This window comes from Panthera onca, chromosome B3, assembly GCF_046562875.1.
Source record: "Panthera onca isolate mPanOnc1 chromosome B3, mPanOnc1 haplotype 2, whole genome shotgun sequence".
In the NCBI taxonomy this organism is placed as follows: Eukaryota; Metazoa; Chordata; class Mammalia; order Carnivora; family Felidae; genus Panthera; species Panthera onca.
Genome location: NC_138344.1, coordinates 13,411,811 through 13,483,899, shown reverse-complemented (window position 1 = coordinate 13,483,899; position 72,089 = coordinate 13,411,811).

The window sequence follows — 72,089 nt, the reverse complement described above, 5'->3', positions numbered from 1 at the left end:
CCATGTTAATAAGTTACATTTTTAGAAGATCTGCCATAATGACCTCAGAAAACATGCCCCAAACTCATCTATCCCATTGACACAGGACAGGTCAAGCTGGCTGGGAAATAACAATGTCTCTTTTGAATTTTTTTTTTCCACCTTGAGAGGCCCAAATCGACGGAGAAGTCAAGAATTGCTGGGGAACTAAGACATGCAACAATCTAAACGTTTATCTTCCTCTTGCAAGTCATAATAATGATTAAAAATTAAATGAAGCGAGGGTACTTTTCAAAGACGTGACTTACAAACACTCTAAATGTCATTCCGCTAACTGATGCAAGAAGGAACTAAACTCATTTTAGCTGCTAACCGCTGCTGCCACACTGCTTCTAGACAAAATCCATATGAACACCAAATTCACCGACCCCCCCCCCAAAAAAAATCAACAATGTGGTAAGTGACATTCTTTCCTTCCTTGCAAAAATAAATCGGAAATCAGGAAACATTTAGCAATTTCATGTGAATATTGGAGGATAAGGTTCAACTTTCTGACTTCTGTTGCATTTGCTTTTTTTTTTTTTTTTAATTGCTCACTTGCTTGCTTGTTACTTGCTTTCGGGTTTCCTTTCCTCCTCAGCCTTGTGCAAATGGAGAACCCTATCTTATTTTCAAAAATACGGATGTCTATCTTGAACACACTGTCCTCCAAATTCATTCATCTAGCAAAACACGTGACTAACCCGTTGGGCTCCTGGGTCCAAGCACACACTTTTGTGAGCTTTTCAAGGCAAAGGTGGATTTATAGACTCAGCCTCCATTGGACTGGGGCAGGGGTCCGCTTTTGCACCGGGTTGTCAGGGAAGGTGTCTCCGACCTGTGATCCGAAGGAAATGTTTCGCAGCAACTATGCACTGCATTTTCTCACATTTGATAGACGAGCAAGCCGAGGTCCAGAGAGATCAAGCAATTTGCCCAAGGTCTCAAGAGTATGGAGTGGAAAAGGTGACATTTAAATCCCAGTCCATCTGACTTCAAAGCCAATAACCTTGTCACCACATGAAAAAGGTGAGCACGAAGTGATTCTCAGAGAAACAGACATGTGGAGAAGACACTCACACATACACCCAACTTGAGACCCTTAGGAAGAAAATAGGTTATCTTTTTATTTTATTTTTAATGTGTGGAGCCTACTTTGAGCTCAGAGAAATTCGGCTCCTATCAGCCAAGTACAAGAGGGACTATTCAGAGAGACCTAAGTCATCAACAGCCAAAGAAAACTGGAAAAGTTGTTCTTCCCTAGAAACTTGGCTCTGGCTCTTCTAATATACACAAAAACAGAATGACAAAAAAGGAAGAATTTAGACAAATATTTATACATATGGTGGGTGAGGACACCTGGCAGAACAGGTGAATCAGCTACAGAACGATATGCTGCCTGCAGATTCAACTATGAGAAGTGACACATTTTACAGTTGAATTTCATGCAGACCAGATCTCCAAACTACCTCCCCCCTCCCACAAACGCGATAGAAACGAAGGATTCCTTTGTTTTCTTTGACATGCATAAGGAGATTTTAAAAGTAGGTGTTCACAGGGCGCCTGGGTGGCTCAGTTGGTTAAGTGCCCAACTGCAGCTCAGGTCATGATCTTACGTTTCATGGGTTCGAGCCCCGTATCAGGCTCTGTGCTGACAGCTCGGAGCCTGGAGCCTGGTTCAGATTCTGTGTCTCCCTCTCTCTCTACCCCCTCCCATTCCCACTCTGTCTCTCTCTAGCTCTCTCAAAAATAAATAAAGGTTAAAAAAAACAAAAACCAAAGTAGGTGCCCATGTGAGTTGACACTCTCCTCTTGCACCACCCGATTGATGAGGACAGAACTGAACATTTTTGCATCTTACCAAACTTGGGATGGCACCTATATCATCCCAGAATATAATCCAGCCTTGGTGAGTGTAATTCTTACCACTAGTGTAATGCACAAACACAGGCGACTGTAATGATTATTTAATTGAATATAGATGTTGGCTGAATACAGTGCAAAACACCATGCATTTTAAATCAATCATGATCTGTATTAATTCAGCACTCATAATAGGCTATTTCCTATAACAGATGTAAAAGGACAGAATCTCAGCCTTGTGGGAGTTTATAACCTATATAAACACATATTCTACATTTATAACTTTCATATTTCATTGGAAGATAAGGGGGGGGATTTCAACCAAAGTTTTAATTTGGCATCAATGAGCAATTTATTTTTGCATAATGAGAGTAATGTTTCTCAGAAAGCAGTTCAAGGATCTGCAGTATTATTAACTATATAAATGGTCATTTTGCGCAAATATTCATGGAGACATCAGGGCTCATGTTAGATGCTGAGTGAAGGGCAGTGAACAGCAACCAAAAAAAAAAAAAAAAAAAAAAAGGCCGAGGGTGTCCTCATGCAATTTGCAAAGGTAAAGATACACAATAAAATAAATAAATAAGTGAACATATACAGCTGCAGATGATAACCACTGTACTAGGACAAAGACAAAAAATAAATTCAAGAAAATAGAGTGTAGCGTTAGGGTAGGGAAATAGTTTTATGTAAGATGTCCAGAGAAAACTCTTTTAAGGTGCTAATTGACCATTGATTTGAAGGAACTCTGGAAGTAGTTATGTTGATGTCTACAGATGGAATATTCCAGAAAGAAGAAACGCAAAGTCTGTATGGGCAAGTACATGACTGTAGAGTAAGAAAGGCAGTGTCATCAAAGCAGAATGACCTTGAGTGGGGCGTGGTTGAAGATGAGAAAAGAGAGAGGGCATCAACCAAATCATGGAATCTTCTGAAGCCATTGTTATGACCCTATCTTCTGCGCAATGAAATGGGGTACCCTTTGAGGGTGGTGAGCAGAGAGAGTGTGATGATGGTTTTAGATGAATACAGCATGGAATCCCTAGGAAGCGAATGGTCATCATTCAGAACTTGCATAATCTCCCGCTGGGCTTCCTCTCCTAACAGACTGTTGGTTTAGTTCTTAGAAGCAACAGAGGTGAGTAAAGCATAGTTATCGAACGGATAGTTCGAACGGATAGTTATCGAACGGATGCAATCATTCTTCTGGAGTGGAGAATGCTCTCCTGCACCTTATAGAATGCATTCTACTCATATTTCAGTAAGCATCGAATGCTTAAGTGCCCAAGAACTTTATTTACGTTATAACGTTTCTTCGTAACAACCAGCGAAGTAAACATTATCCTACATTTACAGCGTGTCCGCATTATACAGTGAGGGAACTGAGCTTTAAAAGCTATGTGACTTGCCCACGTTCAAAGTTAGTAAGAGGCAGTCCTGATGCAGGAATCCGGTCCTCTCTCTACAGCTGCCTCCCTCGGCAAGAGCGGGATTACTCAGGTGAGGAGAAGAGAAGAAAAGTGGAGAGGAAAAAATGAAGGGTTAAAAATGACTAACACGCTGTGGCAAAGAGCTTGGTGGTTCCTCAGAAGGTAAACATACAATTGCTATATGATCCCACAATTCCGCTACTCAGCGTGTACCCAACAGAACTGAAAATAGGTATTCAAACAAATTAAGTACATTAATTTTTTTTATACTGCGCTATTCACCATAGCCAAGAGGGAGACTTGATGACACAAGTTGTGGTATATACCATACAATGAAATATCTCTCAACCATAAGAGGAATGACGTACTGATGGATATATGTTACAACATGCATGAACCTTGGGAACATTATGTTAGGTGAAAGAGGCCAGACGCAAAGGGTCACATATTGTGCTATTTTGTTTGCAGAAAACATCTTCGATAGGGAAACCCATAGAGACAGGAAGCAGATTGAGGGTATCCAAGGGCTGAGGAGGACGAATGGGGAGTAACCATTCATCTGACACGGGGTGTTCTTTCGAGGTGATCGACGTGTGGTTGCACAACATTGTGAATGTGCTAAATGGCCACTGAACTGTTCATTTTACAATGATTAATTCCTTTTGTTATTTTTATTTTAGAGAGAGAAAGAGAGCATGAGTGGGGGGAAGAGAGGCGGACAGAGAGAGAGAGAGAGAGAGAGAGAATCTTAGGCAGGCTCCACACTCAGTGCGGAGCCCTACGCAAGGCTCCATCCCAGGACCCAGGGGTTCAGACCTGAGTCGAAATCAAGAGTCGAATGCTCAATGACTGAGCCACCCAGGCACCCCTAAGATGATTAATTCTATGTTACGTGGATCTTCCTTAGTAAATAAAAGGAGTAACAAAGGAACGAAAGGCAAATAAGTGAAAGGCAGGACATGAATGGTTCAGGGTTGCTCACAATTGTTCCAAAATGGTGGAACATGATTGAAGCTGTCTGTACGTCGTCCCCTTCAGTTCTGCTGTCACATACACCGGCTCAATGTTCATTACACAGAATCATCGAAAACCACATCTATCCTGAACTACCTTTTGTTTTATAAATCACATGTAATAATTCTCATTGTTTAAAAATTCAAACAATATAGTAGGGCATGAAATAGTCAAAGAAAGTATTCCCCCATTTCCACCCCTCAGTACTAACTGCCGTTAACAACTAGCCTTTTTTTTTTTTTTTTTAATTTCGTTTAGTGAAAGGTGATTGCCTGGAGATCTAAGGTCTTAAGAAAATGTCATCATAGTTTAAGACTGAGGACTCTCCCCTACAAAAAACTTACTAAATCATCTGAATCATACTAGGAATTTACAAAGAACATTTTTTTTTCAGGACGCCTGAGCTTGGCTCAGTCGGTTAAGTGTCCGAATTTAGCTCAGGTCATGATCTTAAGGATGGTGAGTTTGAGCCCCGCATCAGGCTCTGGGCTGACATCTCAGACCTTGGAGCCTGCTTTAGATTCTGTGTCTCCCTCTCTCTCTGCCCTCCCCCACTCACGCTCTGCTTCTCTATCAAAAATAAATAAAAATTGAAAAAAAATTTAAATAATAAAAAAGAATATATTTTTTAAAAAAGAACACTTCTTTTCTATGAGGCATAGTTCCTTCTTCCTAGTTGACCAGTTGTTTCTCAGTGAACATTAAAAAAAAAAGACCGCCCCCCCCCAAAAAAAAAAAAAAAAAGAAACAGAACTCTGCCATAACCAGCCATTGACCTGGTTGAATGAAGTGAGGGCTGCAGGTTAAATTAGATAGACTGCCTTTCCATCGCACAAAAGATGACAAACCAACTGAAACAGATAGAGAGGCAATGAAAGTAAATGAGCCCAAAGAGCTTGCAAATAAACCCTGCTTCACCTCATCAGAAAATACATGAACTTCCAATATATTGTCGCCTTATTGTGTATGGCTAGTTTTGACCTGCTGTGTCACAAATAAGGGCTTATCGTCTGAACGACTACTGCTTTTTTTTATGATCTTAAACATAGAAGCCTTTCCTTCCAAGAAGAAATAGCACATAAGCTGTCATAAAGCCAAATAAAATATTTCCCATTACTATTACTATTAGCTAAATAAAACCACGCGAGGCATCCGGGACTCAACATCAACAAATATTCACATATTACTTTTAGTGTTAAATTGAAGATTTTACAAGCTGTTTGTTGTAATGCGAATAGTATTCTTTGCTAGATGAGCTCTTGTAATTGTCTAGTTCGAAATATACCAAGATGAAACATTGGTAGGTCTCTCCCCACAGAAACAAATATCATGAGATACACATTTGAAAACAATATTCTCGAACCTAGCTATCACAACAATGGCTGTATTGGCACAATACAGATAATCGTATTATTATTATTACTTTTTAAATCTTGTTTAATTATTTTCCAGTACATATTTGCTCAACAAGATTTTTCTAGCAATGGTTTGCATGATCGGCCTGCACTCATTCTGAAATGCAGCTGCAATTATGTCAACACAGGTAAGAGTATCATATGGACACTTTTATTTTCTTCCTGGAATGAGGTCACTGATGGTTATTTTATGCCATTAGTCCAATGGCACAAATGCTTAAAATTTGTCATTATTGTAAAATTTATCCTTGGCTATACTGAACAATTTGGTCAGTGTCTAAGTCCGTATATCTCCCGGTGGTCCATGATGTACTATCTGTGAAGAGAACTCTGTGACCTTCTTTGTTTCTTAAGAATCCCAGAAAACTAAATGTTTATTGTCACTCATATCATACCGTCAGTGTGAGATTCTTGTGTATATTACAGTATTTAAGAGGTCAGCTGGGTTCCCATAGAATGTACGAAAAAGATGAACTAAAACACTCTCTTGATGACATAAGTCTGATATTGTTAAATGCTTCAGAAAGTTCTGTACTGAAATACGGTTGGTTTATTAAAAGGTAGTTTTCTGCACCCTTGGATACTACCTCCTAACAGAGAAATAAATATAGCACATCTAGAAAAACCCGCAAGAATGACAATGTTTGGCAGTTAATTTGCTAACTTGGACAAGAATGCTCTAAACTGAAATTTGAGGAAGAGAATGCCACTAAACTAAAATAGAAGAATTTAATATTAGCAAAGACAACAGGTGAGGCATGAAAAGAACTATAACCGTGGTTCTCAACTGGTCAGAAATTAACCTGGAGAGCTTTTAAGAGCCTGAATTATCTAGGCAGAATATTCGAGGGTGGGGTTCTGGAAAGTATTTTGTTGTTGTTGTTGTCGTTTATTGTTTTTCTTTTTTCTTTTAAAGCTCTCCTAGTGATTATAATGTGAAGCCAAAGCTGAGGAACTTCTGAATTACAGTTATGGATGAGAACAACCTCAGATTTGATGGACTGATAATTAGAATATAAGTAATAACCGGGGCACCTGGGTGGCTGGGTCCGTTAAGTGCCTTTTTTAAAAAATTACTATTAATAATTTATTTATTTTTTAATTTACATCCAAGTTAGTTAGCATATGTTGTAACAATGATTTCAGGAGTAGATTCCTTAATGCCCCTTACCCATTTAGCCCATCCTCCTTCCCACAACCACTCTAGCAACCCTCTGTTTGTTTTCTGTATTTAAGAGTCTCTATTTAAGAGTCTCTTTTCCCCCCTCCCTGTTTTTATATTATTTTTGTTTCCCTTTCCTTATGTTCATCGGTTTTGTATCTCAAATTCTACATATGAGCGGTCATATAATATTTGTCTTTCTCTGACTAATTTCACTTAGCATAATACCCTCCAGTTCCATCCACGTAGTTGCAAATGGCAAGATTTCATTCTTTTTGAGTGCCAAGTAATACTCCATTGTATATATATACCACATCTTTATCCATTCATCATGGGCATTTGGCTATTTCCATACTTTGGCTATTGTCAATAGCACTGCTATAAACATTGGGGTGCATGTGCCCCTCTGAAAGAGCACACCTGCATCCTTTGGATAAATACCTAGTAGTGCAATTGCTGGATCGTAGGGTAGTTCTCTTTTTAGTTTTTTGAGGAATCTCCATACTGTTTTCCAGAATGGCTGCACCAGTTTGCATTCCCACCAGCAGTGCAAAAGGGGTCCTCTTTCTCTGTATTCTCACCAACATCTGTCAATGCCTGAATTATTAATTTTAGCCATTCTGACAGGTGTGAGGTGGTATCTCACTGTGGTTTTGACTTGTATTCCCCTGATGATGAGTGATGTCGAACATTTTTCCATGTTTCTGAGAGATAGTTGGATGTCTTCTTTGGAAAAGCGTCTATTCATGTCTTTTGCCCATTTCTTCACTGGATTATTTGTTTTTTGGGTGTTGAGTTTGATGAGTTCTTTATAGATTTTGGATACTAACCCTTTATCTGATGTGTCATTTGCAAATATCTTCTCCCATTCTGCCATTGCCCTTTAGTTTTGCTAATTGTTTCCTTTACCACGTAGAAGTTTTTACCTTGATGAGGTCCCAGTGGCTCGTTTTTGCTTTTGTTTACCTTGCTTCTGGAGACATGTAAGTAAGAAGTTGCTGTGGCTGAGGTCAAAGAGGCTTTTGCCTGCTTTCTTCTCTAGGATTTTGATGGCTTCCTGTCTTATATTTAGGTCTTTCATCCATTGTGAGTTTATTTTTGTATATGTTGTAAGAAAGTGGTTCTGGTGAAGGTGACTTTACAAGTAAAATCTGGCAGTTCAGAAACTTGTTTAGGGGAGAAGCAAAGTAAAAACTTTCTGGGTTAAATGGTCTTGGAAAGTCTCTCCTTCCCTCCCCTACTCCTTCAAATCCATGGAAGAGAGGTTGACTACAATGTAGGTGGTTTCTACTATTGAGAAGGGACAGAGAGTAAGACTTCATTTGAGTTGATTTGAGTTGTTCATTGGGATGAGGAGGGATTAGCTATAGTTTTCTGTGCATAGAGTTTTCCAGACTAGGGTTTATCTGTTCCAGCCCCTCTGTTCTTGAACTCAGTAGAACTGATGGTCATTAATATCTCAAGGGTGTTTGAGTGGACTGGATAAAATAAGGAGGTTGAGTTCAGACAGGTGTGAAAGAGAGAAGCTCCTGGGGGCCACAGTCATAAGTGGGATCTCAAACTTTCTTGACTATCTTTTCAGGGACACCACCACATTTTCATGGTAAATACAGGTAACGCTCCCCAAGCTGCCCTCTCTAGGAAGAGGAAGAGAAGCCAAAGTGAAACCCTTCTAGATTCTTCTACCTAAAATGCCTGGTATCCATGGGGTAGGACTTTTCCAAAGGGCACTTCTGAAACTTTATCCCAGCTGAGGGAAGAAAGCTCTGTCCCACACTGGTCTGTACCAGCTTTCCTGCCACACCTAAGGAATGATAAATAATCAACAACCATAGTTAACAGAGGAGAAGTCTTCAGGAAATAGACTAGGATTGGGGTAGCTAGGTAATGGACAATGGGAAAAAGGTGGAGAAAAATCTCTACTCCTGGAGGAGGGACAAAATACCTCTGAAGTCTATACTTCTAAGAAATGGCCCACCACAAGACTGAGACTTGATAAAAATGTTAGTTCCCTCCCCTACACTCTGCCACCACATTAGCAAGCCTCCAGTAATAATAATAGTAGGTTATGACAGAAAGTGCTTCAAGACATAGACTTTTTCTGAGAAACAGTATAAAGGGAAGCTACAAAGCAGGAGCAAATAAAAACAAGGACATTAAAGGAGTGGAAACCTCTGGTGCCTGTAACTACAACCATTACAATGATCTAATTTTAGAGCGCCTGGGTGACTCAATTGGTTAAGCTTCCAACTCTTGGTTTCAGCTCAGGTCACGATGAGTGTGAATTTGTGAGATCAAGACCCACGTTGGACTCTGCGCTGGCAGCATGGAGCCTGCTTGGGATTGTCTGTCTCCCTCTTTCTCTGCGCCTCTTCCACTTGCCCTGTCTCTCTCAAAATAAATAAATAAACTTAAAAAAATGTTTTTATTTATTTTTTATTTTTGTTTAAAAATTTTAAGTGTTTGTTTTTGAAAGAGAGAGAGACAGAGTGTGAGCAGAGGGGCAGAGAGAGACAGGGAGACACATAATCTGAAGCAGGCTCTAGGCGCTGAGCTGTCATCACAGAGCCCGATGTGGGGCTCGAACTCACAGACCGTGAGATCGTGACCTGAGCCGAAGTCGGACACTTAACCGACCGAGTCACCCAGGTGCCCCTAAAAAAATGTTTTTAAACACAATATACTTCTTAGCTAGATTAATATAAATTCTCACTCTAGAGACTTGGAGTTCCTGTTACCCCCAAATTTCAAGAACAACAGCAAAAAAATCACAAAAAGAAAAAAAAAACATATTCTGAAGAGGCAAAGCAAGCATCAGACCAAGGCTCAGGCATGACACCGATACTGGCGTTGTCTTATAAGGAATTTAAAGTAAACATGATTGATGTGTTAAAAAAGCTGATGTGAATAATTAGGCAAAAATGTAAGGCTAGAAGGGTAATGCAAGTAGTGAGATGACAACTCTAAGGGAGAATCAAAGGAAAAGCTACAAATTAAAAAAACACAACATAACAGAGTAACAGAAATAAAGATGCCATCAAGAGGCTCATCAATAAAATCCAGAGCCACAGAGATAATCAGCTAACTTGCAAACAGATCCAAAGTAACTTCCCAAACTGAAACACAAATAGAAAATTAAAGAATGAAACAAACTTTAGAGAATATCTGAGAACCATGGAATAGTATTAAGAGGTGTAACATATATATAACTGGAATATCACAAAGAAATGAGATGATAGATTAGAAAAAAATACTTAAGGAAATAATAGCCAAGAACTTTAAAAGATTAATGACACCAAACCATAGTTGTAAGATTCTCAGAGAACACCAAGAAGGATAACAAAAAATTCCCACCTAGGCATATGATATTAAACTCAGAAAACCAAAGAGAAAGTGAAAATCTTCAAGAAGCCAGAGTAGGGGGAAAAAAATCTTACCTTCAGAGGAATAAGAATACGAATTAGAGCCATTTCTCATCAGAAACCACATAAACAGCAAGAAATTTCTGTAAAACCTAGCAAATGTCAAAAGGGGGAAAAAGAAAAAGAAAAAGAAAACCATACCAACCTAGAATTCTATACCCAACAAAATTATCTTTCTAAAATGAAAGATAATTGAAGACTTTCTTAGGTAACATGAAACTGAGGGAATGCCTATCAGTAGAACTGCCCCATAAGAAATGTAAAAAAAATACTTCTTCAGGCAGAAAATGGCATTATTCCTTTGTTTCTTTGTCTTAATTGATCTAAAAGGTAACTGCTGTTTAAGACAATACTGGTAACAATGTATTTGGGTATTTATATCATATGGAAAAGTAAAATAAATAACAGCAGTGTCATAAGGAACAGGAGAGAGGAATTTGGAAGAGTCCTTTATAAGTTACCTGTACTATCTGTGAAGTGATATACTGTTATTTGAAAGGAGACTTAGGTTACTTAAAAATATATCTTACAACTAGAGGGTAATTACTTAAAAAAATTAAACACAAATGATGTATTGAGAGAAAAGATACATTGGAATCATATAAGTTGTTTAAATAAAACCAAAGGATGGAGAAAAAGACAGAGGTTTAGGAGAGAGGAAGAAATAGATTATGAAGGAAACAGATAGAAAACAGTTAATTAAAAAGATAGTAAGTTTTCATCTAACTATATCAACAAACACTTTACATTTACACACCAATTAAAAGAAAAAGATTGTTCAATTGGATGAAAACAAGAAGACCCAGATATACGCTATTCATAAGAAATCAACTTTACATATAAGGACTCAAATAAGTTAAAAGTAAAGGGACAGAAAGAGAAATGTCTTGCTAACACTAATCAAAAGAAAGTAGGAGTAGCCATAATGATTTTAGGCAAAGAAGACTGTAGTACAAGTAAGATGACTAAGAATAAAGGAGGGATATTACATAATGGCAAGGTGGTCATTTTCCAAGAAGAAAGACCTAAAATCAATAAGAAATTAGAGAAGGGGTGCCTGGTGTCTCAGTTGGTTGAATGTACAACTCGATTTCAACTCAGGTCATGATTCCAGGGTCATGTGATGGAGCCCTGTGTTGGGCTCTGTGATGAGCTTGGAGTGTGCTTAAGATTCTCTCTCTCTATTTCTGCCCCTCTCCCCCACTCATGTGCTCTCTCTCTCTAAAAAACAACACAAACAAACAAACAACCCCCAGAAATTAGAAAAAGAAGAGCAAACCAAATCTAAAGCAAGCAGAAAGGAAATACCCATTTGGAAAGAAATCAAAGAAATTGAAAACAAGGAAATGAAAAAAAAAAAGAAAATCAACAAAATTGAAAGCTATTCCTCAGAAAACAATAGCAAATGTATCACTCTGGTTAGCCGAGCTAACCAAACAAAAAGAGAGAAGACAAGACATAAATTACCAGTATCAGAATAAAGAGGGTGGTAACTATTGATCTCACAGACATTGAAAACACAATAAAGAATACATGCGCTATCTTTCCATATGTTGCTGGTCGGGATGAAAAATGATACTGTCACTTTGGAAAATGGTTTGGCAGTTTCTTACTCGGTTGTGCATCTACTTACCATATGATCCATCAACCCCTCACTGCGCTATGGTATTTACCAGAGAGACATGTGAACTTATGCCCACACAAACTCTGTGCACGATATTTATAGCAGTTTTATCCAGAATTGCTACAACAGGAACATGACTCTATTCATATAACGTTCTGGCAAAGAACAGTGTTAGGAAAAAATGATACACCAGCAGTGGCCAGGAGCGGTGGCGGTGAGGGGTTGGGTGTTCACTACCAAGTGGTACAGAGAAATGTTTCTGGTGACAGGCTGTTTTGTACCTTCATTGTGTGGGAGGTTACTTGGCTGTGCACATTTGTGGAAACTCATGAAGTGCGCATTGTAGAGCGAATTTTTCTGTAATTAATTTTTTAAAGTAAATTTTAAAAAATCCAAGGTTCATCCATGCTGTTGCCAAAGGCGAGATTTCATGCTTTTCTTTCCACATAAACTTTAGTTAAAACACAAGTAGACAATGAGTGGTAACTCAAGAAATACTCTAAATTGCCAGCAGAGTATTTGTATCTTATATCTTATACCTATGTCTGTATCTCCACACACTCATACAGAGAGAGAGACAGAGAGAATATATGTAGCTGTTTAAATCGTTTGGGAGAGGGGTGCCTGGGTGACTCAGTCTAAGCATCTGACCCTTGATTTCGGCTCAGGTCTTGATCTCAAGGTTCCTGAGATGGAACCCTGTGTCAAAGCAGAGCTTGCTTGGGATTCTCTCTCACCCTCTCTCTCTGTCCCTCCCTGGTTCATTTCTCTCTCTTTCAAAATAAATAAACGGTAAAAAAATTTAAAAAATCATTTGGGGGACTCTGCTGAATAAAGTTTTCAAGAAACCACAGCAAAAAAAACCAAAAAACAAAAAACAAAAGCAAAAAAATATATAAAAAAACAATACCAAAAGAAGCAAATATTGAGGGCACTATGCTAGGGGGAAATAAGTCAATGAGAAAAAGATAAGTACTGTATAATTTCTTGTATATGTGGAATCTAAAACCAACCAACCAGCCACCAATCAAAATAAAAAATTCCGAGCTCATACAAGGTCGTAGATACAGAGAACAGATTGGCGATTGCCATGGGCTGGGGTCAGAGTGGATGAAATGGGTGAAGGGGGTCAAAAAGCACAAACTCCTAGTTACAAAATAAAGAACTCATGGGGATGGAATGTACAGCATGACAATTACAGTTAAAAATAATGTATTGCTTGTGTAAAAGTTGCTAAGAGAGTAGATCTTAAAAGTTTTCATTCACGAGAAAAACTTCTGTGACTATGTATGGTGATAGTTGTTAGCTAGAACTATTGTAGTGATCGTCTCTCATTGTATACAATGCACATGTCACATACATTATGTCATAGACTTGAGACTGTAATATAACACTGTATGTCAGTTATGCCTCAATAAAAAAAAAATCCAAGACTTTTAGTTAACCAGACATATGTATGTCTGCAGCGTCAATGGAAATAAAACGAAAACGAGCACGTAACGTATCAACAGCCAAACAAATTAACCATGCACATTTTGGCCGTGTTTTAAAAGCCTGAGTACCCAGATTAACAAATTTAGTAGTGAGATTCAAGAACTTTTTTTTTTAGCTTAATTGAGCCCCAGAAGATATTTCATCGAACTCCAAAGGTATGATCTACCCTGGAGGATGGCTAAGGAATGGTTTTGAACTATGAACACGTCCAGTCAAGATGAACCCTGACTCTCTGAGCCCTTAGTTGGTATTTGTGAACAACACTTGAAGTGTTGTGTCTTTTTTTGTTTCCGTATCTTTCGTGAATCATCCAGAGGACAGCAATTTAGATAGTGAGCGATCTCAAAATCTTATCACAAGAGGGATGGTGGATGAAATTGGTGATGTATGGTCTACAGAAAAGTGGTTTTTAGGTATGGGAGGAGATCCCAAGAACAATTTTAAGTGATTTGAGAGACTCATAAACAAAACAAAACGAAACAAAGACCAAAAAACAAACAAACAGAAAACTGGGCTTGTCTCACACAATGGTGAGGGTCCCGTTATGGAAGGAGTTCACGCAGCATACATGATAAGTCTCAGCGGTCTTATGGAAAGGACAGGTAATACTTGATAGCTATTGAAATTCCTTCAAATTCCTCACATTCTTGGATTTGAATTGGAGTTCTGTTGATGAGAGGGATGTCCTGAAAAATAGTAAACTCTTCTTCACACGCATTTCCAAGAAGAGACTCAGGAATCTAACCTCAGTTGGAAGGTTAGCCCAGATGACTTTCAGGTTTCCTATCAACCCAGAGCTTTATGAAGACATATCTGCAACCTTATAGAAAGGAAAGTCTTCACTGGGTGATAAGTTAATGTCAGTGGCCATGTTTGAACTCAAATACACTGGAGGTCTTAAGAAATAATAGGAAATAGAGTCCTTTAAAACTAGTGAGTTCGCATTTGGGTTTTGAACAGAAAACTATGAACTCTGATTTTCCCCTCTTTACCTTCTTATCGGTATACTCAGAAAGCATAAAGGGAGATGCAGAGTTCAAAGAATATTGGTTGATAACACGTCCACCCCAATGTGAGTTCTACCGCTGAGACAGAACAGCACTGACACACGGTAATAAAGAGGAGGGACTAGTTCTATCCACACATCATATCCTTACTGGAGAGAGGAAATCACCTAACCAGATGTATGGTCTACACACACACACACACACACACACACACACACACCCTGCACAGAAGCAATTTAAGGTGAATAGACTTTCACTTCTGGGTCTATATTTCTTAGCGCTACATCATAGTGAGAAATGTGCTTAGTTCAGCAAGAATAATCCACCTAACTGGATAATTCAGAAAAAGGAAGGAAGGAAGGAAGGAAGGAAGGAAGGAAGGAAAGAAGCAACTAGAAGCCAATGAAATACTTTCCTACCGTATGCCAAGCAAGGGGTGTTAGTTCCTTCAGCTAGGTCATTTAAGTCTCACGTCAGTCAGGTCCCCCCACGTGAATCTATGAGTTATCTATCCCATTCAATCAATAGGTTCCAGGTTTCTATATCCTTTTCTGCCTTTCTTGCCCTATTTTTCTGTCTGTGATTCTCTTCACTGTACTTTCTATGGGCAATTCCTCGATTTCTCTGTTCCTCTTCTGCCCCCCCCCCCCCCCCCCCACCTAACTGGGCAGCAGGATGGCAGGCATCTAGAGTCAGAATTCGTGAATTCACGTTTTGTTTCTGCCCCTTCATACCTGTGTGGTCTAAGCAACTTAACCTAACCTCTCTGGGCCTCATTTTCTCGTCTGAATGAAGCCAAAATCATTCTGATTTCAAAGGGCTCTTGCGAATATGGAGATGGCTTAGGCAAATGGCTGTCCGGTAGCAAACTCAGCAAGTGACAGTTATAATTATCAGCAGTCCTCCTCCGTCTGTGTTCCTCTCTTTCCCTCCCTCTTAACTCTTGCCCTTTTCTTTATTTTGAAATACATTTTTACTCTATTATTCAGATATCAAGGACCCAAAATATCCACCAGGAATATGAAACATGTTCCATGAAAAGCAACATTTGGCATAAGGACTGGGTTCTTTATTTCCTAGAGTGGATCTACCTTCGGAATCTTCTGGAACAAATAAGAAACAACAAGAAAAGACACATAGCAGCGGTGGGTAGGGAGAGACCCACATGTATTCAGAGAATGGCAAGATCCTTGAGGGTCAGAAAAGCTGTCAGGTGGAGTATTAATGGAGATTTAATAGGTTCCTTTAAAGAAGTCACATTCTGAGCAAAAATAGCCCTGCCATATCTACTTGATGACATCTTGATGACTCACTCCAAGGCACCTGAAACTCCACATACCGAACACTGAACTCAGCACTATGCCCTGGTCTGCAATCTGACTTTTCCGTATATTCCCTCCACTCAAGAATGGCTCCACTCTCCATCTAGTGTCATAGGCCGGACATTTGATGTCCTCTTTGTCATATCTATTTCCCTTCCATCACAACTTCCTAAATACCCATCACCCCAACTGGCCTTTTCTTTCCATCGCCACCTTCTGGGCTCTCATTGAATCAAACATCCTTCCTCTCAGAGCTAAACTAATACAATAGCTTTCTAACAATAGAGCATCTCTCAAATCTGTTGTCCATACAGCAAAGCCACTTAATGGGGGGAGGGAGATGTATCTATACATCTATCTATCTCTATCTCTATCTCTATCTCTATCTCTATCTCTATCTACCTATTAACTCATTTCTCTCTTCCTCCAACATTCTGTTAGTGTTGTTTTCTTTTAATGTTTGTTTGTTTGTATTTATTTATTTATTTATTTATTTATTTATTTTAATGTTTATTTATTTTTGAGACAGAGTATGAACGGGAGAAGGTCACAGAGCAAGGGCCCAACGCAGGACTCGAACTCACAGACCATGAGATCATGAGCTGAGCGGAAGTTGGAAGCTCAACTGACTGAGCCACCCAGGCGCCCCAATGTTTATTTATTTTTGAAACAGAGAGAGACAGAGCATGAGCAGGGGAGGGGCAGGGAGAGAGGGAGACACAGAATCCGAAGCGGGCTCCAGGCCTGGAGCTGTCGGCACAGCGCCCGATGCGGGGCTCGAACCCACGAAACGTGAGATCATGACCCGAGCCAAAGTCAGACGCTTACCCGGCTGAGCCACCCAGGCACCCCTGTTTTGTGTCACTGTAACCGCGTCTGCCACAATGAGATTCAATAAATATTTGTTGAATGAATGATTTTTTAGACCCTTTATAGAAGATAAGAGTGTTTTGAAACATTTGAACTTTCTGTAGCATTCTGACCCTAAGGTGAAAGTATTGATCTCTCATCCGTGTTCTTCTTTCATATTATATAGCACTTACCACATCAATTTTTAGTTATTGGTTATTATCTTTCCTGGCAAGCCAGTGACTTATTGCTTTGGGTATAAGGAGTGTCTTATTCATCTGTGCCTCCTCTGTCCCCAAAGAGTATTCATTGGACCTTAGTGAGAAGTCAGCACAAGGTAATTGGGGTGACCTCCACAGCTACCAGAGGCCGGCTGGAACAACACAGGAGACTGAGTTGTCATTTCTCTGTCCCAACACGTGGAGTCCAGATTTATACAAAACAGACTCACCAAACTGCGATTTAGATCACCTTCGCCCAAGTGGGATTAATCAGAAAATCGAAACTCCAGCCTCATTATCCCCGTTGATTAATTAATTGGTTTCAAATACTTTGGTGCTTTTTGGCTTTGATTTCCATTTGAACACTTACCATAGACATGATATACATTCATAGAAAGGACAAATTGCATTTCAATTCCACGACCCTTCATTGAAACTCTAGAGAGAGCCTAAGTCCTAAAAAGTGTAAGAAATCATTAATAAGGAAAAAACATATACTGGGGCACCTGGGCGGCTCAGTATGTTTTAAGCCTCCAACTCTTGGTTTCGGCTCAGGTCATGATCTCACAGTTTGTGAGTTCGAGCCCCGCAATGGACTCTGGGCAGACGCTGACAGCACCGAGCATGCTTAGAATTCTGTCTCTCTTTGCCCCACCTCAAAAATAAATGAATTAAATTGAAAACAAAAAAACAAAAAGATAAAACATATAATTAATTAAGTCCTTGCTCCTCTGATCTGTGGATTTTTTGCTTTGTTAGGCGATTCCCTAGATAACCAGCTCCTGACTGGGCAAGGGCATGGCCTTGAGAAATGTCGTTTATTTCAGGGCTGAAAACAAAATGAAAATCAAAACCAAGGCAACGCAGAGGTGAAAAACTAAGGTGCAAGACATCATTTCAGAAGTTAAGAGGGTGGATTCTGGAACTATCAGCCTAGGTTGCCATCCACACGACGGGGGCTGCTTTCCTCTGTGTCTTCCTCTCCTCGTCTAGAAAACGAAGATAACAATACCGGGGAACTCACAGAGTTGTTACGGAGAGTGAAGAATTAACGCGTATAAAGTGCTCAGAGTAGTGCCTACACATTTCAAAACCAAATGAATGTTAGTATCGGCACCCGAATCACCATCGCCATCATCAAAGTCATCATGAAATTACTGGGAGCATAATCAGAACGTTGTCCCTTACGAAATTTAAAGGCTACCCCCGCCAACGATAATAACACATTTAAAAAAAAAAAAAAAAAAGCTCAGTAATAGCGTGAGAATCATAAATGATATCAAAGGCAGCGTTGAAACAAAGGGGGGATACTTCTAGGATGGGCTGGGGATAGAATTCCTGGGCCTGGCGGTCACATTAGACTCCCTCCCGGCGCAAGAGCCCGGCGCTGTTTGTTTGGCTGTGGATGGGTTGATAAGCGGCGGCAGGATGTGTTAATTTCTTGTTAAGCGCGTGTGGATGTGCGCTCGGCAAACAATAGGCTCCGGGCGGGAGACCAGCGCCCGGCCCGCGGCCCCCCCGCCCCCCACCGGCGCCCCGTTTCCGGACTTTCGGCCGCACACATCCCCCCTTTGTTTTCCCGGGCCCCGCCGCGCGTGTCGCTGCCGCGGCCACCCCACCAAGCTTTTCCGCCGGCCGCGCCTCGCCCGGGGGCCGCGGGGTCGCGGGGAGGAAGCGCGGGAGGAAGCGGAGGGCGGCGGGCGACGGCGGCGGGGGGCGGCGGGCGGCCGGGTGTGGGGAGGGGGGGGCGGCCCGGGGCCCGCGGAAGTGCCGCCGCCGCCCGCCGCGCTCGGGGAAGGCCTGCGCGCCGCGATAAGGCCCTTCCCCGGCCCATTGTCTGCGCGCCCAGTGAAAGTTCCCCGCGCCCCGCGGGATGCGCAGCGCCGCCGGCACCTGCGCGCCGCGCCCTGCGGAGGGACGCTGCCCCAGCCTCCCCGAACCGCCGGGGTGCGGGGGCCGCGCCCCGGGTGTCCCCGGCCAGTGCACTCCAGAGGACCCCCCAGCCTGACTCCGTGTGCCGCGATTGGCCAGGGTACGACCTAGCCATTCTCAATTCTGGGAGAGCCGAGGCCACGTGCACCGATCGGCCTCCTGGTCAATTAAAAAAAAAAAGAAAATCCAGTGCCGAAAGAAAAATGTTAATTTCTACGAATTAACGTGTTTAATACACACACACACACACAAGGGGGCACACATCAATAGAAGGTTGCTGTTTACAAGATAATTACAGGATTTCAAAAAACACCATTTTTTTTTTTTTTTTAACCTCTAAGCGATTGTAGTTGGGAATTAGAGTGCACACTGAACGTTGTATGATTTTTTTTTTTTTTTCTTTCCTCAGCCCATTTGGTGTATAGTTGGGGCTGTTCAATCTCGTTTGGATACCACTGAGATAACAAAAATGTAATTGTGAGAAGGCAGGCCAGAGCCCTGCTACCTCCCGTCTCTCTCCCAGGCCAAGGGCAAGGCAGCTTGACTCTAGAAGGATCCAGAAGCCAGGATGGTCTGATACCCTTGCCCTCTCCAGGATGGAAGCGTTTCAGACCCATTTTCTGTGCCTGGGTGAGCTTCTCTGTGATGGTCTTCCGCCAGACCCACAGCGATGTTAATTACACAGACCACCTCGCAGAATCGGGGCATACGGTAGAAAAGAACATTCCATTCATTTATAAATCTATTATAGATGGGACTATCGCGTTGTGTGCATTTCAAACGGGTTGTCTTTGAGTGCGTATAATGCTCTAAATGAGCTACTCAGTACTACACCAAGGGCCTGTTGGAAAATAAAATGTATCTCAATAAAGAAAAAATATGCAGCATATATAGCCTGGCCTTCCTGACTGCCCCATTCCAGCCCTCTTCATTGTCTTCGAGCTATTTGACAACTCTATGCCTTGTAGGTTACTGATACTAATGCAAATTCTCTCCTAGCCAGTAAAAATTTCATTTAGCGTTACCATCACCTTTGTGGAACAACGTTTTTGTTTCCGTTTGCAGTCGATCTCAACATCCTCTTACATATCTGTGCATACGGTGTATATGCCATATACATTTGTGGTCTTCGGACTTTGTGAACCGGGGTGCACTCTGCCTGCTTCCTTCGTTTCATAGGAGAAAAATAAGTTCTGTCGTGTGTTTTTACATTGGTAGCTGCGTGAGAATCGTGGTGTTATCTTTTTCTGAAAGCTACCTTTAATCAAGCCTCCTGGTTAAGAGTCACACAAGTCAAAAGGGAAGCATGAGGGGAAAACGGCCAAAATCAAACAAACAAAACACATTGCTGACACCTTTAGTTCACCATTAGATGCAGAAGCAAAACTCATTAATTTGTTCACTATATAAATGGAGCACAACCCGAGAGCTTAGTATAGTGGGAGGCAAATGTGAAACAATTGTCTCTGATTTTTTTTTTAATGTTTATTTATGTATTTCAAGAGAGAAAGAGAGAGAGTGCAAGCTGGGGAGGGGCAGACACAGAGAGAGGGTTCAGAGAATCCCAAGCAGGCTCTGTGCTGTCAACTCAGAGCCCCACGCAGGGCTTGATCTCACAACCATGAGATCATGACCCCAACCGAAATCGAGAGACGCTTAACCCACTGAGCCCCCCAGGAGCCCCTCTCTGAACTGTTGTTATTAATCAGGGAAGAAGTTGGGGACATGTCAGAAAGAGTCCCAAAATTGGGGCCCAGACATCTGCATTCAAATCCTGGATGTTGCCACGTAAAGCTTGTAGCCCCAGCAGTTACTCAACGCTCCGAATCTCAGTTTTCCTTTCCATAAAATGGGTTGAATAGTATTTACCTCCCAGGGTTGTGGCAGAAATAAATGAGGTAGTCTTTGCCACAGCGCTGCTACTGTATCTGATGTTCCCAAAATGTTGATTGGTTCCATACTCTGTTGCGTTCTGTTAGTTGTTGTGGGCAAGGGGACAGGAAATAGCAACAGAATACAACATACTCATTGAGGAGCTAGGGTGGGCATAGGATTTAGAGGCAGAACTAAATTTAACGTTCAGGTCCTGTGTTTAGCAGTGGCCCTTCAACAAGAAAAATAATCCTTCTGAACTCCCACTTCCTCATCTGAACAGAGATTAAAATGTCTACCTGGGAAAGTTCTGGAAAGTGAAAAAAAAAAGGGAGCCCAAAATTTGGCTCCGAACGGCGCCCAGCAGAAAGCACATTCAGGAAAAGGTCCCTATCAATAAGGGGTATCAAAATAGGTGAACTCAATGTCTCTCTAATTACGACCATCATTCCTGATCTGCAGCAACGTATTCCAAGGACAAGCCAAACACAGCGATTCTTTCTTTTCAAAGACACCAACCACCGTGAATCAAAAATGCTTCCTACTAACTCGGACATACTCGATTCCCTGAAGTGGCTACAGACTGAAGAAGGGAACTACACTTTGAAATGCATAACAGCAAGTCTGTGTCTACACGGAGAAAGGGATGTTTATCTGCGACCAGGACCGCCACTGGGGTATAAGGAGGCAGGAGGTTCAGGAACCAAATAGAGATACTCGTGGGTTTTACTGCTTTCCTTAAGGTGACACGGAACGTGGGGTGTTTTCAGTCTGTCGCGAGCATGAAGTCTTGCATTACACTGTGTCTGATATTTGAAAAGTGGGGGTTGGGGGGAGGCGAGCAAACGATAATACGATGTATAGTAGATAAGGAACCTCAAGGGTGGCCAGAATGATTTCTACGGAAAACCTCAGCAAGGGCAGCAAGTTCATGCTCAGTCAACCTCCACACCCCCACCCCACACGATAAAATAAAGGCATAACCCGTCAGATTAGTGGTGTAAACCAGACATAGGGACACCAACTGACAGCGGAAGCAGCCGGTCATGGGTGACATCAGCAAGATTCTCTCTCTGCAAGTCGCGTCGGAAAACGGAAGGGACCTGCAGTTGAGAGTAAACGCTGAAGTTCTACCAAAATGGAGGGAGGTACCAGGAGAGAATCCGGACCCTAACATGTCAGGCCAAACCCAAATTATGAGTTAGCATGAACAGTGAGTAAGTGGATGTATCAGTAGAGAGCAGAGCCGGGCAAACAATTAAGCCAGAGGGTTAGGTGGTAGAAGTTACTTTCTGGGTACCTTCTTTTCCCTAATGGCTCGTTGTCCCTGGAAGGCAGCTGGCCAGCCAGGGATCTTTCCTGTCCTCTGTGTACCCGCAGAAATTATATATGTTAGCCCCGGGCCGCAATCTGTAGGATAAAAGAGGGACTCTTCTCTTTCTTCTTTTACACGGGCTAGATGCAGAAGACGCAAAAGTCCTAACGGATCCAAGACAGCCTGAATCCTTAAACCCTGAGAGGAGGACAGCTGCTCCCTGAATTCATGCATGGGACCGTTTCTTGTGTGAGTAGCACACCTGTAATGCATTAAGTCATCAGAGCTTATATGCCCCCCCCCCCCCCCACTGCCACAAGTTCAAGGCCACGTGTATCCCTAAAACACATCTCCACTTATTTCAGATGACTGGACACAATCATCTGTGACCCTTATACGTATGGATAAATACACAGACAGAAAGACAGACAGACCAACACCCCCCCCCCGACACACACACACATACATACACACGGATATACTTACACACTGAGAAGAGACTTATAATTTTTATTTTTTACATAGATTTCAAATTTTCTAACATGAACATATGTTTTCTGTAAAACAAATATGTGCGGGCACCCATACATACAAATATAAACAATCACTATATATCTGGCGTAGCAAGTATTTTCCTGTTCATTGGGGCCCTCAAATTCCTGATCAGTAACATGTAATAACTTGATCTTCCTTGATAAAATATTTACTAATGAAAAGCGGAGCAAATAAGCATTAAAAAAGTGGCCTGAACTTTATGAAACAAAATATTTTCCTATGGAGTGAATCTCGAAGATTAGGGCTCTCATTTTCCTTGGATGCAGCCATGTCAGTGATATGCTGAGGCTACGTATTGTGACTTATTATTGAAACACCACTGGAAAGGAATCTTTTGTTGAGCTAGTGTCATTCCTTAATGATTTGAACAGGTCATTTTTATACTGACATGTTTCTAGAATAAACCTGGGATTAAAAAAAGGGTGGGAGGTGGGTGGGTGGCTGCATTTACCAATTGAAACTTCCAACCCAGAAAAGAGAAAATATTCTTTCTAAGTTAGGGGTTTCCAGGACCTACACTTGTATCAGGAGGCGTTTGGGATTTCTCCTGTGGCTCAAAAATATGTCTAGAACCTTAACAGAAGAGAGAGAGAAAAAAAAAATAATAAAAGAAGGAAAAGAAAGGAGGGTAGCGGGAAAGAGAGAGGGAAAGAAAAGCAAAATCAAAGGAACAAAAATGCAGAGCCGTGTTTTCCCTGGACACCCAAAGCCACGGTCATACAGAAACAGGGGACAAGTGAGTGTCAATTTCTGTTGTGGGTACAAGATATAATAGCAGTGTGACAATCCTAATGCAAATAAATGAACATCACGGCCAACTCTGAGTGTCCTTTGGAAGTTAGTGGAAAAATGTGGCATCATATATTTTTGCATGTGAAAAGCAATAGGCGACATATATTTCAATAAACATATTTGTTGTAGCCAATATTCATTGGCTCTCTATTCTAGATATTCACTCAAACTTCTGGCACAAAAGCACGAAACATATGAATTAGAGGATCCGAACTGATTATTCTATCTTTCTGTTTTGCCTTTGAAATGTGAATTCCTGCCTACCAGAATTAACAAACTCAATCCTAATCACGTGCCCCTCAGGGAAACCCTGCACCCCGTGCTCTTTTCTGAGGCATCAGAATCGTCTCTTTTGTAGCACGATCCTCCTGGAACTTTCGGAGACTTCCCAAATACAGGCTTGCCAAATGCAAGGAGTATCTCTGTGTCGCATGGAAAGCATAAGGTGCTTAATTTTAATGGAAAACGCTTTTTTTCTTTCTTTTCTTTTTCGACAGAGGCAGATCCTGCGGTGTTTGACAAATATGTTGTAGAAGGAAGCTCCATCTAGATGTTGTGTGTAACTTTATCTTATTCCCCTTTGAGCAGTACCGTCCGTACAGAATGATCTCTCCACTGCCCAAACTCATTACCTTCTTTCCCTTTCACATTGTCCCTCTGTAAATGTCAGGCATAACTACATTTTTATTTGCAGAGATACCACGGCTATGAATGAGTAAAAATTTTCTGCTCCCCCGCCTCTCTCTCTTTACCCTCTGTGCATTCTACTAATATGATTTGTTGAACAAATTGTTCCATTAATCTGGGGCTGTTTGACAGAGTGAAAAAATAAGTGCCAAAGTGAGAAGATTCACAAGAATCGGAAATCTCAGGGCCTCTTTCTCAAGGTAAATAGTTATTATATCAGGGTGTCAGACTGGTGAAATGGATGTGCTTTCATTCTCAGTTTGTAAATGTCACTTTTCCTCAGCCCATCAGGGTGACAAATGAGGTGTGGGTTACAGTAAGAGTTCATTCTTTGACAAAGTTCTTAACAGTCTATTTCAACAGAAAGCATCCAGCCTTCCTCACTCTTATGATCTAGACCCTGCATTGCTGCCAGAAAGTTCCCGAGGCTTGTCTTTCTGCTTCATCACCGTCCTCAAAGAGAAACATGCCTACAACACAATTGGAAGTCTCAAATGAAAGTGAAAGGAAACAGATTAGAAGCTAGTTTATAGGCCATAACCCTGATTTCCCAGGGAAATGCCATTGACAGGATCTCAAGATTTTATGATCCCAGGGAAATTTCTTATATTTTGGCTGTTGTTGAAGAGTCCGTTCATTTTTTTTTTTAAAAATATACGTTTAACCTTGAAAGAGATTTTTACGCCTTTTTAAAATTATGGGTTAATTGGTGGGTATGTCACACGCAAAGAATGCAGGTGAACAAGTTGCTGTGACAGCAAATGAATGAGTGGCTGGATGAAAGATAACACCGCATCTGACTCAAATCCTTCTCCACAAAGGATGCTTTGATTAACGTAAGAATATATGCTTCTTTGATTAATGGAAGAATATAGCATTTGATCAGGATTGAGATAGGCCGGGTTTATAAGTAAAGGAGTTTAAGATAATAGGTGCAAATATACAGAGATGAACATCTTGAATGGCCATACCTGATACGGAAAGACCGATGCTAAAAAAAGGTGCCTAAGTTGGTGCAATTGTTCCAGGAATTACACCCATTTTTTTTTCCTTGAGTGCAATTAAACATAGTTTGTTGATGGGGTTCATCATCACTGCAATCTTTCATCAGCCAGTTTGCCACGTCAGCATTTCTGTGATTAGCGACAGAACCACAAGATTCGATTATTGATTCATCATGGGCTACCTCACACCATTACCATTTTCCAACTCAGTTTTTGTCTTTGAGTCATTTAAAGTCCCTAAGCCTTGATCCCGTCTATAAAATAAATATGTCAATGTTTAACAACACAGTTGTGAGGACCATGTGAAATAATGGAAGCCTACCCTATCTAAAGTGTATTTATTTGCATGTATATATATATTTTTTTCAGGGACAAGAATCAGTAGATTTCAAAAGGGCAAAGTATCCCAAAGGGCAAAGTACCACTGATATTAAAATTGGTAGATGTAGAGAAAAAGAAAAAAACAAAACCTATAGGAAGAGAGAAAAATTGGGCATCCTAGAAGCCAAGAGAGAAGAAAGATGGATTTTTGATCGACAACGCCAACCTCAAAGAGAGAGGCAAGTCCTTGCGGTTGAGGAACCAGGATGTAAAGAAGGAAGGAGAAGATGAAAACTATCTGCCAGTCCAGAGGCTCCAAGTGAAGATCTTTAAGGTACGACGTGGTGACTAGCAGACCACTGTGAGCAAACTTTCTTTTTCTTTTTTCTTTTTTCTTTTCTTTTCTTTTATTTTCCTTTCTTTTCTTTTCTTTTCTTTTCTTTATGAAATTCATTGTCAAATTGGTTTCCATACAACAGCCAGGAGCAAACTTTCTTTAAGATGGAAGGAAAAACACAGAGGGACAAGGTACCTAGAGAGGCACTAGCTGAGGACAGTGCAATGACTCTGCCATGGAGATTCAGGCCTTGGACTTCATGAATCGTACTATGGTGAGCAAGAGGCAAGTGCATGGCTACCAAGACACAAGGGATGAAAACAGAGAAGGCAGTTTTCCCGCTTCTTTTACGTGGGTCATGTAACAAAGCTCTTTGGCTCTCCATACTTTCAAAACTCATTTGCCCCCGACAGTTAAAAAAAAAAAAAAAAAAATAGAGAAAGCAGTGATCATAAAGGGAATCAACCAAATTATAATTGAAAACTTTGTCTATCGAAAGATACCCTAGACAGGGAACAAACAGGCCGCAAGCAGGCAGAAAGTGTTGTTGATGCATAAAACCAAAGAGTCTATTATGTCGAATATATGTATTTTAACACTTTACAAGTCCATACGAAAATGGCCGTCTAGCCAAGAAAAAGACCTCACTAGGCGTCTATTATGTCGAATATGTATATTTTAAAACTTTACAAGTCCATACGAAAATGGCCGTCTAGCCAAGAAAAAGACCTCACTAGGCGCATTCCAAAATAGAAAATCCAAATGATCAACAGACAGAAGAAAAAATGTGTTCAATGGCATTAGCACTCAAGGAAGTTAAAACAAAACCACAATCGGCAATTTGGGAAATACAAATTGGACACAGATTGACAAAAATGAAAAAAGTTTGTCCATACCAAGTGCTGTCAGGGATGTGGGTCAATGGGAACTCCAATACACTGTTTGTGAGAGTGAAAAATATTTACTACCCTGCTGGAAAACAGGCTTTAGTGAGGTGGACACTAAACTCAGAAATTCCATAACATATGCTCCAGATGAATTAGCACATGTGCCCCAGGGGGCATCTGAAAATATTTATAGTCACTTTATTTTATAAACGCGAAAATGTTGAAACAGTTGAAACATACATGGTAGAATGGATTTTTAAAAATGGGTAAATTCTGACAATGGAATGCTATAAAGCAATGAAAACGGGGGTGCCTGGGTGGCGCAGTCGGTTAAGCGTCTGACTTCAGCCAGGTCACGATCTCGCAGTCCGTGAGTTCGAGCCCCGCGTCAGGCTCTGGGCTGATGGCTCGGAGCCTGGAGCCTGCTTCCCATTCTGTGTCTCCCTCTCTCTCTGCCCCTCCCCCGTTCATGCTCTGTCTCTCTCTGTCCCAAAAATAAATAAAAAACGTTGAAAAAAAAATTAAAGCAATGAAAACGAAGGAAGAACATCTCTATAGGAAAACAGAGATAAGCCTTACAAGTATAATGTTGAAGGTTCTCTTATTATTCCACTTATATGCAATAAAAAAAAAAACAGTCAAAAAAGAAACAATATGGTTTCAGGATCTAAACCAGAGAACAGCAAACTATAGCCCACGGGCCATGCCTGGCTTCTGTCCCGAGCTAAGAATGGTTTTTACATTTTAAAAGGGTGGTGTAGGGGCGCCTGGTGTCTCCGTGGGTTAAGTGTCCGACTTTGGCTCAGGTCGTGATCTCGCAGTCCGTGAATTCGAGCCCCGCTTCAGGCTCTGTGCTGACAGCTCGGAGCCCGGAGCCTGCTTTGGATTCTGTGTCTCCCTTTCTCTCTGACCCTCCCCCGTTCATGCTCTGTCTCTCTCTGTCTCAAAAATAAATAAACGTTAAAAAAAATTTTTTTTTGAAGGGTGGTGTAAAACAAATGAGGAAAAGAAGAACAAAGGGAAAAAATAAAAAACACGAGAGAATATGAGACAGACACCATACGTTGTCCTCCAAGACTAAAATATATACCATCTGGTCCTTTTCAGGAAATGTTTCCTGACCACCTGATCTAAACTCTAAAGATACGCAAGGAAAGGATTCCGACAGTGAGGATAGTGCTTGTGTCTTGGAGAACAACGAGACACTAGGAAGGGAGGGTCACACAGGAAGGTGTCTGGGATGTTAGCAATGCTTTATTTCTTCAACCAGGTCATCGTTACTTGGGTGTTTTGTAAATAATGATTTTTAATGGGTACATTTCCACCTGTACATTTAACCCATCTATTTAGTGATTTTTCTATGTGTGCGAGATTTCTCACAATTCAAATAGGAAATGTGCTCTCCTCTGCAGAGGGGATTATAGCCAGGTGTCTATCACAAGGCTGGCGTGGACCCACTGTGAGTGGTGACCACCGGGATTTACATCAAAGGAGGTTGGATTGGGGCCAAGGACAGTAGGGATAGGTATTTACTCGGGACGTCCTGAGATAATCTACCCAAGAAGACTTCCATAGATACATTCCAAGGGAGAAAATCCAAATGACCAATGAGCATAGGACAAACATGCTCAAGGTCATCGGCAGTCAGGAAAATCAAGAGAAAACCACAACTGGTCATTTTTGACAACTGACTGAGGCTGTTTGAGACAGTGTGGCCAGGGGTGGGAAGAGAGCAAAAGAAAAGTACTTCTTCATGCTTCATCGGGGATGAAAGTTGAGCTGAGACCATCGATGAGGTGATAAATAGTGATGTCCAGAGCACTTTATTATTTATTTATTTGTGTGTCTGTTTGCTTATTTATTTATTTATTTATTTATTTATTTAAGTAAGCTCTACACCCAACATGAGGTTTGAACTCACGACCCCACGATCAAGAGTTGCATGCTTTACTGGCTGGGCTGCCAGGCTTCCTGAGGAGCGCTTTAGAATGTAGCTCCCCAAATGGTTTGGGTCCGGCAGTTCAGGACTAACCCCTGAATGGTGAGAGTATTTTAGAAACCGGTTATTGTGTCGATCCAGCTCTAAGAGTGAGTCAATGAGGCAAGACGGGCAAGCAACAGATTTCAAATATCGGCAACATAAGTGACATGTAAAGACTTGAGTTCTGCTTATAGACCAAAGACTTTCTTTAGATTACCAGTGAGCGACCTCTAGCCAAACAACCCATCTGGTTCTTTGTACCTAGCTACTTCCAAGTAGTTACAGTACTGTCACATTCCATGAATGAGGTTTCCCCTCTTGCCCTGTGCTCGTCAGTATTGTCTGAGAAAGGAAAAGAAGTCTAACAAGATGGCGTCCCACTTCACTGAAGACCTGGTCTGGGTAAGAGACTCCCACCTAAATGCACAGGTAGAAGTTGTCCATACGGACTCAGTCATCAAGAAGTCAGAATTGGCTGTGGTGAAATAATAACCCTCAGAGAGTTAGTAAAACTGACTTACTCAAGCCACATTTTTTTAAGCCTATCAAAACTTACCGTACATCTGAGTGAGTTTAAATCCTTTTGCCCGGTTTTGGCCTTGTGTCTATTTTCCAATTCTTAGAGTGTTAAATGGGTATGTTGATGGGTTGAGAGAATCAAGGTGGTTACAATCCCATTGCAATTTGTTTGATAAACTGTATTCATATCCTATTATGTTCCCCCGAAGCAGAGAGAGTGGATAAGACAGGTATTATGTTCCTCACGTTACAAATGAAGATGCTGAGACTCAGAGAGTCTAAATTATTTATTTAAGGTCTCAGGAGTAAGTTAGGAGTCAAGATATTGAAACTCAGACTTTCTGGTACTAAGTGCAGCTCTCTTTCAGTGATCCCATACTGGGCCATACAGGACAGAGCACAAATGAGGTGTGGAGGGTCATGGCCGGGGTGGGTGGTGATACTGACATAAGTGATTGGTAAAAAGGCACTGGAAAGAGTAAGGGCGGGCTCGGGTGGGGTGGTCAAAGATAAACCTTCTCTCCTTAAATTATCTGAGGCCAAGTCCTATTGGGGGACTTTATATCTGTCCTCAAGACACATACTCATTACTTTTGTTTTCACAAGGGAAAATTAACCTGTGAATCCAGGGATGCAGATGTTGAAGCTAAGATTCTGACTTTGAAAGGGTCCCTGTATGCAGAAAGCATGTATTGTCATTTTTGATGTTTTTAGATTAGTTCCATCTGTGTTCTTAGGGGTTTCAGTTGAGAAAATAACAAGCTGGGAAAATATTTGCTACATATTCTTAACATGCTTAATCTATAAAGAGCCCTTTTAAATCAGAAAGAAAAGGAGGAATACCCATGATAAGAAGTATAAAGAATGTGGATACCCAATTCTCAAAAGAATGCAAATGATAACAATAAAGATATAAAATAATATTCTCCTTCACTAGTGATCAAAGAAATTCAAATTAATGTGAGATCATTTTCATCTTTCACTTAAAAAAATTAATGATATTTCCTGGTGTTATGGAAGATATAGGAAGAGCTGTTATATATTGCTGTGAGAAGGTAATTGGTATGTTTTCCTGGAGGGTAATTTGGTAATGTATATCAAAAGCCTTAAAAATGCTCACACTTTTGATTCTTTAATTTCCACTTCGAAGAGGAAAAAGTAAAATCAAAGTGATTAACTCCTTGTATGAAGCCAGAACTATCCTGATTTTTCATCAAGACAATGACACTCTCAGACAGAACAGTTAGAGATCAATATCCCTTATCAAAATACCTTTAAAATCCTTAACAAACTATTTGCAAATCCAATCCAGCAATGTATAAAAATTACCATGAGTCTCAATTACAGTTTACTCCAGGGCCACAAGGTTGGTTTATCGTTTGGAATCAATCAATGTAATTCTTTATTTCGATGGAATAAATAAGAATATATATTATTTCAACAGGTGTAGAAAAGAACTCCTGACAAAATCCAATGCTCATTCATGATAAAGAGCCTCTACATACTAAGAATAGTAAGAAACTTCTGCAACCAGATAAAGGACATATATAATAAATCTATAGCTGTCACCATAACTTATGCTAAAATAAAGTACATTTCCCTTTAAATTGAGAACAAAGCAAGGACGTCTGTCTATACCTTTTATGATCAGAATTTTACTGGAGGTCCTAACCAGTGCAATAAGGTAATAAAAGGAAATAAAATACATATATATCAGAATATATATATATATATATATACACATATAATGGGAAAAACTAATCAATAGTGACAGAAAGGAGAACTGTGATTGCCTGATACTGTGGCTGTGGAGGTATCTGGGGTAGATTGACTATAGTAGGCTAAAGGCGAACTTTTTGAAATGATGGAAATGTTTTATTATCTTTTTTTTTTAAGTGTTTTATTTATTTTTGAGACAGAGAGACGCAGAGTGTGAGCTGCAGAGGGACAGAAAGGGAGACACAGAGTCCAAAGCAGGTTCCAGACTCTGAGCTATCAGCACAGAACCCGATGCAGGGCTCGAACCCACAAACTGTGACTGTGAGATGATGACCCGAGCCAAAGTCAGACACTTACCTGACTGTGCCACCCAGACACGCTTATTATCTTTTTTTTAATGTTTATTTTTGAGAGAAACAGAGAGAATGTGCATGCCTGCCTGCAAGCGCACACAAGTGGGGGAGGGGGCAGAGAGAGAGGGGGACAGAGAATCTGAAGCAGGCTGCAGGCTCTGAGCTGTTAGCACAGAGCCAGATGTGGGGTTCAAACTCACCAACCATGAGATCATGATCTGAGCTGAATTCAGACACTTAACCGACTGAGCCGCCCAGGCGCCCTGATGTTTTGATGTTTTATTATCTTAATTAGGGGCATAATTACCTGGGTGCACATGTTCATCAAAACTAATTAAACCATACATTTAAAATGGGTGTGTTTTGTTGTATATAAAGTGCATTTCAAAAGAAAACCTGATTTCAAAAATGCGATTTAATCAGGGGCACCTGGGTGGCTCAGTTGATAAAACTTCCAATTCTAGATTTTGACTCAGGTCATGATCTTGCAGTTCGGGAGTTTGAGGCCCACATCAGGCTCCATGGTGGCCGCGTGGAGCCTGCTTGGGATCCTCTCCTTCTCTCTACCCCTCCTCTCTCTCTCTCAAAGTAAATAAATAAACATTAAAAAAAAAAAAAAAAAACCTTGGGGCGCCTGGGTGGCTCAGTCGGTTGAGCGTCCGACTTCAGCTCAGGTCACGATCTTGCGGTCCGTGAGTTCGAGCCCCGCGTCGGGCTCTGGGCTGATGGCTCAGAGCCTGCAGCCTGCTTCCCATTCTGTGTCTCCCTCTCTCTCTGCCCCTCCCCCGTTCATGCTCTGTCTCTCTCTGTCTCAAAAATAAATAAATGTTAAAAAAAAAATTTTAAAAATTATAAAAAAAAAAAAAGCTTTAACGAGTGATTGGATGTGGAAGGTGAAGGAGAAGAGTTTCTCATGTTGGCAACTGACGTTATCATCCACTGGAACAGGAATCCAGAGGAGGCAAACTGGAGAATAAGGGCAAGCAGATGAGTATAGTTTGGGAACTGGGGAGCCCAAAGAGCCAGGGTACCCAAATAGAGATGTCAAGGACGCAGGTGACTCTATCTGTCTGCTCTTGAAAACGTGAGAAAGATGGATCGATGTCGAAATCGCGTGCATAGCACTGATACGGGAACCTGCCATAAAAGGCGTGTAGAACACCAAGAGAGTGTTGAGAAGTTTCAAATCTGAAGGGGAATCAGCAAAAGAGAAGTGACACATGAGTGGAATGTCAGTTTCGATTTCTGTATCTCCAGTTTCTTGGAGACTGGGTGCTTGGCGGTAAGTAAACAACAGACGGATGGAGTCTGGCCCTATCCCATTTTACATGAGGACAATCGGTTGTTCTGGGAAAAAAAAGGGCAGTTAAAGTCGACCCATCTAGCGCATTTTCTTTTGGAGAATCCTTTCAATCATTCTCACAGCGATGCATTCATTCAGCAAGCAAGCAACGGAGCTTATTCAAGGGTCCAGTCATTGGAGATAGAAAAGACGTAAGGCTTAGACCTTATCCTCAGGGGGCTTGCATTTTAATTGAGAAGACGGATACACGGACACGCAGACCTAAGCAAACGTTTCAGGCCTGGTACACACATGTCAGGTCATGTGGAGAGCACATAAAAGGGAGTAGTGATCTCTTGATGGAGATTCGGATGCAGCCTCTGGGAAAAGAGCGTAGACGGAAGGTAAGCAAGTCTTTTGCAGAAGCAGAGGGGAATGGTGAGGGCATTCTAGACAGCAGGGACGGCCTGAGCAAAGCCATGAGGCCTGGCATAGGAAGGTCCACTCAGGGAAATACAGGTGGGTCTGGGGGGCCTCCTGAGTAGAGCTGAGAGATATGGGATTGGGTGGGGTAGAGATGAAAGGTAGGAGCACGGCAGATGTCAGCGTATATTTAATTCCTTGGGAAGCATGCCGCACTCAGATTGTCAGATGTATTTATTCCTTCTCATTGTTAGCATCTCCTTCCAAGGGGCTCCCAGCTGTTAGGGAAAGGGCTAAGGTAATAAATACAACAACGCTATTTGGAAACATGTTAAATTTCAAACCTCTGAGCCTTCTGGTCATTTACACAGTCTTGACTGATCCTTATCATGCATGCCGTTTCGAGTGACCGACAGGGAATAAAGGCGAGGGAAGCAGCTATTCCTTTATACGTGCTTGGATTGTTGAGACGTTTGAAAAGGTTTAGATGAAGTAGAAACTTTAATGATTAAGAAGGAAAACTCAAACAGTCTGATCAAAAGAATTCAGCAAGCAAACAAACGGAGCCCTTCGCTGAGAACGCCTGTGATGTTTTACCCCACTCAGTGGCAACAGGTTATGATTTTATGAATGGCCCATGGTTAACTGGTTTGCAGTGATTATTCCTGCTTGTGTGAAAAATAATCAAAGAGGCCTGTTTATATTTTATGATTAAAATGTGGTTTCTAAAGGTCACTTGCACAATGTACTTTATTTTTTTTTATGCAAGGGAAATAAGGTAGGTATTTTCATGCCCATTTCAAAGATTAAAAATATCAACGTTAACAGAGTTGGAATAAATTGCCAGCAGTCACAAGGTTACCAAAGCTACAAAGTAGGTCTCCTGGCACAGTCTCTCCCGGGCTCTGGAGTATGCTGGCTTTTCGTCCTAAACAAGTAAACACGCAAACAGCCGTGTCCAAAACAGGGCATTACCCTCGGCACACAGGATTCTGATTGGATGCACCTCCAGAGCCAAGGGATCCTGAAGACAGAGAATGACAAACATCATCTTTCAAAAAGTCAAGGTCTTTTTGTAAAAAAAATATTCTGGAATTAGGGTTCAGGAAGACAAAAGGGCGGCCGGCTGGATCTCCAAGGGTAGTTTGGGTTCTGTGACGCAGGGATTGGACAGAGAAAGAGAGCAAAGGGAGAGTGTCCTCAGAGGTCAATGTCTGTAGCTGAGAAGTATGTGAGGAGAGGTGGAGAAGTGAGAGTTCCTCATGGAACTCAGTAGCGCTATCATGGCAGAATTAAAGCTGAATGCCGGACCCTTTGCATTTCTCACCCCAGACCCCCCTTCCACATTTGTAAATGTTTGGGGATTGAGGCTCTGAGTCCTGCGCAATAAACCAGTGGGGCTCCCTGGCTTTCTGGCGTCCAGCTGGGTTCGGACCACGAGGCACTGGTGAGAAATTGGAGGAAGAAGCATGAGCAATTAGACCATTTATGTTCCTGTCCCCAAGTGCTTCCGAAACAAAAAGCCCTCTCCATACCCTTGCCTTGTCTTTACTCAAGTAACTGTTTCCTCCTCCTGCCCTTCAGATCACGGATGGCAACGGCTACCTGTTACTAGTTCTAGAACAATATATTACCCCTTGCGGGTTCCTTAAATCCTCCTATACCTGAGTAAATAACACCTGTATTGAACTCTCCACACGTCGTCCTCTCTGAGACGGTGATCTGTCTCTCACTGTAATAGTGGTTCCCTCTAAACTGGGGAGATTTCCCTCAGCTATTTGAGTTAAATGGCTTAAGCAAATGACAATCCCACCGTATTTCTTTCTCGTTTAATTTCACGTAGCATTTTCATTCATATCAGTTCTTGTTTTTGACATGTGCACCTAGAATATCTTGTCGGAGACAACCTTGCATTTTGTCATCCAGCCTCCGCGCTACTCAACTTCCTTTCACTCTGGTTAAGAAAAGACATCTTACTTTCATGCTGTACCTGTGACTGAAGATCAGCTCGCACCTCTCCTGCTTCCATTCTCTCGGGCCAAATGTTGAAACGAAAATGTTGAAGATGACTTTCCCCCACCCCATTAAAACGTCCAACTCCTCCTGGCTGACCAAATGACAAAAGGTTGTTCCCCCAAAGGAGAAATACTAATCCCGTTAGCTGTTACATTCTTAGAGTCCAGTAGTACCTGTCTTATTATAAGGATGTTGTTTAATCTACTCTCCTCATGTGTATCTTTGAAAACACTAATTACTTAGGAGTGACGGAGTTTGTCAGAAGATGTATTATTCATGGAAGCTATTCAAGATTCCTTCCCATTTTTTCCTGTGCCAGTCATTAGTTCCGGACGCCTGTATGTCCTTTCTCTGTCTGATCATCAATATGGAGCAGAGAAAAGGGGACTCACACCCACCAATGAGTGAGTCAAGATCTTCAAGTATGTGTGTTCGGGGAGGAACAGAGGACCTCTTAAAAGCCCCAGGTTGTAGAATAAATGCATTTTTGATTTTAAGAATTCAACGCCCATTTTAGATCACTGGGTATCTTCTTTTATTTTTTTCTTAATGTATGATCATGTGTTAATTTGTTATCTGTCCTTTTCACTGAGGTAATTGAGAAGACAGGCTTTTTTCAATTTTGCTAAAATGATAATCGCAAACAATAAGTTCCCTGGCGTCAGGTGAAAATGTCACGACACCTTTTACAGCAGGTTGAATAAGCACATGGAAAGGCTCCGATAAATATTTTCTGTCAAGTCAATAAGGTAAAAAAGGACTTCAGAATGGTAGTATAGAAGACGAAGATGTGCTAAATACCTGCCCCATAAGGTTGACAGGAGGCCCATTCTTGTGACAATATTTCGACTTTGAAGTCATGCTCTGTGTCGACGCACATTGCTTCTTCCTATCTGTGATGTATGTTTGCATGTGATACTCTGCATTTTTTTCTTCTCCCTGCTCAAAACCTGTGGTCCAAAAAGGATGGCCAAGTCAGCGAACAAAAGAAGGATATTAAGAGCAAAATCTGTCATGCAACAACACCCTTTTATTTGTAAACATCATGCTTTACACATCATTATCGGCGATTTATGTGCTCACCAAGCATATAGTTTTATTACTATAATGCGAACAAATTGCCTGTAATTCATGGGCCTGGGAACACATATCTATAATTTGGGTCAAAATATGTCTGTTCACTCCAATTTACAATAAACCCTTAATGTAGTTCCATTCAGAGTTGGAATTTCTGAGTTTTCATCTTCTACGACTATAGAGAGGAAAATAACCAGAGAGTAATTCCCAGCTTTGGGTGAGAGGAATACAGCTAGGGTTGGGATCCTTTGAGACATATTTAAAAATATATATATTGGGGCGCCTGGGTGGCTCAGTTGTTTAAGCGCCCGACTTCTGCTCAGGTCGCCATCTTGCAGGTGGTGAGTTGGAGCCTTGTGTCAGGCTGCGTGCTGATGACTCAGAGCCTGGAGCCTGCTTTGGATTCTGTATTTCCCTCTCTCTGCCCCCCCCCCCCCCCCGGCTCATGCTCTCTCTCTCTCTCTCTCTCTCTTTCTCTTTCTCAAAAATAAACATTAAAAAAAATCTTCGCCTTTACCTAATATTAGGAGAATATTGTATTCATTGTAGGAAAAGCCTGGAATTTGAAGCCAGGAAGACCTATGTGTAAATCTTTGCTTAGTTTAGTATTTCTTGAAGGACTACATTAGGGCTAGTTTCGGTTTTCTCATCATGGCGTTAATAGTGTCAGCTTCATGAGAATCACTTGAATACGTGTAATTTAGTGCCCAGAAAAGTATCATATTGTGTTTCTAAACGGTGAACTTTCCTCCTTTCTTGTGTACAGACTCTCTCCTTAGGGAAAAAAAAAATCAATCGCTAATTGTAGATTATAAAAATGACTCTGAATGCTTGCCCTCTTATGATCCATACCATTGAGATGGGATGCCGTGAATGCTCTCATCAAGAGGGGGAATCTGTTTTCTTTCTCCATGATTCTGTGCTGGCCATGTGCCTTTCTTTGGTCAGTGGGTATTAGAAAACATGATGCAGGATTAAAAATCACTTGCACTTCAGGACTTGTGCTCTCGCACTTAGAACCCTAAGACCGCTGAGTGAATGAATCCAAGCTAACCAGTTGGAGGACAGGAGGCCATGTGGTAGAGAACTGAGGCACCGCATCGTCCAGCCAATTCAACAATGGATAACCGCTCATCTGCAAGAACACTACAGCCCTGGTCCAGACTAGAGCCATCCAACCGACCCACAAAATTATGAGCTGAAGAAAACGATTGTCATTTTAGTTACAAAGGTTTGTGGTACATGGCAAAATCTTACTGATATACAAATGAAGTTTCTTACGTTTGGAGCTCTGATATGGCAAAAGTGACTTTTCAACCAATGTGTGCACATGTGTATGTGCGCATGCCGTAAATTTGGGAGAACTGGAATTACGGTGGTCCTTTTAGGTCTGGCTAGTAAAGGTATGGACAGGGTGTATCCTCAGTATTTTAAGGCCAAAGGGAAGGAAATCCTTGTTGGTGCTATGAAAAGAAACAGTCACTGAAGTGAAGAAGGAAATGTAAAGAGAGAGAAGAGAAGAGAAAGAAGAGAAGAGAAGAGAAGAGAAGAGAAGAGAAGAGATGTCTAAAGATTCTAATTTACAGGAGAAACCAAGTGAAACATCCATGATGCGCAAAGAGTATGTGATGCCACCAACAATGGGCTATACAATCAGAACAATGGACAAGTGCTACCAATGTAATAGTATGGTAACTGATTAACACAAAGACAGGAGAACATCTCAATAGAAAGGTTATAGAAATATTCCTATAAACATAGCACCTGTGAAAGGGAAGAGATAAAAGAATACTGTGGGGAATATGAGGGGAATATGAGTTTTGAGTTACTTGTGCCTACGGACCTCACTCACCATGAATCAAACCTTGAACCTGGTACTAATGTTGAGAAATATGAGTGAGACTATGACTTTAAAAATCTAGTCAGTGTTGGCTGTAATACTTTTACACATTTCCCGCTTGTAGAATGATGGACATAGGACTGATGGGGATTGGGGAGAAGTGAGTTTGCTGTTGGAAGACATTAGTGGGTTCAACTCTGAGAAGGTGGCGTGGAATTAGGCTGCAGGAACAAGGAGGAAGGCTATTAGTGAGGATTTTGTAATAGAAAAATTAATATAAAAGGGACTTAAAAGTATTTGGGTTAGTAGATTATCACTCAAGGACACAAGGAACTAGGCTGATGTATTAACAGCCATTTCACCTCCAGCTCATACAATCTTCAGACTTTGGGAGAAAATATCCCGATCATTTTCATTTCTTCTTTAAACTTTGGACTCTTAACCCTCAATACTTTCAGTCTCAGTGCAAGGAAGGAGCCCCTGCTCAAACAGTGTGTAACGCCACCTGAATGCATCCATTTGTATGAATTAGTCCAGCACTCATTAATCTCATTAAAATACAGAATATTTTTGTTATAATGCGGTGGTGAAGCACCATACATACTTATGAGATTTAATTTTTGGGTTTTTTCACTTACAGCTCCTTATAGTACCATTCAACATTATTTTGAAGTTTTTGAACATTGCAGTAAGAAAAAAAGATGAGGCATATATTGGACAGGAAACAATAAAGTGATCAGAAATTAATGATACTATATTCACACACCTAAAATTTCCAGGAGGATTAATTGAAAAATTATGAAACTATTAGTAAGAAAAGAGTATCATAGGTAGCCAGATAGAATACAAGTGAGCTTTCCCTTTTTTACAATAAGCAACCCGTTATGTCATTTTAAAAGAATATTTAGAAGAACAACCAAAGTTATGAAATATCTAGAAATAACTAAATGCGGAGTATGTAAGGCTCATAAAACATAAAATTTTCCTGAAGGATATAAAATAGGACCTGAATTGTTGACAAGATATTGTCTTCCTGGATGGGTAACTAAAAATTGTAAAGATGTCAATTTCCCCCAAATCATCTTATAAACATGGTGCCACTCACATAAAAATCCTAATGTATTTTTTTAAAAACCTTGACAACTTGATAATAACTTTTAACTGAAAGAATAAATACATGAAGGTAGGCAAGAAAATTGTGAATAAGAATAATGAGAGAGGACTTGCTCTGCCAGGTGTCAAAATTTATTGCAAAGCTACAGTAATTAAAGTAGCATGTTGCAGATAGAGAATCAGCAGATAGGTCATTAGAAAATACAGAAATTCCCAAGATTCATCCATGTTTGCGTGGATTGTGTATTTCCTAAAGGTGAAATTTCCATCCCAAGAGGGAAAGGCGGGTTATTCAACAATCAGATTGGCATTTGGAAATAGAATTAAGAATAACCCACAACCTCTTATGTAACATCAACCACAAAAATATACCTAGTAGATTAGTTGTGTAAACTGGGGGGAGAAAAGCAGTAACAAAGGCCCTTGGAGGATAACTTTTATAATTTAGCTATAGAAAAGACTTGTTAAAGCCTGATAGGAAGATAGGAAACAACGACAGTAAAACGCGGTCGACTTGGGCAAATAAAAATGTTTAACTTCTGTGTTAAGACAAGTGGTAAACTAGGAAAACATTTCTAAAGAAAATTGCAGGCAAAAAGTTGATGCATGATATAGAAAGAATCCCTACCAATCAACTTTGAAAGATTTATTCTTTAAAAAAAACAACAACTGGCAAAGAGCATGAACCAGCACTCCACATGGAAAGTAATGTCAAGTAAATTACAAATATAAAATGTCCTTAAAAACTCATATAAGATTTCCCATCACATTAGGAAGTAACTTTCAAAGCATGAGTTTCTACGTAGGTAAAAAATAAAATAATCAGGTACATTACTTGATCTGTATCCCTAACATTGTGTGATTTTCCTCTGCTATAATTACTCAATAGTGCTTGCTTTTGAGTAAACCACACACCCACTCAAAAAAATGAATTAATTTTTAAAAAATGAATTAATTTAATGTACTTGAATAAAGTAATGTAACCATGATAAAAGCTTAATTTGGACTCAGAAATATACAAATTATTTTCAAGTTTATAACTTTCAGTGAGCTAGTCCCTAAACTGTTTGCAATGAGATAAATATTGAAATTGAGAGAAAGAATTTAGAGGTATTTATAGCAATTTGGCAGAGTAATTTTATGTCTATTGAACCTAGTAATCAAAAATTACAGATTGTGGTTTTTATTTCATGTTTTAGTAATACATTTCTATATATTTGACAAAAGCATTAGTCCCCTTTCTTTCCATTTTCTCTTTCTTTTTTCTTTGCCTTACACCTTCTCTTTCCTGAGCTTCCAATTTCTCCATCACTCCCTTTGTCTTCCCTGAATGCAGGAAGCAGCATGGTGGATGAATGCAAGGAAACTTGAGGAGAAAGACAGCTATCAGGGACAAGAAAAAGGTGGGCCGGGGAGGGATGCTGGTAGTGAGTGGGGAAAATGGTCAGAACAGTTGAGAGACCAGTTCCATTAAACAAGTAAGCACAACGGTTAAGTAAAGCAGCAAATATATCAAAGACAATGTACATAAGTTTCTAATTGACAGAGACGATATTTACAACCATGGAAAACGGGGATAGAAAAAGAAAATAGAGACAGATACATACAGAGATCATTGTGTGTGTGTGTGTGTGTGTGTGTGTGTGTGTGTACATCTATAAGCATATGTTTACATATATGTGTGGGGATATATATATATATATATATATATATATATATATATATAAAATATTTCTTAATACTGTGCACTGTACTGATAACAGTGAGCTGACCAGCTCAATATTTTCAGTATGGAAAGTAATGCTAGCAATTCTTAGCAAAATAATACCAGCATTCTTCACAGAGCTAGAACAATCCTCAAATGTGTATGGAACCACAAAAGGCCCCAAATAGCCAAAGCAGTCCTGAAAAAGAAAACCAAAGCTGGAGGCATCCCAATTCCGGACTTCAACCTATATTACAAAGCTGTAATCATCAAGACAGTATGGTATTATTACAAGAACAGACACATAGATCAATGCAACAAAATAGAGAACCCAAAAATGGACCCACAAATGTATGGCCAAATAATCTGTGACAAAGTAGGAAAGAATATCCAATGGAAAAAAGGCAGTCTCTTCAGCAAATGATGTTGGGAAAACTGGACAAGGACATGAAGACTGAAACTGGACCCCTTTCTTATACTGTATACAAAACTAAACTCAAAATGGATGAAAGGCCTACACGTAAGACAGGAAGCTATCAAAATCCTAGAGGAGAAAAGAGGCAACAACCTCTTTGACCTCAGCCACAGCAAATTCTTATTTGACATGTTTCCAGAGGCAAGGGAAACAAAGCAAACGTGAATTATTGGGACCTCATCAAGATAAAAAGTTTCTGCACAGCAAAGGAAATGATCAGGAAAACTAAAAGGCAATCAATGGAATGGGAGAAGATATTGGCAAATAACATATTAGATAAAGGGTTAATATCTAAAATCTATAAAGAACTCATCAAACTCAACACCCAAAAAACAAATAATCCGGTGAAGAAATGGGCAAAAGACCTGAGTATACTACTTTTCCAAAGAAGACATCCAGATGGTTCACAGACACATGAAAAAAATGCTCAACATCACTCAAGGAAATACAAGTCAAAACCACAATGAGATACCACCTCACACCTGTCAGAATGGCTAAAACTAACAATTCAGGCAGCAACAGATGTAGGCTAGGATATGGAGAAAGAGGAACCCTTTGGCACTGCTGGTGGGAATGCAAACTGGTGCAGCTACTCTGGAAAGCAGTATGCAGGTTCCTCAAAAATTAAAAATAAAACTACCTTTGACCCAGCAATTGCACTAGTAGGTATTTATCTAAAGGGTACAGGAGTGCTGATTTGAAGGGGCACACACACCCCAATGTTTATAGCAGCACTATTGGCAATAGCCAAAGTATGGAAAAAGCCAAATGTCCACAATGAATGGATAAAGAAGATGTGGTATATATATATATATATATATATATATATATATGTATATATATATATGTATATATGTATATGTATATATACATATACAACACACGCACACAATGGAGTATCACTCGTCGATCAAAGAGCATGAAATCTTGCCATTTGCAACAAAGTGGATGGAACTAGAGTGTATTATGCTAAGTGAAATAAGTCACTCAGAGAAAGACAAATATCATATGATTTCACTCATATGTGGAATTTAAGATACAAAACAAATGAGCGTAAGGGAAGGGAAGCAAAAATAATATAAAAACAAGAGGGAGACAAACCCTAAGAGATTCTTAAGTACAGAGAACAAACTGAGGGTTGCTGGTGGGTGTTGAGTGGGGGGAAGGGCTAAAGGAGTGAAGAACATTAAGGAGGACACCTGTTGGGTGTCTGGGCACTGGGTGTTATATGTAAGTAATGAATCACTAAATTCTATTCTTGAAATTATTTTTACACTATATGTTAACTAACTTAGATTTAAGTTCAAAAAATTATAAATAAATAAATGCAAACAACCCCCCCCCCCAAAAAAAGAGGAAAGTGATGCTAAAAGCTCTTCTTAACTGGAGATTCTCACACTGATTGGCTGAGAAGAAGATACCACCGTAGGGTCTCTGTAGCCCTAACTGATACTCATTCACTTTTTGCTTGGAAGCCCCATCTGATTAAGAAATTTGAGGAAGTTAAGGTTAGGGATGTTTACCAAGAAGGATCTTTGGAAAGACTCTGTACTAGAGAACCAGAATCCACAGGCAGAAGCATGAAGAGCAGGAAACAGTGACGACACTCAACAGGCCAAACCTCGTGATGTGGGAATTAATTAAAACAAAGACACTCCCAGTGAGAAGGCTGAGGCTCTGGGTGACGGACCTATTCTTCACTCATCAGGGCCCTGCAATTACGTGAGGTTGGGGCTATAGAGAACCCCTGCAATTGGAGATTCAAATTTTGGTTTCAAACTTTTGCTGTGCATCCAACATTCCTCATTTAATGTCTATCTAATCCTTCTAAACTCTCTTGCTGGCTGCCAGTGCTGTATGTGTGCTCTGTACTAAATGGGGCAACCTGGAATCAACATGGTGTCAGAAGAGGAACAAGATAATGTGTCAGATAGACTCAAGGAAGCAATTTCACAGCAGAAGAAAATCATCAGATAGCATTAGTTTAGGACACTTCAAAGAAGATGAGACAAATGAACCGTGGAAGAGAGGAAAGAGGAGCTTCAGAAAGGTTGATTCAATGAGAGGAATTGAAAATATTTGAAGATATTTATCCCTCTTACTCAGAGTTTGCTGTTAGGTTGGGTTCCTGGGAAAGGTCTTCTGAAAGTATTCAAGAGTTTTATTTTTCCAGACCTTGCTCACCACCAAAGATTAGAGATCTCTGATATATCAAAGAGCTTCTCCTCCGAGCATGTTCTTACTTTACCTGTGAGCTCCACCCAAGTGAGATCTCTAGATGAGAGATACAACATTCCACCTCCTGAAAAACTCTCCTCTATGGGCCTCTAAGCTCTAGAGAAAGAGCAACAGCCCTAATCAGAACATAGGACAGCATTTGACAATTAATTAATTTTAAAAGGCTTATTCTAATGAGGAGTAGCAGAATATGCCACCCCAAAAATATGCCACTTTGGCATAAGGATTATTTTGAGCTGAACGCAATCAAGAAGAAGCAGATACAAGAAAACACTTCTGGTCTTTTCCTTCTTTGCCCAAAAGGAGGACAGAAATTTACAAAAGTGTCCCTTCTCTTCTCCACTGGGAAGGACAAAGGTTAATTCCTGGAGACAACGTTAGGTTCTTATCAGTGGATAACATGCCCACTTACATATGCATAAAATACTCTTGTTTACCTTGCTTTTCCAGGTAACCCCCTTATTACTGGTCTCCCTTTACCTTTTTCTTTTGTCTTTAGTTAGATATTTAAGCTGGAGTTCTCAGCTACCTCTGAGAGTTACTCATTTTTCCCTGGTTATGTCTTTTGTATACACAAGGTATACATGTTAATAAACTTCTATTTGATTTTATTTTGTTATTCTTTGTTTTATTACAGGGGTCTCAGTAAAGAACTCAGAAGAGTAGAGGGAAAATTATTTTTCCTCGTCTATACTAATGAACTCTGGTGTGTGTGTGTGTGTGTGTGTGTGTGTGTGTGTGTGTGTTTAAGTTGGATTTTAAGAAGTGTATTATATTAGGAGAATGTATTCGCAAATTTTATGTTCACAGAATATTTTAGAACTTAGCTTTCTGCGGAAAGGAAGTACCCACATTCTCTAAAATTTGCCAAATTTTTAGATGAGGTCTCAAGTCACAATGCCATATAGTATCTTCATGACAGATATGTCTGACACATTTGTTGATTTGGTCTGATAATGATGGATACCTTCTGTTTGTTGGTATAGCTTATTTTTCTTGAATAGAACTTCAACCAACAAAAGTTGATTATAATTTGCATAGTTAATTAGCAGTGTAAAATATAACATTTGAATGATCTAGTCTACACATGAAAACTAGTTTACAAGTTCAGCATATAGGTTCAAGGTGCAAATAAAAAAGAGGTCTGCAGGAATCCTTGACTTTTATCTAACACATACATATATCATGGTTGCCAATGCCAATGCTTTTCTAAGCACTTTAGAAATGCTTCTCTGAAGATACACAATGTTCCACCCAATATGATTTTCTTTTTTTTTTTCTTGAACACTTATTTAATGTTTAATAGGTAATGGATTGAGAAGAGGGTCACAGGTGGGGAAACATGGTCCTTGTTAATAAGGCTGTTTTTTGAACTCTGGATAGAAACTTAGATTGATAAATTAGCTGCTTCACAGTTTGTAACCACTAAATAGTACTGCAATTTCATTGCATCATATTATTTTTGTGTGTTTAGACCCACAGCAGATTTGCCTATATTTTGAATTCAGGCATTTTGACTACTGTCTTCTGAATAAATTATCAATTTAAACCAAAACCCCCCCCAAAAAACAAAACAAAAAAAAGGAACAAATGTCCATTTTGAATCATTGCAGAACAATTAGTTCTTCCATAAGATAAGGGAATTTGAAACATGTTGATGTAAACTGTAAACAATGTCACCCTTGCCCATAATCATTTCACAACAGCCTGAGAGGAAGAGAATACAGCGTGAAATATCTATGCTCAACAGCTTGGTAGCTAATTTCATTATTTTTTGTGAAAAGAGAGTGGAAGGAAACAGAAGCATTCAGTCATGTCGAATAGCCGTAGAAATCTTGACAGGTGGTTGAAGAAGAAAATTCCCTTCTTTATAATTAACCAGAAATCAGAGATTATGGAAAGATTTATAAAACAGCATATGAAAAACAGGCCCTTGAAAATAAGCATAACCAATAAATGGCATTTAAAAATATCCCTGGGACACCTGGGTGGCTCAGTCAGTTGAGCATCTGACTTCAGCTCAGGTCATGATCTCGCGGTTTGTGAGTTGAAGCCCTGCATTGGGCTCTGTGCTGACAACTTGGAGCCTGAAGCCTGCTTTGGATTCTGTCTCCCTCTCTCTCCTGCCCCTTCCCCGCTTGTGTGTGTGCTCTCTCTCTCTCTCTCTCTCTCAAAAATAAATAAACATTAACAAAAAAAGTATAAGAATATCTCTACAGTGTTTCTGAATAATCTGAAATTGAAGGGTGGGTGAAAGGTGTCATAGGAGAACTTCCTTGTTTGACATAGGAGAGATCACTGTATTGTGTTATTGAATCACACAGGACAGATTCATGGATTCATACATACCATTGCACCCAATAAAGTTTGTAATAAAATTGGTAAACTCGAAGCTACCAAATTAGCTACCAATATTTTCTACTGTATGTAACTTAGAAAAAGCTGGAAATAAGAGATAAGAGAAGATAGAATACCAAGCTCACCTACCTTCACCAAACCGTCATATTCAATGGCTTCATTTATTCAATTCATTCACTTGTTTACTCAGTATGTGCTGTTGAAGGATCTACTATGTGCAGGTGCTTGTTTTTTTAGTAGATGTGATATTTGGAAAAATAGGACATAGGATCAAAAAGATTAAATAGGTCATCACACAATTTCTTTTTTTTTTTCTTTTTTTTTTTTTCAACGTTTTTTATTTATTTTTGGGACAGAGAGACAGAGCATGAACGGGGGAGGGGCAGAGAGAGAGGGAGACACAGAATCGGAAACAGGCTCCAGGCTCCGAGCCATCAGCCCAGAGCCTGACGCGGGGCTCGAACTCACGGACCGCGAGATCGTGACCTGGCTGAAGTCAGACGCTTAACCGACTGCGCCACCCAGGCGCCCCATCACACAATTTCTTAATTACATGTTGGGCCTCCCTAAAGGAAAGAAAACATGTTAGAGTTGATTATTTTCAGTGACATCACATAATGAGAGTAAATGTGCTATTATTTAGTCTCTCAGGGAAAAAATAAAACATCCTTCTTACTGATCAAATCATCCAGTTCATAGAGATATTTCTTCTAAAGGAAACAGTACTTTATTTGGACAATATTTTTATTCCAAAAGAGTTCTCATTCAACCCTTCTATCTTAATGAATACTACAAGTCATTATATATTTTGTAAACAAAAATTTAAGAAATCGGCCATGGAATCAAAAGCAGTCTGCTGTAAATCTGGCTGTGCTTAACTTGCTCAACGAACATGACCTTCCATAAAATATATAATTTCTCCTGGGCTTGTTTTCTTTTTTTTTTTCTAAAATAACCTCAAAAACTAAAATATCTGTATTTACAGAATTCTACTTTAAAAATGGAAACGGGAGCAATACTCTTAGATTATTTAAAACCCTATGTCTTTACCTGAACCACCCACAGAATATAACTCTTGCCTTATGTGATGGACTGAATATTTGTGTCCTCTGAAAATCGATATGTTGAAACCCTAACACCCAATGCGATGGTATTAGGTTGTGGGGCCTTTGAGAGTTAATTAGGTCATGAGAGTGGAGACTTCCAGAATGAAATTAGTGCCCTTATAAAAGAGATTGCATGGAACTCTCTCTCCACAGCAAGAGGTTGAGTCTATGAACCAGGAAGTGGTTCTCAGTAGAAACTGAACCTTCCAGAGCCTTAATCTTGGGCTTTCCAGCCTCCAGAGTTATTGGTTATTTAAGCCACCCAGTCTTTGATAATTTGTCCTAGCAGCCAAACAAACTAAGACAGCTTCTAAATCCACTCATGGATTTGAGTTTCCTCTTTACAGACTTACTTCACAGTGGCAGGCCTTTATCACTTTTTGGCTTGCTCACCTTTGAATTTATTTTTGAGATCTGGAGACCTTCCACATATACTCCAGCAACAACACCAATTTGCAAAAACAAAACAACACACACACACACACACACACACACACACACACACACACACACACTAATTTGGAAGTAAACCAAGAAGAATCTCTTTCCTTTCTATTCTAGATAGAAAAAGAATCTGCTCTGAATGTGCCTGTCCTTTTAGGCGTTCTCTGACAGAAAAATAAAAGAGAGACAAAAACAGAAAACAAAACCCCACAGATCACTGGGGTCATGTTAGACAAACCCTACACAAAATGCCACTTGCTATCAATGATCTGGAGATGTTTTGCGCCTCTTGAAGGAGAGAGGAAAGCTGCCCTAGATGGGGGCTCTTACCGTCAGCATCTTGAAACTCTTTACCCTTTTATGTATTAAAATATTTAATCAAAATCAAATGCTGCTGCCCCTATTTATACACGTGCTTTATTATCCTGTACATTATACCACAACCTGTCTGGTTCTTAATGTGACCTAAAGAGCTAGTCGGCATTTATTACAAATGCGAGGCAGTAAGCTTCTGGCTGAGCAATTAATCACTGACACCAAGAAATTTCTTCTCTTCAGGTGGGGAACCCATCCAAAAACTAAGAAAAATAATCGGGCTAATTAATTCTTATCTGCAAAGAGCAATTAGATAAATGACCTCAAAAAAAGACTTGTCACCCCTAGTGAGACACTCACTTTCTAAATAGAATGTGTCTGTGCTTCTTTTCACTGGGCAAGTGATACTGTGAAATGGAAATGACAGAAATGAAAAGGAGGGAAATGATAGGGGAGCAGGTTAATTAGAATGAAGGTCAGTGAGAGAGACAGAGACAGAGACGGAGAGATGTTGAGAGATTTGGCGTGATCTCATCACCCCACTCTCCTTTCTCTGTTCACAGGTAGGCAACAAAAGCGGAAATTTTTGTATTCCCAAATATGGTGAAATTCACAAAGAAAGACTGCAATCTGCTTTATTCTCTACAACCCTTTGCTTTCTACTAGTGACCTGCATTTCCTCTGTCTGGCTCTCCATGGCACATTACTGCTCGTGGGAGGTACAAAATACTGTTCATAACCGACAACCTTGGCTTCTGTTCCTCCCTTTCTAAGCTCCTCTTTGATTATGGCTCTCTGGTCATATCTACACCTGACAACTGAACCAGATCATGGAATAGTTCAGCCTTAAAAGCTGGCCACCACAGTTAACGTTTTTTAATGTCCAAAATGCAAATTTCATGGGTTGTTTTTTTTTTATAAATACAGATTTGGCCCTTCCTTTCCCCCTTCCTCCCTTTCTTCCTCCCTTCCTTCCTTCCTTCCTTCCTTCCTTCCTTCCTTCTTTTGTTCCTTTCTTCTTCCTTCCTTCTTTTGTTCCTTTCTTCCTTCCTTCCATCTTTTCTTTTTTCCTTCAAGAAAATGAGAAAACATACCTCTCAATGGTAAGTTCATTTATTCCCTTTCTTTCTCTTCCTCCCCTTCTTCCTCCCCTTTGTCTTCTTTTTCTCTTCTTCTCCCATCTTTTCCTTTAAGCCAACTAAAGTAAACCACAAACAACTTTTAGTGGGCATCCTTCTACAATCATCATCTGCTACCAGTTATCTTAGGATGTAAGCCCACTAAGGTTTTCAAGCGTTGTGAGGTCTAGCCAATCTGAAGAGGCTAGCTAGAGACGTTAGCTCTGAGGGAAACAAGAGCACCATAAATACATCCCAAATGATGACCTCATCTGTATCTTGGTTGTATTGTTCTCTTTGAGGAAATCTGTCCTTGGTCTTTGAAGAAATCTGTCAAACACTTTTCCATTTTCCCTTCTTGTAAAGTCATCGAAGTCTTCTGTCATGGAAATAAAATAGATGTCAAATCCAGGCTAATCTGAGGCTGGGTAGGGCACAATTTAGATTATGGCGAAATAATACCACTATATACTATTAATGCATTCTCTGTCTCCAAAAACTCCTTCCAAAATACCTCCACCACTGGCTCTGGCAAATGCCCTAAATGAATCCTTTACCCAAGGACAACTTTTTTGTCTTCATTATCTCTTCCGTTTTTATATATAATAAACTTTATTTTATTGTATTTTCATATTTACAGGGAAAAATTACAAAGATAGTATGTAGAGTTCCCATATATCTTGCAGTTAGTTTTCCCAATTATTAACGTTTTGATAATATTATGGTACATGTTATAATTAATGATCCAATAGTGGCAAGTTATTATTATTAATTAAAGTCCATATTTATTCAGATTTTCTTCGTTGTTTACCTAATGTCCTTTTTCTGTCACAGGATGCCACTTAGGATGCTATATTATGTATGGTTATCATGTCTCCTTAGGCTCCTCTTAGTTATGACAGTTTCTCAGACTTTCCTTGTTTTTGATGACCTAGATAATTAGAAGACTACTATGTGCAACCGCATCCCAGCAGACTCTGAACCCAAGGAGGTGATGGCCCGGTGAGGCCAAAGAAAAGACCGGGGACAGTGATTGAGATATAGGTTAACTGGGGGGACTTGCACACAGGGAGTCCAGGAGCAAACTGGACAAAACATCTGCTGCTGGGATCTACGTGCAGCAAGTTTCTATACGATAGTAACTTATCCTAGCAACTATCAGTGACAACTTCTGCTCCTTGCACAGCCAGTGTTTCCAAGGAGATAAAAATCTGTCCACTTGGACACTTCATTACAAAACAGACATTGGTATTTGGCCATCCATAGAGTCCCTGACTTTGAACGCTGGACAACACATTCTTCTGCACATTGTCTCATGGGAAGATAGAAGGAAGACAGGACCTCTAAATTCGAGAGAGTGATAAACAGGGATATTCGTTATCTGCTTGCACAAACTAGCTATCCAACATGTACCAAATAACAGGTCAGCTATTTTGTAAAGATGCCCCTCAACTGGGATTTGTCTGATTTTTCTTTCATGATTAGAAGGGGGTTATGGATTTGGGGGAGGAAGACCAGAGGTAAAGTAGAATTCTCATAATATAACAACAAGGCACATACTATCCACATGATTCATCACGGTTGACGTTGACCTTGATCACTGAGCTAAAGTAGTGCTGGTCAGGTTTCCCCACCGTAAAGTTATTTCCTCCTAGTTCCCACATTTCTGTACCATACTCTTTGGAAGGAAGGCACTATGTGGAAACCCATACTCATCTTTCTTGAAGATAGAGCATCTACATAAATTATTCAGAATTCTTCTGCATGGGAGAGCTGTCTGTTTGCTCCCATTTATTTAATCAATTGTTTACTTATATCCATATGGACTTATGGATATTCATTTTATTCTTTGGTCTATACTCCCACACTGTTTTATTTTGTCATTCAAACTGTTCCAGCTTTGGTCACTGGGAACTCTTTCAGTTGGCATCCATGTCTCTTGGACATATCTGTATCATTGAAATTTTTTTTTTTTGGATAACTTCCTTACTTTTGGCATGAAAAGTTGCTCCAGTCCCCAAGAACAATTTTTTAGTCCAAAATAAAAGCTAAATTTTAAATTGACATAGAGGTAACACAAATACTGGATTAAATTCATACTAAAGAGAGTGTGCGTGTGTGTGCGCATGTGCGTGTGAGTGGGCATGTGCGTGTGTGTGTGTGTGTGTGTGCTTAAGGCGATGCAGGGCTGTTCCACACAAACACTCAGAAAAGCAGAAAGCAGAAAAATGTTCCCCCAATGATTAATGATATAAATAGAAAAAAAGAGTGATCAGAGACAAGGAAAGAGAGAGAAGAAACAGTGAAGATCAGAAGACGATGTAGAATAAGAGCCTAAGGAAAGATAGAAGGCACAAGAGGTAGGCTTGGTCTAAATTTCAGGTTTACTCAAGGCTATTCCCAAGTACTGCTCTAAATTAGACTTTCCTATGTCATTCACAGATGATTTTATTTTCCATTTTTGCTCCTAAAACAATTTCATGTCCTGGGAAAAATATTATAGCACAATTGTGAGGGAGTGACTATATGCTGAAGGTAGAACAGTATTATGGTTAGAATATGAAAAATAAAAGTTTAAATTTCTGGTTCTTCCACTCCCTGGCTTTGTGATCTATGGTAAGGCTCAACCTCTCTGAGGTTCACCTGACTCAAAATGGATATAAATTCAGATGTATAGGTGATAAGTAGGCAGGTAGGTAGATAGATAGATGATAGACAGATAGATGAAGAAATAGAAAGTGGGATTCTTGTGACCACGTAATAAGTTGCCATATTAAGAGCTGGACATAAGTACAAGCACTTAGACTGTAGGTAATCAGTCAATGTCACCTCTTTCCTGCAAATCTAGTTGTCTGGTGTACTGACCTGTCCGTACAACTACCTGCTTCACCGATTTTGGAAAACGCAGAACTCAAAGTTTATGTGTGCATGTAAATCATGCTGAAATCAGATGAGGTCGTTAGGGGCACATGGGTGGCTCAGTTAAGCAGCTGACTCTTGGTTCCCACTCATGATCTCCCAGTACGTGGGTTTGATCCCCGCGTTGGGCTCCACGCTAACAGTGCAGAGCACGCTTGGGATTCTCTCTCTCTTCCCCTCTCTTTGTCTCCCTCCCCTGTTCATGCTCTCTCTCAAAAATAAATAAACAAATGTAAAAAAAAATTCGTTGTTTGAGAGCAGGTGAGGTCTTTGAAATACTAGGCTATGTCCTAGCTTTGGACATAGCTCTTGAGGTTTCACATAATTCTTTGAGTATTTTTGTCCCCATAAAGATTACAAGGGAGAAGAGGTGCATATTCACAAAAGTGAATGACACTTAAAAACCTCTAACATTCACTATTTTCAAAGGCAACTCCTCTAGCAACAAGTCTAATACTGAAGATTGATATTTGCCACTTCTATAAAATAGATACATTTTTGTGCTTCAGCCCACCAATTGGCCATGACATTTTGACTCTAGAAATAAATAATAAATAATTTGAAATAAGTGATAAGATGAGAGCATTGTTACAAAAGCCTGAGTGTAATTTTAAGGATCAGATATTCTTTCTAAATATTCTAAAGGATCCAGATATTCTAAAGAGGGGACACTTTACTCTGTTATATTGGATGTCAGAGACAAGAAGGAAAAATGGAAAATTTCTCCACTTACATAGCCAATCATGTATGTATTGGTTAATTTTAAGCAATTAACAAAAGTTTAGATGAACACACATTGACCATTAATACCAACAATTTAATAATTAATATAATTTCAAATGCTGAGATGCTACTTAGCAATTTAAAATCCTTTAAATCTGCTAGATGAGACCCCAAAGACCCATGGTTGGCCTTTTATTTTTCAAGGCAACTTTGATTCCAGCCAAGTTAAATATTCGGTGGAGTGTTTAAATATCCCAGCCTTTACAATCCTTGTGAGACGAGGCTGAGGGGAAAAAATGAAAAAGAATGATATATGCTTCAATTTTCTTTCAGGTTTATTTCGGGCCAAAGACAAAATAAAAGGCTAACTTAGAGGTTACTTCCAGCACTACTCCAATATGTATATGTTAGAAAAATAAGTAAAGCCCCCCACATGATGCAATTTATACATTAGCTCAAAGAACCAAACAAGCTTCTGCAAGAGGTATAAGTCTCTTATCTGGCTTACACGAACATGGTCATGTGTCATAGGAGGGCTGCAACGGACGCGATTCATTTCCATAAAGATAAGTCGCTAACAGAGGACTGCACCTCCCCAGGATTCCTGTCAGACTATTACAAAATGAAGGCTGCTATTCAGTGGGTGGGAAGTGTACCTGCAAATGAGCTTCTTATTAAACTGCAATTCTACTCCAGAAACCTCCAGTGGAGAAGAGTGTATGTGGACAGAAAAGCACCGGACATAGTGCTAACCCAAGGTCCCTCGGTTCCATTAGAGACATTCTTCCTCCCAGTAGATGTAATGCCAGTGTATGAGGTGTGTTCTCCTGTTTAGCAAAAAATAAAATAAAATAAAATGTCTCTTTGAATGCCTCTTAGGCACACATTGGATATTGAAAGTTTCACATTCAGAAAATTTCTTTCTGGAACTCATAAAATAAGCTGGGACATCGGGAGAGAAGGCAGTGAAATGTAGATGACAATGATGATGATGTTGATGACAAAAGGCATCATTTCCTGATTTTTCAGGTTATGATTCATAGTAGGCCATTATAAATTTTAGCTTATTTATGTATTCTAGTTTTATTTTATTTAACCATTATTAGAATTACCTCACTTTTATAAGAGCTACATGGCATAGTTTTTCAGACATTTCTTCCTTTTCACTTCTAGAAACCAGAAATTTATGCAAGAATGAAATCAAACCAATAAAATTTCATTGCAATAGATTTTTGGGAATATTACAGAAAACTGAAATTATTTGATTTTAAAATTATTATATGTGATATTTGAATGTTGCATTGGATTATACATAAACATACAATGTTGTTATCCTGCCATATACAATGTGTGAAATGTACATGAGATATTACACAAAAATTCATATTCATTTAATCCTTTTAATTGATTTTGAACTGAAAATAAAATGAAGATTATTCAGAAGATGAGGTCTAACTGAGGTCCAAAGATGTAACATTTTGTCCTGGCCAAGTATGCGCAAAACCAAGTACATTTGAATTATAGACTACAGGGATTTATTGGGAAACAAAAGACAAATCATGAAGTCCAACCAATGAAGAGCATCTTATAGAACACCACTATTTAAAGCTGGCACCCAGTGTCCTATATTTCAGTACCATGGTAAGTAAGAAATAAAATTGCACATAAAGATGCCTCACTCTGTAGTTAGCATGGAAGCTTGCTTGTCAAATCTTAGCACTGAAGGAGTAAAAGAATCCCACCATTGATTTGTCCCTGTAAATCGGCTTTCCTATGGATTTGAAGCCTGAATTCATGATACCCAAATGATCTGAAAAATCTCAAGCTGAGAATTCATTTTAAGGTGTTTCTGATTGTGTGATGGCTTTAAACAACTTCTGGAAACAAAGCCAACTGAATCAAACCAAACTAAAACAAGACAATAAAATCTCTTTATAGAAGACCTGACAGTCAAAGCAGGACTCAAAGAATTTCTACTATAAAGTTTCAAAAAAATGAGATGACAGTCTGGGGATCCTGGGTGGCTCAGTCAGTTAAGTGTCTGACTTCAGCTCAGGTCATGATCTCACAGCTTGTGAGTTCAAGCCCTGTATTGGACTCTGAGTTGACAGTTTGTGGCCTGGAGCCTGCGTCTGATTCTCTTTCTCCCTCTTTCTCTCTGCTCCTCCCCCACTTGTGCGCTTTCTCTCTCTCTCTCTCTCTCTGTTTCTCTCTCTATCAAAAATAAATAAATAAGCATTTAAAAATTTCAGATGACAGTCAAAAACCACAAAGAACACAGAGACAAAAAGGCTCCATGAGCTAAAGAGTAGAACTGAACTGCAAAAATCCTCTAATTTGGGGATTATCAGTCACAAATGATAAAATAAATTTGTATAAGGTGTTTGAAGAAATAAAATATTTAAAATTCAGAAAAGAGAGAAAGATAACAAACCATGTACATTTTTAAAAATTACCCAATATTACGTGTAGAAATAAAAATAGAATAAATTAAAATTCAATGGACCAGTTTAATATTAGTTAAAACACAGTTAAAATGATAATTCCTGATAACTGGACAGTGACATGCAAAAAAATGAACCTGGACCACTTTCTTATACCATACACAAAAATAAACCGAAAATGGATGAAAGGCCTACATGTAAGACAGGAAGCCATCAAAGTCCTCAAGGAGAAAGCAGGCAAAAACCTCTTTGACTTTGGCTGCATCAACTTCTTACTCAATATGTCTCCAGAAGCAAGAGAAACAAAAGCAAAAGTGAACTTATTCAGACCTCATCAAAATAAAATGCTTCTGCACAGTGAAGGAAACAATCAGCAAAACTAAAAGGCAGCCGATGGAATGGGAGAAGATATTTGCAAATGACATATCAGATAAAGGGTTAATATCCAAAGTCTATAAAGAATTTATCAGACTCAACACCCAAAAATCAAATAATCCAATGAATAAATGGGCAAAAGACATGAATAGACACTTCTCCAAAGAAGACATCCAGATGGCCAACTGACACATGAAAAAAATGCTCAACATCACTCATTATCAGGGAAATACAAATCAAAACCACAGTGAGATACCACCTCATACCTGTCAGAATGTCTAACATTAATAACTCAGGCAACAACAGATGTTGGCGAGGATGCAGAGAAAGGATCTCTTTTGCACTGCTGGTGGGGATGCAAACTGATACAGCCATTCTGGAAAACAGTATGGAGATTCCTCAAAAAATTAAAAATAGAACTACCCTATGACCCAGCAATTCCACCACTAGGTATTTATCCTATGGATACAGGCATACTGTTTCAAAGAGGCATGTGCAACCCAATGTTTAGAGCAGCACTATCAACAATAGCCAAAATATGGAAAGAACCAAAATGTCTATTGATGGATGAATGGATAAAGAAGATGTGGTATATATATATATACAATGGAGTATTACTTGGCAATCAAAAAGAATGAAATCTTGCCATTTGCAACTACGTGGATGGAACTAGAGGGTATTATGCTAAGTGAAATTAGTCAGTCAGAGAAAGACAAATATCATATGACTTCATTTATATGAGGACTTTAAGATACAAAACAGATGAACATAAGGGAAGGGAAGCAAAAATAATATAAAGCCAGGGAGGGGGACAAAACATAAGAGACTCTTAAATATGGAGAACAAACGGAGGGTTACTGGAGGGGTTGTGGGAGGGGGGATGGACTAAATGGGTAAGGAACATTAAGAAATACATGCCTGAAATCATTGTTGCACTATATGCTAGCTAACTTCAAAGTAATTTAAAAAAATAAAGAAAATGGTAAAGAAAAAAAATAATTACTGAAAATAAGACAAAGCAAAAGAAAGCATCCAGAAAGTAGCATGGAAAAATAAGGATGGAGATGCATGAAAAAGGGACTTGAAAATATGGAGGAAAGAGTAAGTTCTAGCAAACATATAATTTGATAAATGAGGGAAGAGAAGGAGAGAAGGGAAACAATACAGGAGAGGTAATGTCTGAAGAAACAAGTCTGATCATTTTTTTTGAACTGGTGAAAGATCAATTCAGATTCAGAAAGCCCAAGGTAAGACAAACAAAAAATGAAATCCAAGTTTACATACACTGTAGGGAAACTGCAGAACATCAAAGACAAAGTCAAAATTGTAAATGAATCCATGAAGAAAAAAAAAGTAATTACTTTCATGAGAGGAACAATACAGCTGGCAACGAACTTCTGCACAAAAAAATGTATTAAGGAAACTTAACCCAAACCTGACTCAGAAAGTCATGAAGGGATGGCTGTCATGCAAACACCACTCATCACAGCTTGCAGGAAGAAGGAAGATTTCCTCTGGCCAGGCAACAGCAAGCTGCCCTCACCTGCAGCCAATCAGAAGCCACCAATACTCCAAATTCTCATTTTGCTCTAATGAACTTTTGTCCAAAACAACCCCCCTCAACCTCCTCCTTTCCTCTATAAAAGGGTGCTCCCCTCCTTTGTTCTCTAGACTTTCCTATTGTAATTTCTCTGCTATTGCTGAATAAATTTGATTTTACTGGCAAAATTGCTTGCCTCTTTCTTTTAAAAATCTGACATTTCATGGTGTCAGAAGTGGGATCTGAAAAGGTTAACCCTGACCCCCCACCCAGGAGCTAACAACTCCAGGACCATTTATTGTATCCACTGAGCTTCTCATGCTCTCCATTTCTGTGAATCTTCTTCTTTTAGATTCAGTGAGTCCCCTCTCAGCTTTGAGCTCCCTCCTTTGGGTTTAGCTCTCTGATTTTATCCAGGATTTGTTTTCTTGAAGGCATCATCTTTTAAGTGAATTCTCCTTTGTTTTCTGACTCTGATTTTGAGGAATGGAATGCTGATCCTCTAAATTCTCTCAGGGGTTCTCCCTCTGAGATCCCAGTCGACTTTATGTTCAAAAACTATTGCCTCTTCATGCAAATTCTTAACTAAATGGACAAATTTCACCAAAGATAATTTATAACTCTCATGGTAATTATGAGGAACTTTCAACCTCCCTAAAGTTCCTTTTTTTTCCAGAACAAAAGTGGAAGACCATGGTTCTAAAATTAAATAAACTGAATGAGATGGCTATTTTAATTGGAACTGGGAGGCTTTCAAATGTATCCAGGATTCTTGGGGCACCTGGGTAGCTCAGTCATTTAAGCATCCAACTTCAGCTCAGGTCATGATCTCATTGTGAGTTTGAGCTCTGCATCAGGCTCTGTGCTGACAGCTCAGACCCTGGAGCCTGCTTGGGATTCTGTGTCTCCCTCTCTCTCTACCCCTCCCCTGCTCGCATGTGATTTCTCTCAAAAATAAATAAACATTAAAATTTTTTTTTATGTATCCAGGATTCTAAAATCACCTTTTACAAAATTCCAATCTAGGGGCACCTGGGTGACTCCGTGGGTTGAGTGTCACATTCTATTTCAGCTCAGGTCATGATCCCAGGGTCATGAGAGCAACCCCATGCCAGGCTCTGCACTGACCATGGAGCCTGCTTAAGATTCTTTCTCTCTCCCTCTGCCCCCTCCCCCATGCTCTGTCTGTCTCAAAAAAAGTAGTTTCAAAATACCAATTCTAAATTAACTAAAGCAAAACAAAATTAAAATAACAATTTAAAAATACTTCTGAGGGCACCTGGACAGGTCAGTCGGTTAAGCATCCAACTTCAGTTCAGGCCATGATCTCATGGCTCATGAGTTCAAGCCCCCCCATCACTCTCTGTGCTGACAGCTCAGAGCCTAGAGCCTGCTTTGGATTCTGTGTCTCCGTCTCTCTCTGCCCCTTCCCCACTTGTTCTCTCTCTTCTCTCTCTCTCTCTCTCTCTCAAAAAATAAACCTCTAATTTTTTTAAAAGCTTGTGAGGTCTCTTTTTTCCTTCCCCTGTCCTTTTTGACTCTGGCATAGATTCTTTTTTTCCTCTGCACCATCCCACCTCTTCCATATTCTCCACTTCTTCATTCTAATATCCTTACCGCACTTCCCTTTTTCTTTGAACCTCTCCTTGCTTCCTCCTTCCCTAAACCTATTACAACCTGCCCCTTTAAATCCAGACCCTCTGAGGAGACAAATACTAAACTCCTAATTTCTTATGTTCCTTGGACTAAAGCTGAACTACAAACCACAGTAAAAGATTTCCCCAAAGTACCTAAGGAGATTTTCTCAAAGTAACCACAGATTTGTTGAGGAATTTCATATAGTTTATTCAAACTTATCAACATGGCTTCTCTGAATTATATCCGGTAGCCCGGATATAATTTTTTTTGATGAAGACCAGGCATGACACTAGACGAAAACTGCCAATGGGAATGACCCAGAGAAGTCTCTAGAATTACAACTTGGGGACAAAGAAAGTCTTGTGTCTTATTATTTGATCAGGCTCAGGGAATTGCCAACTGGAGTCGCTTGGCAATTCTTAGGGCTTTTCCAAAGCCAGCCAATTGAACCAAGATTCAGGCATGTACCAAAAAGCACAAAGAGCCTGTGCATAATTACTATAGCTGGCTCCTAATTGTCTTTAAAGAAAATTCTGGTCTTCAGACTTTCCTGAATTCATGCAGGTAATCATTATCTCTATGTTTATTAATCAGCTGAACTGGGATCATTCTTTTCTAGTCATAAGGACCAGGAGGGAATAAGAAAATACGTCCATTCCGGATTTGGTTAATTTAGCAAACCAGATCACCTGTACCCTAGCTAACTCTAATAAAAGCTAAAATCCTTAATTTTCAACTCCAACAGGTGGAGGCCCCTAAACAAAAGTTAACCCCTCCTGGTCACTGACTGCAATTATTGCAGAGAGGCCCGGACATTGGGACAGAAACTATTTACGATCTGGAGCACCCCAAGTTACCCTCTAACCAGCCTTCCCAGTGTACTCCCAATCACTAATGCCAGGACTCCAAGGAATCACAGGGGATTTTCCTAAACCTCCCCCTTAATTGACTTGGAGAAACCATTCTCCAGATTGAGAATGAATCTCTCTTTGTCTTTATCTACGCCAGAGCTACACTCTTGGTTCTCAAACCCACTACTATTAAACAGCCCCTGCCTCATAGTAACTATGAGCCTATCCTCTTTTGCTTATATTTTCTAAGAGATACCTACCCTTTTCTCCTTAGTTCTTCTGTCCCTGTTCATTTCTTAGGCTGAGATTTCTTGCCAAAAAAAAAAAAAAATGCTGGAATTTCTTTCTTCTGAAAGCAGGGAAATAATTCTAGAATTTGACAGCAGCAACCAAAATAACAAACTAGATGGATTAAGTGACGCTTCAATATATGTTATTTGTTCTTTCTCTGAATATAGTAAAGCTAATTCCAAAGGCACTACTCATTTGTCCCTATTGAATCAACTACCATTTTTCTTATGGACAAAATCTTCAAATGATATTGGCAGAACCAACGGTGAACCTCCAATTAGGACTTAGATCCCTCAAAACCTCTCCACAGAATTAATCAACACCTTATAAATAAAAAGGCACCTCAAGGAATTAAGCTAATAATAGACTATAACACCCAGGGCCTTACTATACTCTGTACCAATCCTGCAACATTCCTATTTACCTGTGAAGGAATCAAATGCCTGTGGATGGAGGCTTGTCAGAACCCCTGAGCCATAAATAACATTGTCATCCCTTGTCCCTGTTGTCCTCAGCCCCCACATTTTATTAGCCTCCATCCCTACTGAGAGCATTTTTTTCTATGATTGATTTATGTGGTGGTTTCTTTAATATGCCAGCATATAAGGCTAGTCAATATATTTTTGCCCTTACTGGGGAAAGATAACAATATATCTGGAATTAACACTCTGGAGTTTCACTGAAACCCCTTTTTATTTCTCACAAACTTGAAAGGCCAACCAAGTTCCTATAGGCTCCACTTTATAAAATATATGGATGACTTATTTCTTCGTTACCCTTCCCAAGTCTCCTCCCAAGAAAATAACATAAACTTGCCAAAACTCCTAGCCAAAAAGGGACATAAAGTCTTTAAAGAAAAATTCCAATTTGTTTAAACTCAAGTTCAACATTTAGGGCATCCAATCTCAGAACAAGGACTGTATCTAGATCTAGACAGGCTTTATGGAATCCTGAACTTCCCAAAGTCCAAAACCAAATGTCCATTGTGAGGTTTTCCAGATGGGCAGACCATTGTCACAACTAGATTCCAAGCTTTTTCTTATGGCCCATTTTTTATATGCCTTGTTAAAAACTACTAAACATGACCCTATCATCTGGAAAGATTTAGATGATGCCACTTTTCAAATATCAAAGGAAAGCTTAGTCCCCCCACTTGGACACCCCAATTATCAACTCCCTGTCTACTTTTTAAACATTAAAAAGGGGGGAATGCCCTTGGGATACTAACCTGAAAGCATGAAGATCACTGATCCGTAAGATATTACAGCCAACAACTAGACTCTGTACTCCAGGGATACCTGCCGTGCTTCAGAGCAACATCCCTGCTGCTTTCTTTCTTGTAAAAACCACTGAAGAAATAGTCATGGGATCCTCTTTGACCACGTGCTGTCAAAGCGCTTCTTAACTCTCATGATACTCAATATCTTTCAGCACGCTGCCTCACTTCCTATGAAAATGTCCTGTCAACTGCCCCTTATATCACTCTTGCTTACTGTAATAACCTTAACTCTGTTACTCGTCCCCACTCTTGTACCTCCAACCCCCTCCACAACTATTTAATACTGACGGATCACCTTCTGACCTTCTGTGATAACTTACAGAAAACTCCTTTGGATAATGCTGACTCTTCATGGTTCACTGATGGTTCTCATTTGAAAGATGAAAATGGTAAATATTGCCTGGATATGCAATATCAACTTCTTTTGAAGTAATTGAAGTGGCACCTTTGCCTTTGGCTACCTCAGCCCAACAAGCTAAACTATTTGCACTCACATGGGACTGTATCCTAGCCAAGGGCAAAATGGCCGACATTTACACTGACAGCATATATGTCTTTGGAGTGGCTCATGATTTTGGAACGTTGTGGAAACAAGATGGTTTCCTTACTTCCAGCAGAGATAAAATTAAAAATGGCCCTGACATTCAAGAATTATTGGATGCTATACCCTTACCTGCTGCTTTGGTTATTATTAAAGGCCTAGGGCATTCTAAGCTTGACTCTCTAGAAGCTAAAGGAAATTACCTCACTGACATTTCTGAAAAAAAAAAGAAAAAAGAAAGAAATACTGCCCTCAAAGGGTCCAAAAGTCAAACCTCTGTCATTGTCCAAAGGAACTCACCTCCAGATGATAATTCAGAGAAATTGACAAAGGCCCCCAATATTCAGCAACAGAAAAGGAAATACAATGTCAACAATTAAAGGGTTGTTGGTAAGATAAGAAAAGACGCCTCTGATTTGGACCAAGTAAAAAGCCAATTCTACCAGAAATTCTAATATTCCCACTATGACCACTGTACGTGCCTGAAACTATTGGTCCATGGATAAAATGATAACATTTATAAATCAGTATTGGTGAGGAAATGCTAACAAGACCATAAAAAGTGCCTCCTTTGCCTGTCCCACCTGCCCCAAATCCAATTCAGGGAAACCTGTCTGCATTGCTCCTGGGCAGTTTAAGGTTTGGCAAACAGACTTTACTCAGCTACCCTCATCTCATGGCTAAAAATATGTCCTAGTAATGACTTTGTAAGTTTTGTATGTTTTCCCATTGGGTAAGACTTCCCAGGTAGACAAGCTACTCCCTCTACAGTAGCTAAAATCCTATTAAAAAAAATCATCTTACCTAGTGAACCCTTCTAGAGCTCCATGGCACCCAGGGAACCCATTTTACTGGTCAAGTATTATGGCAAGTCTGTGCTCTTTGGGAGTATACAACATTTTTAATGTGCTTACCACTCTCGGTCTTCAGGACTAAGTAACAAACTAATGGCATAAAAATTCAGTCGGCAAAATTTGTGGAAACAAATAGTTTGGCACAAAGTATTGCCATCGGTTCTTCTACATCTCAGATTCACTAGCTTTGGAACTCACAAACTCTCACATTTTGAGAGTGTTACTAGGCACCTCATGCATTTAGCATCTACCTCTTTTTGGTCTCATATCTAATAAAAGGACACATACTTAAGTATTGTGAGAGTCTAATTCTATCCCTTGAAAATAATCACGCTCTGATAGAGCAGTCTTTTCACAGCATGCTCCCAGGAGAAAAGACCTCCAACACCACAGCTTGTAATCTAGGGGTTACATATAATGGAAAAGGCATCTCCAAAAAGACTCTCTTCCACCATGTTGGAAAAGCCCTTGTCAAGTGTTACTGACCAATACTTGTGCCACCAAACTCCAAGGCATTGACTTCTGGATCCGTATTTCTTACTTAAAGAAAGTCCTTGGCTGGACCTGAACACCACTGGTAATCTCAAATTAAGCTCTTCCAAGGAATTGATGTAGATGACAACTGAAGCAGACAGCTTTCACTGCAACTAATCATACCTATTCCACTTATATGGTTCTCTATTATCACTACTACCTTAGGTCTATATGTTGTAGCAAAATACTTTTCCTCTGTACTGCCCTCGAGAATGAAGTCCACACAACAGGATGGCTTCTCCCTAATTGTTCCCCAAACACCACTGACCCTTGGCTTGAAAGGGCTAATCAAATAATCTCAATTAATGGCACTATTAATAACCAAACTCTAATGAGAGTCTTATGGTTTTATTTTTGTGGCGAATGGGCCTCTTGGTAAGCCTCTAACTGCTTTGACAGCTGGCAGTGGATTGGAGGCCAACGCTCACTAGGATTTTTAACTGTCCCTGTGCACATCCACAATAAATCTGAAGCCTTCCATCAGTCCTGAACTCCCAGGAGGTATACATGACTCTAGATTTACCTACATCAGAAGGGCACTTATCCCTTTTGTGGGAATTCATGCCCATGAAGAAGTTATTAGAAATCTCTCTCTGGCAATGAGAAAACTTGTTGATTCCACCACTGAGGGAATAGAAGCCCAACACCAGTCATGGGACTTGTTGGCTGAAGTAGCTTTGGGCAATCACATAGCCGTCTATTACCTACCTGCTGAACAAGGAGGTATTTGTATGATAGCAAATGCCATCTGCTCCACATAGATAAATTCCTCCAGAGAAATAGAAACCTAATTATATAATATTAGAGAATAAGCACATTGGCCATAAATCCCACCTGATGATCGTGGTCATTTGATCTCTTTAGCTGGTTAGTTACCTTCAGGTTTGGGCTCCTGGTTTAGAACTGTTTACAAACTGGGGTCATTCATCTACTCCTTATCTTATTTTGTATACGCACTTTTAAGCTTTGTACCTATTGCCTGTCAAACCTTTGTAGAAAGCACATGCCCGATAGGGTAATGCTGGTTCAACATTTTAAGATGATCTCCAGTGCTTACAACCTTGATAAGACATAGAGATAGAATGGGAAATGCCTGAGATTTCCCCCCTTCTGCCTTTTCTTACTACTCAAATGTGGCCGCGACAGTTTCCAATCTGTGCACTTCCCTCTGAAGTGGGACACGACACCCAGAAAAGGTCCTTCCTGGCACCAAGGACAAAAATGACCCTCATAAGAAATAGATGAGCCACGTCCTGATCTGCAATGCTTTCAAAGTAAGATCTTGGTCAGAAGGGGGGATATGTGAAAATAAGTTAAGGAAAGCTTATTGACTAGGGGAATAAGGGAGGGCTCTCATGAATATGTCACTTGTTATAGCTTGCATAGTCCAGCAGAAAGAAGAAAGGTTTCCTCTTAGCTCAGTTAAAATAACCTGTGGGCACATGGCAACAGCAAACTCCCCTCATCTGCAGCCAATGAGAAGTTGCCCCCCTCCCTTGAAGCTCTCATTGTCTTCCAATGAACATTTGTTCAGAATAGTCCCTTCCAATCTCCTTCTTTCCTCTTGTAGAGGATGCTCTTCTCCTTTGTTCTCCAGACTTTCCTATGATTCACCATAGTTTGCTTGTCCGAGATTACAATTTCTCTGTTATTCCCAAATAAACTAAATTTATTTATTTTTTTATTAATATTTTTTTTTCAAGAGAGAATGTTAAGTAGGCTTCATGCCCAGTGTGGAACCTGATGTGGGGCTTGATCCCACAACCTTAGGTTCATGACCTGAACTGAAATCAAGAGTCAGAAGCTCAACCGACTGAGCCACCAAGGTGCCCCACAAATAAACTAAATTTTGCAGGCTAAATTGCTTACCTGTCTTTTAAAAGGCTGGCATTTAAAAAAGTGTGTATTTACTTTGAGAGAGACAGAGAGCACTGAGTGGGGAAGGGGCAGTGAGAGAGAGTAAGAGAGAATCCCAAGAGGGCTCCACATTGTCAGTGCAGAGCACAATTTGGGGCTCAAACTCACAAACTGTGAGATAAGGACCTGAGCTAAAACCAAGAGCTAGATGCTTAACCAACTGAACCACCCAGGTGCCCCAAGGCTGACATTTCTTAAGAGTCAGATTGGAAGCCAGAAATCCGATAGAACATGCCAAAGGATAAATTTCTCCAGGAAAAAGAAGGAAGAAAGAAAGAACGAACAAAAGAACAAAAGGATGGAAGGAAGGAAGGAAGGAAGGAAGGAAGGAAGGAAGGAAGGAAAGAAGGAAGGGGAGAGGAGAGGAGAAGAGAAGAGAGGAGAGGAGAGGAGAGGAGAGGAGAGGAGAGGGAAAAAAGATATAAAAAGGAAATTCTGAAATGAAAAGGATTGATGACCATATAAAGTGCTTCTAATATATAAACTAAATACATATTAGACATACAAAACAAACTAAATACATATTCATATAAGACATACAAAACAAAAGCGATGATGTATGATTTGTGGAGTTAAAAGACAAGATTAAAAACACTACTGGACAAAATAGAACTTAAGAGGAGATTAATCTGAGTTAAACTGAAAAATTTTTAATTATTTGTGGAGAAGTTCAATATATTGGTGAATTTATACTTTGATAATTTTACATATGGATGACAAATCTTCTAAGAAATCCAATAGCAAACAGACATTGTGTTTGTAATTGTTTATCTGATAGAGTGAAAAAGACAATTTAATCAATAGAAAAGAAGACAAGAAAAAAAGACATAAGAGAAAAAGGACACATAACAAGGGTAGAGTAAGAAGCAGACTTGAAACACAAAAGTAGAAATAAATCCAAATATATTATCAATCAGAAAAATTTCAAGTGGATTTAATGTTTTATTTAAAATACAAAGACTGTCAAACACTTTTTAATCCAAACTTCGTTCTGTTAACAAAGGAAATGTTTAAACATCAGAATATGGAAAAGATAAAAATAAAGTAATGAAAATCAACCTGGTACAGCTATGTTATTATCAGGGAAAAAAAAAAAAACAGAATATCAGGCAAAAAACCTGTAGGAATCAAAGAAGGGTTTTATAATTTACATATTGATAAGTCCGGACATTCCTCAAAAGAACAGATTTTATAACATACGTGCCATATAACTAAGATGGACAGAACCACAGGAATCAATAGGCAAATTCACCTTTTTATTAGGAGATTTGATGTCAAGCAGACCAAAAAAAATGCTAAGGATAAAGACAATTTGAACAGCACAACTAAGAATCTCCATCCAACGGGCATATATAAAAATTATATATATCCAATAACTGTAGAATAAGCTATCCTTTCAAGGACACAGTGAACATTTATGGAAATTGAATACATATTGAACCATAAAGCAAGTCTGAGTGAATTGCAAAGAATTGCTATCAGAAGGACCATATTCTTGGGGCACCTGGGTGGCTCAGTCAGTTAAACACCTAACTTCGGCTCAGGTCACGATCTCACTGCTTGTGTGTTCGAGCCCCGCATCAGGCTCTGTGCTAACAGCTCGGACCCTGGAGCCTGCTACAGACATTGTTTCCATCTCTCTGCACCTCCCCTGATTGCTCCCTGTCTCTGTCTCTGTCTCTCTCGAATATAAAATAAAACATAAAAATATTTTTAAAAAAAGACAGACCATATTCTTCCGTGGCAGACATTTAAACCTACAAAATTATTAAGAACCAGTTTGTGCTGATAAAAATGAAAGTATACCTTCAGTTGCTTCCCTACATTCACATCCCAGACAGTTGTATATCTGTGTAATAAACTGAAAATAACACAGGTATCTACCAAAAGAAGGAATAGGAAGTAATTTATATTATTTATGCATATAGAATATCATGCAATGGAATACTATACAACTGTGAAAATAAAGGATTTACAAATACGTTGCAAATATGGAATAATTATGGAATTATCTGAGATTCTAATACTGAGCAAAAACCCCCAATAACAACAAACTGCACCAATAATTCCATTGACAGGAAGTTCAACAACACCCAAATGAACAATATGTTGTTAAGTTCACAAATATGTATGTTCAATCTAAATGGAAAGAGAGCAACAAAATTCAAAATTCAGAAGAGCATTTATCTCTGAAGGGAACCCAAAAGGATGCAATTAAATAGACATGTAAGGGACTCCAAGGGTCTCTTTACCTGAGAGAGACTCAGGTCTCTTTACCAAGAGACTCCTTACCTGTCCAAGGGTAAAGACAATGTTCTATTTATCGCACTGAGTTGTGCTTATTCATTATTCCTTATATCGTGTACATATTTTTAAAAAATATTTTCAATGTTTAGGAAAAGTGAATTATCTCAATTCTTAGCACTGGAGTCTAGGCCAAGAGATTTATCGTATTAAATGAAAAGGGACCTTGTATAATGAGTCTGTGATGTAATTATTAGCAAATCACATGATTAATTACTTGGCGTATTGCAGAAGTAATGGAAACATTTCCCCCTGACTTTTTAGTCTAGCAAATTTCAAGTACAGAGGAAAGTTGAAAGAATAATAGAGCAGCCATGTTTAACGGCCACAAAAATAACATGTGTTGGTATTCTATCCCTCTCTCTCCCTTGCTCCCTCTCTCATCTTGCTTTGGATGTCTTTAAATGTTTTATTTATTTTTGAGACAGAGAGAGACAGAGCGTGAGCAGGGGAGGGGCAGGGAGAGAGGGAGACACAGAATCCCAAGCAGGCCCCAGGCTCCGAGATGTCCCCACAGAGCCTGACTGGGGGCTCTGAACCCACAAACCATGAGATCATGACCTGAGCTGAAGTCGGACGCTTAACCGACTGAGGCACCCAGGCACCCCACTTTGGATTTTTATTATAGTGTATTACATTTAATACTTTTTTTAAGTTTATTTCTTTACCTTGAGAGAGTGCAAGTGGGGGAGGGGCAGAGAGAGAGAGAGAGAGAGAGAGAATCCCAAGCAGGCTCCGCACTGTCAATGCAGTGTAACAGACCCCGACTCAGGGTTCGAACTCATGAAATAGTGAGATCATGGCCTGCGGCCAAAACGAAGAGTCAGATAGATGTTTAACTGACTGAACCATCCGGGCTTTCCAAGTTTAATATTTTTTAATCCATTATAGTTTCAAATTTGCCCCATTGCAGGCCCTCTGAGCTGGCTTTTGGGTTCTTTTAGCCTGATACCTTTAGTATTTGAGCATGGCCTTGTTTTAGGGCATAACATGACGTCCTGGGCTCTCTGCACTTTCTCTGCCCAGTGGAACGAATTTTGGCCGTTAACTTTTCATTGAAAGCAAGCACATACTTTTGATGTTATTCCCGGGGTTCACTAATTTATTGTTATCCTTCTTTAAATTATCTTCGGATTTGGTGGCTATAAATCAAACCTCAATGTACCTATCGCCAGCGTCGTTTTCTAGAGACACTTGCTTAGAAATAAAATCTCCTGTGTGTTTGTCTTAACTAAGTTGAATTCAAAATTGACCCTTTAATCTTCTCGAGTACGCACCCTGTGTCTTCCTCGCCTTTTTCTCCTCCTGAGTCTGGCAAATATAGATGTTCAATTAATATTTGTCAAATGGCATTAAATGCCCAGCAGCTGTGCGTACGTATGCGCGTGTGCGAGCACACATGGACTGAATCGAAATAACCCGGAATGAGGCCGGGCGGCAGTCTGTAAGTTAACAGAAACCACATTTCATTTTTATCTCTCCACTTAAAAGCTGATTGGCCTCTGTTTTTCAAGGTTATCACCCTTGTCTGAGAACTGAAGAGGCTTGAAATACTCTTCACAAATGCAGTTGTTCCAGCCAGAAGCTTCTCCCTGGCTCCCACTCCTGGGAGCCCCCTCCCGGACACCAGTAGGCTTTTGAGTGACTTCTGCTTCAGTGGCTGAAGTGATGGGAGCTGACTGGAACACTACAGGCCGGCCTCAGAGCCACACGCTCGGCCTAACTTATGTAAACACCGGCCTGATGACACCATTCTCCTACCCCATCTGCAGCTGCAAGGGAATCCATTATTTTCCCGGTCCCTGGGGAAGGAAAAGGTCTCGGGCATCATTACTCCTAGGCAAATGTAACTGAATCTGCCACATACCCTAATTTGCTTGCCATAATTATGGGTCGCTCACCCGCTTTGTTATTTTCAACCCCCTCCCCCCCCCCCGTTTTTTTTGTTCGTATCAATAAATGGAGCCCGTGAACCACGCCGCTGTAATATTTGGATATTATGAAAATGCTGATAATAATAAGAATAAGGTAGCGTCAGCAACACCCAGGCTTTATCAGCTGATCAGATGCCCTATTAGGCAGCCAGTGAGGAGTTGGAACAAATTGGTTATGTTAATGTCCTGTAGTACTTGGAAAAGATGAGGCGTTGGCAATTAATTTTTTCCAAGCTGCAGGCCGACAGGCAAATTTATATTCCTTCCTCTCCATGGGATCAAGCTAAGAGAAGGTGAGGTAGAAACGTGAGCTTCGAGTAGTTTTCCGGGATCTAATTGAACGGTGCTAAATAAAGCCTGGAGAGGAGAGGGGAGAAGGGAAAAAACACCCAACAATGGGCGAGCGATCATCCCGCTGACAGGGCTTTTGCAACTTAAACCTGTTTTATTAATTATGTTTGACATTTCCTTAATTAGTTTCATTTACATCCCATCAGCCCCTACCAGACGATCGCTCCATACATCATTTTACTAGAGGAGCATGATGCCTACAGAATTATAACAACAACAGACGATTTTATGTACCTTACAGAAAAATGAGTGGACAGTCCTTTCCATTTTAAGTGGTTTTATAGAAAACGGGAAAATTCATCCCATCAGGTTTTTTTTTCCTCCTCTTCTGAATTTCTAAGATACCTGATCTATTTATACAGTTAAAGAAACCAAAATTATATAGTGATATACTCAAGTTCATTGTCCAGTTAGGGAATTCACATCTGAAGATTACTCTTAAGGAAAAAATATATGAATAAATGAAGTAGGGTTAGAAACATATCTGGGATGGTCTTAGTCCTTACAGCCTAAGGTCCCCTGCTCTCACCAGCCAAATGTACCCAGGCGCTCCTTACTTAACAACTCAACCAGTACTCATACAGGAGCTCCAGCCTGATCAAGCTCTAAGGTACTAGATTGATCACAAATTGGTTGATTGAATGAATGAGTGAATTAGGAACCCCAGGTCCTGATTTTATCTGCCCAAATTTACTTTGTGTCGGTGAGTGATCTAATCCTCTGGCTTTGGTATGGGAGCTATGCAATGAAATAACACAAATGACAGGCGTTTGTAAAAATGAGCCACTGTACTCACAAAAGATGCTATTTTTGTTGGCATTGCTGTTGTTCAGGTCTGTGCTTGTCATAGAGGTGCTTTGCAGGGCTCCTGATGCCTGTGCCTGTGGACTCGTGCTTTAAAAATTACACTTCTAGTCCACAGTACTTTTGCAGAGAGCCCTGAGCCTTTTTCTCAGGTTCCCAACCTGAGATCATGATTTCAAGATGTTTTACAAATGGCTCCTTCCCTCTGTCCATTGACCTATTTGAGTTTCTTGAGTTTAACAGCCATATTGCAACTTCCTTATCTCTCTCTCCCGCCTTCTTGGAATTTGACCACGTGGAACCAACCAGCCTTCCTCGTCGCCCCATTTCCTTGAATATAGTGACCTGTTACTAGCCAGATTCTAGAGGGATGATTACTTAAAATATAGATTCAGAATCAATGTGAAACAAATAACTTCTGCCAAATTACATTTTGCCAAACAACTAGGGACTGTAAGATGTTATTTTTACTACCATTTAACCATAACTATGTCAAATAGTGTCTTCCTAATCACTACCACTACTGATTCAGCTCACATCACTTTCATTCTCCAAAGTTACTGTTACTTCTCACTGTAATCATAGTCCGGGGTCATGACCATGATTGGCTTTGTAATGGTTTACTGACGAATGGTCAGTCAAGATAAATGTGTGGGGCTGCTTTTCTGGATGCACACTGCATTGTTTTCGGCTAAGCTTCAGAGACAGGAGTTGGCACTCCCTCTAAGTAACAGCCCCAGCATAGACCTCAGTTAATTGGTAACTTCCACACAGGTTAATCCATAACACTTTAATGAGCATCGAAAAACAGAACCATCGTTATCGTGTAATTTGTTATTAAATGCATTAGAGATTATATTTAATGAGTCCTTTCTCTAACCATCATGTCTCTGGATCTATCTTTTATTCGTTCTTTTCTGCCAGACAGAAATTGGGGATTGTCCTTGTTTCTAAAACCATCTGTGGCATGGAATTGCCCACTCACATTTTCTTTAAGTGTCCTTTAAGTTTTCAGATTTTTTGTCATTAATCACATCCATTTTTCCCTTTCGACAGAGGCAAAAAGAAGAGAGAAGACGACTACGATTTCTCCCTGTGAGCTTTTCTCATTTCCATTCAACTTTTCTCGTGTTTTCACTGGTAGAATTCTTGGAGAAGTCATCCGTATTTCTGCACCCTGTTTCTCCCTCTGACTACGCTACAAACTCCCTGCAGTGTCTCTCAAACATTTCACCATTGAGGTAGGATTGTCGCAAGTTGCTGTTTCCATCCCCATCGGCAGCCACAATCCCAATTCTTAAGCCTAGATTTTTTGGGGGGACCTTCATGGACCTTCAAGCCCTTCCTTGTTGAAACTCAACTTTTTCCTCTCTCCTTTCCCTCAGTGCATTTAAAAAAAATTTTCTTTCATTGCACAGAGTGCGCAAGAAACAACGCTTGTGGATTCACCAAAAAATGGGGAAAATTCTGTTGCTCCAAGAGTTTAAATCAGGAAAGGAAAATAGATGTATGAACATGGGTGTTAGCAGACAGAGAGTGGAAAAGGGTTCCAAGGAACATACGATTCTTCCTTCTGAACCAGCCAGCCTCCAATGCTCTACTCCTATACGTAAGACTCGTTTGCTCTCCAACTTACCCAGTCACTAGGCTTGTTTTTCTTTTGCCTTTTCTTTCTCTTCAGCTACTCCAAATCCCTAATTGCTGGTTATTTTAGTGTTGTTTACTAAAACCTCAAATATCTCAATCCATGAATCCAGACCTCATGCCTAGAGCTCAGCCCAGTGTCTTCCCAGTGAGTTCTTGCCAGCTCACTCAGGAGATGCTCCTCACCCAAATTCTCATTCCCGCCTCTCCACTCTTGACTTCTGCTCCTGCCCTGACCTTGGACAGCTCTTGTGCTGCTGTTTTCAAATGAATATTGTTTTCTCCTCATGTATCATTCAACTTGTTAGTTATTTATGCCTTATTTCTCCAATAAGATTGCAAGTCCTTATGTTTCCATATATTTATTTGCTCCATAGCATGTACATGGTGCTCATTAAATACCATGAAGCACAGAACAGCATGCTATGTTTGTCTGTACCAAAACAAATTAACTGGGGTATCATCACGTATTGATGCTCTGGAAATACATGATGAGTGAGAATTAATACCTTCAGGAAAAA